General features: G+C 45.8%; 1 protein-coding gene across 1 annotated transcript; it reads right to left on the bottom strand.

Moving 5' to 3' along the window:
• Positions 1–10,348: 10,348 nt before the first annotated feature.
• TEKT3 (tektin 3) lies at positions 10,349–53,375 on the bottom strand. The gene is made up of 8 exons (XM_051825164.2): positions 53,242–53,375; positions 40,486–41,093; positions 37,332–37,415; positions 29,149–29,219; positions 25,796–25,939; positions 23,556–23,778; positions 19,850–20,004; positions 10,349–10,700 (listed from the first exon to the last, which is right to left on the bottom strand). Exons 2-8 carry the CDS (start codon positions 41,062–41,064, stop codon positions 10,484–10,486), a joined length of 1,473 nt encoding a protein of 490 aa, XP_051681124.2. The 5' UTR covers positions 41,065–41,093; positions 53,242–53,375; the 3' UTR covers positions 10,349–10,483.
• Positions 53,376–72,089: the final 18,714 nt, after the last annotated feature.

A 72,089-nucleotide genomic window follows, 5' to 3' on the forward strand; every position in this document is an offset into this window, starting at 1 on the left:
TCGGCTACAGCTCCCTGCATTGGAAGATGGTGCAATTGCCTGAGCCCCTGCCACCTGTGTGGCAGACCTAGATGAAGCTCCTGGCTTCTGGCTTTGGGCTGGCCTAGCTCTGGCTGTTGTGGCTATTTGGGGAGTAAACCAGAAGATGAGACGGTCTCTCTCTCTCTCTCTCTCTCTCTCTCTCTGCCCCATCCCCATCTCTCTCTCTCTATTTGTATCTCAAGTAACTAAATTAAAAAAGTATTAACCAAACACGTATCCTATGCACCTGCATGGTCTCATACCCATGAAACTAACTATGTATAGCAACTCGAATTTTCAGCTCCTTTTAAAATGTATTTTTCCCCTACCTAAATACCACTGGGGAATTGCCCACTGGTAGTCCATTACATATTGATTTCTTAACTTTCAAATACTTACTTAAATGTCACAACTGCAAGGAAGTCCCCCGAAGCCTCATCCCTGTCTTAAAAACTCTCTAAGTTAACTTAGTTCTTGGTGTGACAATTGATCCATGTCATTCTAGTCCACTGATGTGTAGCAGACAGAATGATTTCTAACTTGTCCCTCATATCACCTCCAGAGTCTAATACAGCACTAGCATGTAAAAAATACTCAGTGTTGAGAGCATGAATAAAGGAATGAGTTGCAATTTTCTTTTTTTGAAAAAGGCTTTATTGGGGCCAGTACTGGGGTGTAGTGGGTTAAGCCTCGTCTGCAGTGCTGGCATCCTATATGGGTGCAAGTTTGAATCCCGGTTGATCCACTCCCAGTCCAGCTCCATGCTAGTGGCCTGAGAAAGCAGTGGGAGACGGCCCAAATGCTTGGGTCCCTGCACCCACATGGGAGACCTGGAAGGAGCTCCTGGCTCCTTGCTTCGGATTGGCCCAGCTCTGGCCGTTGCGGCCATTTGGGGTCTGAATCAGCAGATGGAAGACTTCTCCCTCTGTAACTCTGCCTCTCAAATAAATAAATCTTAAAAAAAGGAAAGGAATAAAAAAGATTTATTTATGTATTTATTTGAAAGGCAATGTTGCATAGAGAGAGGGTGAGACACAAAAAAAAAGAACAAGACCTTCCATCTGCTTGTTCATTCCCCAAATGACCACAACAGTCAGGGCTGGGCCAGGCTAAAGCCAGGAGCCTAGAATTCCATCTGGGTCTCCCACATGGGTGCAGGGATCCAAGCACTTGGGCCATCTTCCACTGCTTTCCCAGGCGCATTAGCAGGGAGCTGGATCAGAAGTGGAGAAGCTGAAACGCAAATTGGTGCCCATGTATCTACTCCATTGTGCCACACCAGCCCCACAGTTCTGTACATATCACATCTGGAGAGAATCGCCCTGTACAAACAGGAGAAAGCTGACGGTCAAGAAGAGCAAAGCACAGTTCCAAGTCCAATTGCAGTTCCCAGCAGAGCTTCACTCAGTACCTCTCACCTGGAGAGTGAGCCAGCCACGGAGCTAGAAGACAGAGTACAGCCAAGATTTGGATCACTCATTCTTGAACCATCCTGCCATTCCTGTTGGGGTCCCACGAGTTCTTCCCTCTTGCCACAGGGCTTAACTGGTTTATATTTTGTTCAGGGAGTTTTTACTGATTTCATAGACTACTTAATTAGCATATTCCTCAAAGTCCTATGGGTTTTTAGCCTCTGCTTTGAAGGGCACAGCCCCAGCTTCTGAAAGGCCAAACAAAGCCGTCCCCACAACCACAAAGATGACAATGCCTCACCCAGCTGGTGACAGTATTTATCCCGAGGACACAGAGACTGGGACCAAGGGTGGAGGTCAAGGGTCAATTCAGCTTCATGTGCAACATTTCCTCATTTTTATAGGATGATGAATTTCTGTCGTATCATATAATTTTAAATAAGATTAAAATGTAAAACACAAGTTGTGTGCATCATTGTCTTGGCTATAAAAAATTAAAACTCAAATCATTAAAAGACTAAGATCTTCAGGCCAAAGACAATTTTTTAAAAACACCAAATGGAACATCAAAAAGAAACAGCTGCCTTAATTCTATCCATCACATAACTGCCTTTACTGTCCATCGCTGATGGATTTGCTGACAAGTTTAATTCTCTAGTTGTTTCTGTTAACACAAATCTGGTGTTCAGATCTCTGTTTGATGATTCTTCTACAAATCACACTCTAAACACGCAGCCTGCTGTGGCAACATGCAAAGGGTAAGAGTACCAGGAACGTGTACCACACCAATTTGTACAAACACCTCAACCACCCTGGGTAGCCCTCACCTTCCACTCCCTCGCCTCTTCTCCCTCCAGCTGCCCAAGGCATCTCAAATTTCACATTGGCATATTCCAAGCATCTTTGATTATTTATAAATAGAATCAAACTGCACGATAACACTGGGTGTGTAGACATGGATAGCTGGGTCAGGCCCTCTCCCTTGATTTCTCACAACCATGTACATCTACATTTTCAGATCTCAGTTCACGCTGGAAATAATCCATTTTCCCATTTCCTATTGGACTGCAGAGAAGTGTGGTAAATTAAAACTACATCATGCTACCTGCCCTAACTGACACATTCCTCTTTGTTTTAAAGGGTTTATTTACTGGGGGCAGGCGCTGTGGTGTAGCGGGTAAAGCTGCCACTTGCAATGCCTGCATCCATGTAGGCACCAGTTTAAGTCTCAGCTGCTCCACTTCTGATCCAGCTCTCTGTTATGGCCTGGGAAAGCAGTAGAAGATGGCCCAAGTGCTTGGGTCCCTGCACCCACATGGGAGACCTGGAAGAAGCTCCTGGCTCCTGGCTTCGGATCGGTGCAGCTCCAGCCATTATAGCCACTTGGGGAGTGAACCAGCGGATAGAAGACCTCTCTCTCTCTCTCTCTCTGCCTCTCCTTCCCTCTGTGTGTAACTCTTTCAAATAAATAAATAAATCTTTAAAAAAAAATGGTGGCCAGGAGCTCCCATCCTAGTGTCAGGTAAAGGAGCTGAACTCTCAGTCCACCACCGTTCTGTCTGAGTAGCTGCTCCTCCTCGCTGGGGTGCATTCACCACCCCCCAAACTTCCGTTTCCCTGTGCACCACGTGACAGGACTAACCATCTCATCAGACCACCGCAGTTTTGAAGGGGAACACAGCAAGCACCTGACAAATGTGAGATGCCCTCCGTCTTTGGGTATCTGATGTTTGAGGAGCCAGGCAAGACTTGCACCAGTTGTCTTCTGTTGTGGCCTAAGACAACTCCCTATTATTTTTTAGGTCAATGTGGTTTTGTGGGTAGTTTGTTCCAATGGTGGCAGCCGGCGCAGTGGGAGGGTGGAGAGATCCCAGATGATCTCACTCACACAGCTACCAGCTGGTGCTGGGCTAGCCAGGGAGCTCATGCAGAGATATGGGCTGTAGACTTAGTTCTTCACGTGAGACTTCCCAGGTGGCTCTCTGGGCTTCCGTGCAGCCTGGGGGCGGAGTGGAGGGGTGTCTGAGGGTCGCCCACTGTTTCTCAGGGCAGCCAGTATCCCAAAGCATCAAAGTAGAAGCTTCCAGTTCTTCTTATGTTGTAGGCCTGGGCTTGGCAACAGCCTTACCTCCGTCACATCCTGTTCCTCCAAGCAGTGACGGATGATCCTCTAGACTAGACCAAAGGGAGTTGTGAGAAGGAAGTGACTATTTAGAGACATGCTCATTTTCCCTCAAGGGGTTAACTGGCATCTACTGAAAGCAACAGGGCACATTGGTGGCCCCATCCAGCTGCTCTGCAAGACGATAATGTCTCAGTCTTTCAGACGGTGGGGTGTGTGGTACCCTTGGGTTTTGTCTGTGGTGCTAGCTCATTGTTTTGCCTGGTCTGCTGTCCTGGGGAGCCTCTGTCTTTGCTGCACCCATGGAAAGAGCTGAAATAAGAAGATGAAGGTAGCCAGCTTGCTGCAAATGCATGGATATTCCCCCAAAACATCTACTGATTTTTGTTGTCTGAAAATGCATGGATTTCTCTAAAATACAGGTTCTCGGGCAAGCGGGCTACCATTTTTTGTGAAGATAGGGAAGCTGTCCTTGTGTGTGATTAGCTGGAGAGGTTAAATGCCAAACGATGAGAAATGAAGCTAAATCCAACAACATCGCGCCACTTGGAAGACAATCTTGACCTTCGAAAAAGATGTAAGAAATTAATTGGAAACGAAGAATAACTTTATGGCTTCCACAGTCCTAGTCCCATACAGGGGGATGTGACTTGGAATGCTAGTGAAAATCTTTCCATCACGAGGCCATCTGAGTAGTTCTTTGGGCCACGGTGATGGTCTGAGAGATTTTTCGTTGCAAAAAGAGGAAAAGCAGACAGCAGAAGGGCCTCTCATTAGTTCCCAGCAACAGGAGCACACGGCTGGGTCCCAGAATCCCGCTGATGTCAAAAGATAAGGTTCTGAGCCGAGAAAGAGCCCGAGCTGTTGCGGCAGCAGGTGTAACAGTGCTGCCTGCCACCTCTCCCTCCTGGACCCCTGCAGATAGTACTATGGATCGGACTGCTGGATTCTTGACTGTCTGAGTGCATGCATGGCCTCAAGAGCCTTCTCTCAACACTCCCAGTAAGGATTCCCAAGGATCCAGCTCTGGTGCCCAAGGTGAAGTTGATGTCCCCTCCCTGGTGAAGAGACTAAATCGTGTTTCTCTGCCCCATCAGTGTGTGAACAGTCGGACCATGCATGCTAACACTAGGTTCAGGAAACACCATGGGAGCACTGTGCACAGAAGACTGGTTGGTCTTGGCAGTGGTTGGTCTTGGGATGGTGCATGTGGATGAAGGTCAGGTTGGACGAAGGGAGACTCACAGGGAAGACGTGGTGCACAGGGTGAGCCTCAGCTGCACCTTCCCCTGTGTGCTCTGGGGTCAGCCCCACATGCAAAGGGGGGAGGAATCCATCCTTGTTTTCAGCACAAAACAAAAATTATAACCTAAAACCAGACCCCACACTCCAGCTATTTACGGCATGAACTCAAGACACAAAAGTGCCAGGTGAGAGGAGTTTATGACAACACTCTCCAGAGACAGAAATGGAAATTACTAAAATTATAGGCGACTCGGCTATTTAGGGCCAATTACACACGTTTCTAAATCTGATCGACGCTTGGGTAAGCGGAAGCCTGTAGCATTCCAGAAGCCCTTGTGAAAGCCACGTAGTCGTGAAGAGGGTTTGGGACTAAACAGATAAAGCCAGAGCGTGCGATGATATTTGTAACCCTGAGGTTCTCAACCAGGGTCTCCCTCTCGCTTTTGGCTCTCACGGCTTAGCTGCAACATGTTGGAAGAGAAACCAAATGTTCATTTGTGGAATTTAATCTTGCACAGTTTTACCAAAATCACAGGAAAATTAGCCTCTTTCTGTGTCTGAACTACATTTTCTTCCCACCACAGTCTTGTGTCTTGTAAGGCTGGGGATATACGCCTAAGGAAAACTAATGTGTAAGTATATATTCCCCCCAAAAAATTACAATTCTTGGAAAAAGATTTCTCCCCAAACACATGGCTATTAAGAGTGATGGAGAATTTACATTTATTCTTGCTGTTGGCAAAAATTATGACTGCCAACCTTTGATTGCTCTAATTGTTAAATGTTCTCATGGCATTCCTATATTGTTGCTGCCACTAGAAGCCAAAGGAGAATGACAAAATCTGCAATTGATTTCTTTTTTTTTTTTTTTTTTTTTTTTTTTTTGACAGGCAGAGTAGACAGTGAGAGAGAGAGACAGAGAGAAAGGTCTTCCTTTGCCGTTGGTTCACCCTCCAATGGCCGCCACAGCCGGCGTGCTGCGGCCGGCGCATCGTGCTGATCCGATGGCAGGAGCCAGGTACTTATCCTGGTCTCCCATGGGGTGCAGGGCCCAAGGACTTGGGCCATCCTCCACTGCACTCCCTGGCCACAGCAGAGAGCTGGCCTGAAAGAGGGGCAACCGGGACAGAATCCGGCGCCCCGACCGGGACTAGAACTAGGATTAGCCTAGTGAGCCGCGGCACCGGCCAAAATCTGCAATTGATTTCTAAAATGATATCCTGAGCCCACAGACTCACACGCTTAGCAGCTGTACGTCAAGTCTGCTGGCGTTTTGAGGGGTTTTGTGAGATGGACTTAGCAAAGTCTCGAAACACTTGGGAGCAACAGAGAGAAAGGTGAGGAGGCGGTGGAAGGTGGGAGCAGTGTTTGGGGCTGAAGGACCAGTGGGTAAGGCAGGGCCAGGAGAACACGGGGAAAAGACTCACAGAGCAAGGGTACAAGTAGGGACAGCTATGAGAGGAAGGAGAGAAAATATTTCCTCCTATAGTCTCGCCACCTTATTTCAGATTCAAGACCAGCAGACAGTGCCCAGCATCTCACAATGACTTCCATAGAGTTAATGCACTTTAAAAAATTGTAAACAAGGAGCCGGTGCTGTGGCGTAATAGGCTAAGCCTCTGCTTGTGGCACCAGCATCCCATATGGGCACTGTTTTGAGTCCTGGCTGCTCCTCTTCCGATCCAGCTCTCTGCTATGGCCTGGGAAAACAGCAGAAGATGGCCCAAGTGCTTGGGCCCCTGCACACACATGGGAGACCCGGAAAAAGCTCCTGACTCCTGGCTTTGAATTAGCACAGCTCTGGTCATTCCAGTCATCTGGGGAGTGAACCAGCAGATGGAAGACCTTTCTCTCTGTCTCTCCCTCTCTTTCTGTAACTCTACCTCTCAAATAAATAAATAAAATATTTTTTTAAAAAAGTTCAAATAAGAAAATGTGAAAGAATTAGAAGGCTTCCTAAGTGAAATCTTTAAAAAAAAAAAAGATTTTAAATGGCATAGAACTTGTCTAGAATCTATCCAAATCCTGTTGTATACTTCAAATCACGTTTAGATGACACATAATACCCAAGAGCTGTATTTTTTTAAAAATTATTTATTTAAAAAGTAGAGTTACATAGAGGCAGAGAGAAGGGTCTTCCATCCACTGGTTCACTCCCCAAATGGCTACAACACCTGGAGCTGGGCCAATCTGAAGCTGGGAGCCAGGACCTCCTTCTAGGTCTCCCACGTGGGTGCAGGAGCCGCTGCCTGCAGAGTCAGCATCCCTTATGGGCGCAGGTTCAAGTCCCGGCTGATCCACTTCCCATCCAGCTCTCCATTATGGCCTGGAAGGCAGTGGAAGATGGCCCAGGTCCTTGGGCCCATGCACCCACATGAGAGACTAGGAGGAAGTTCCTGGCTCCCAGTTTTGGATCGGCGCAGCTCCGGCCGTTGCATCCATTTGGGGAGTGAACCAGCAGATGGAAGACCTCTCTCTCTCTCCCCCCGTCTGCCTCTGTAACTCTGCCTTTCAAATAAATAAATCTTTTTTTAAAAAAAATCTTGCTAACTTAGCAAAATACAGAAGATTTTTATTTTCTTTTGTCTATATTTTAAGAAATTTCCACAATATATGCAACAATCAGCAGTATAATCCCAAATATGTTATTTATGTATGTAAACATAAATATTATATGCTATCTTTGCAAATAAACATTAAAATTGCACATTACTATATAGGGCAATCAATGTTCTACACATAAATATTATAGTCACAGAAAATGGGCAGGAAGAATATGTAGCAAAATGTTGACAAACCTCAGTGATTATTTTTGGGTGTTGTAGCACCAAATAATTTTCAGAAACATTTTTCCACAGCATTTTTGTGTGTTTTTGTGTGCTTTCTCTGTTTTCCAAGCTATGTGTCATGCAAATGTTTTTCACTCACAAGAAAGAAAAACAGTTGTCGTAGGCAGTTTTCTGTGGCTGGAACTGGGTGATTTATCAGGAACAGAGAAGTTAATTTCGCTCACCTTTCTGGAGACCAGGAAATCCAAGAGCACAGCCCCACAGCTGCTCCACATCTGGTGAGCGCCTTCCCGCTGGGTCCTGGAGTGGCAGAGGCTTCCCCAGGCAGGCGGGGTGGAGCAGGTGTGGCAGAGGAGCTCATTGCTACAACAACCCAAGGATCCACTGATAGGTGAATGGATTCATCCACTCATGGAGGACACAGCCTTCCGGACCCACTCACCTCCCAAAGCCCTCACCTCCAAATCACGTTAACAGATGGTACTGGGGATGGAGCTGCCAACACACAAACTCCGGGGCCAACACTCAAGCCACAGCAATCGTGATTGTTTTTAAAATAACACGTGAGACACCATAGGACCTCCTAGGATTTAAGCAGTGCCCTCTTATCAGCTGTTAGAGTTTGAACAAGATTTGGTTCCCCAATTCATGCAGATACTTAATCCTCAAAATCATTTAGTCAATGGTACCTTAAAAGGGTGGAAAGGTCACCCACTTAGAGCGTGTAGGAGCTGGGCCAATTGGGACGTCCTTAAGTCATTCGGGGTCGGGGGAGGGGAGTGTGGTGATCTAGGAAGATGGCTCTAGTGAGAGAGTGGATTATGAAAGCCACACACCAGGGGCCGGTGCTGTGGCCTAGAGGGTAAAGCTGCCACCTGCAGTGCCAGCATCCCATATGGATGCCAGTTCAAGTTCCGGTGGCTCCATTTCCAATCCAGCTCTCTGCTATGGCCTGGGAAAGCAGTGGAAGATGGCCCAACTCTTTGGGCCCCTGCACCACGTGGGAGACCCAGAAGAAGCTCCTGGCTCCTGGCTTCAGATCGGTGCAGCTCCAGCTATTGCGGCCAATGAGAGAGTGAACCAGAGGATGGAAGACCTCTCTCTCTTCTCTATCTCTCTCTCTCTCCCTGCCTTTCCTTCTGTCTCTGTGTAACCCTGACTTTCAAGTAAATAATAAATCTTAAAATAAATAAATAAAAGCCACAACCTGGGCCCAGTCGCTCTCCTTGCTTCCTGGTTGGGTGCGTGATCACACATGTTGCCATTCCTCAGCTTCCTTTGATGTCAAGCTGATGGAGCCACCTACTCCTACACTGGGAAGCTCTAAAATCGTGAGCCAAAATCAACCTCTTTGTCTCATCAGCAGCTTCTCTCGGGTATTTTGTTACAGTGGCACAAAGCTGATTAAGGCGCCCGTCCATCCAGTGTCAAGGCCTCTAAGTCACCCTGGATCCCTGGGCACCCTGCAGGGGGACAGTTCCTGAGCCCTGCTGGCTTATTATCACAACATGACCACCACGCCTCCTTTCTCTGCCGCCACTGCCGTCTCTGCAGCTCACAATTCGACTGCTCGAGCATTGTGTTCAGAAAGACATGTCCCGGCCGGTGCCGCGGCTCGGTAGGCTAATCCTCCACCTTGCGGCGCCGGCACACCAGGTTCTAGTCCCGGTTGGGGCACCGGATTCTGTCCCGGTTGCCCCTCTTCCAGGCCAGCTCTCTGCTGTGGCCAGGGAGTGCAGTGGAGGATGGCCCAGGTACTTGGGCCCTGCACCCCATGGGAGACCAGGAAAAGCACCTGGCTCCTGGCTCCTGCCTTCGGATCAGCGCGGTGCACCAGCCGCAGCACGCCGGCCACGGCGGTCATTGGAGGGTGAACCAACAGTAAAGGAAGACCTTTCTCTCTGTCTCTCTCTCTCACTGTCCACTCTGCCTGTAAAAAAAAAAAAAAAGACATGTCCCTGCTCAGGGACAGCCACTGGGTCCCCTTACCCCTAAACATGGAGTGGAAAGCCTACCCCACCCCAGTACTTTTCCAGGTGTCTCCTGCATCACTTTCCATCCAGGGAGAGTGAATTTCATTCAAACTGATCTACTTCCTGTTGTCCGAAATGCACTCTGTATTTTGCAACTTTTGTTTCTGCACAAACTATCTCAACTGCCCCACACCCTTCCCCTTCTGGTCCGAGAATTGTTAAAGGCAAAGCTCAAACTTCACACTGCTTGTGACTCCCGCCCCAACTGCCTCGGAGCTGGTACAACTCTCCTTTTTAGCCCTTTCACATCACGTGCAGAATGTGCAGAGCCATACAAATCATCTTGTCCACTTTCTCTACTAGATTGGGCATAGATTTTTCAAAATATTTATTCATTTATTGAAAGGCAGAGTTACACAGAGAGAGAAGGACAGGCGGAGAGAGAGAAAGATTTTCCATCTGCTGGTTCACTGCCCAGATGACTGTAAACAGTTCGAGCTGCACCAATCTGAAGCCAGGAGCCAGAAGCTTCTTCCAGGTCTCCCATGCGGGTGCAGGGGCCCAAGGACTTGGGCCATCTTCTATTGCTTTCCCAGGCCGCAGCAGAGAGCTGGACCGGAAGTGGGAGCAGCCGGGTCTCGAACCGGCGCCCATATGGGATGCCTACACTGCAGGCGGTGGCTTTACCCCCTAAGCCACAGCACCGGCCCCAAGGGTATGTCCTACTCAGAACCCAGAAGTTCTAGAAAGTCGTAGACAATGAAGCTGTGGATGCAACCAAAGACCTCCCCAAGAGAAGTAATCGGGACATTGCTATCAATTCTTTAATACATGAATATGTTAGCACTCAGACCCTGGTGAGGTTCTGCCTTTAGCAGGGAGCCCCAGAGCCACACTCGGGGGTGGGGGTGGGGGGTCCCCCTAGCAGAAGCCAACCAGCCGCAGCGTGTTGGGGAAGCTGCGGCGCATGCTCATGCATTTCTCCTGGTCGATGTACAGGGAGTTGGCTTTGACCGCCAGGTCGTGCTCCAGAGTGGCCTTGGTGTGGACCAGCGACTGCAGGGTGTCCTCCGCTTCCCTCAGGCGCTGCTGCAGGGTCTGGATGGTGTCGTCCACCTCGTACACTTCATTCACGAGGCTGCGCGAGGGAACAGGCAAGGTGAGGTCAGCAGGGGTTCATGCCTGTGGCTAGAGATGAGCTGAATGAAGCTCACGGGTAGTTCCGGAGCTCCCGTGGGGGACGTGGCTGCTGTGCTGGGTGTCGCATGTGGGGCCCCATCAGCACGAGGGTTATACCAGTGTCAGAACCGCTTCACGTCATAAAGAAAGCAGTACCTTGTTATCAACTACACCCCATAATCCCAAAGAAAAACTAAGCATATTCTAAGGATACCAGCACATTTTCATTCACACACACATATACAGGTATACATATTTATAATTAGGTACACATACATGTAGGAAATATTATATTTCGAAGAAAGAAGGGGAAAAACCATTTGACACTTTTAAATAGTGAAACTAGGAAAAATCAAACCTCAGTTGGACAGATTTTACACTTATTTTTCACTGAAAAGTGTTTTTATAGTTGAAAAGAGAGGAACATGCAACTATTTTCAGGGGCTAAAATTCAGCCACATCTGTTAACTTATGCTGGATAAGGGACAGTTCCTGGGACACACCCCAAATGCTATAGTCCTCCCCAAGCCAGGTCCCAAGCTAAGTCCCTTCAGGTCCCTGAGTAAGCATTATTGTAATTGTCACAAACTTAACAGGACATAAAACTGATAATGTGTGAAACCAGTGACACAGACAGGATGTGCCAACAAGCTGCAATTCCAATTGTGCTATAATGATGAGAAACATTGTACATTTTTCATTAAGACAAAAAGGCAAACAAGGTAACATTTAACAGCAACATCTGGCATCTGCTTCTGAAAATATTTTAATCACTCTTGCAGTAATTTTTCATTTATTTATGAGTGGCACTTTCAGAAGTGTCCATTGATCGTTTTGCATTTTTTTTCTATGAATTGTCTCTCCCTGTGTTTTGTTCATTTTTCTACCACGGTATTGTCATTGCTTTTGGTTCTTGGCACAGTGCTTTTTAAATACTAGGCATATGGATTTTATTTATTTATTTATTTATTTTTGCCTCTTACACTTGCAATAAATGTTTTCCCTAATTTAAGTTTGTTTTAATGTAGTTTAAGATTTTCAAATTTTAGCAAGTCAAATTTCTCTTTTCCTTTGTGATTTCTGCTATTGTGTTTATACTGACTTATGGCGGTTCAATTTTTTCTGTCTGTACTATAAGGCAAAAGTGATGTACAACTCAGTGGGAAGTGTGCTTCAGAGTGTGAATGTGGATCTTTGCTTGGATAGTGACACACTGTCCGATTGTCTCCTAGGATGCTGGGCACAGCCCTCATCAGCCCCTTGGGCACAGGAGGAACAATGGATTCTCTACAGTGTGCCCTGTTGCCAACATTTCAGATATTGTGATTTGTGTGTTTGCACCCCATCAAGTCTGCAAAATGCCCATCTGCGTGTGTACATGACATAGCCAACAACTGATTGTAAAACATGCTGTGTGTTAGATGATCTTGCCCAACTGTGGGGCAAGAACTGTGTTGTGGCGTAGTGGGCTAAGCCTCTGCCTGCAGTGCCAGCATCTCATAGGGGCACCAGTTCAAGTCCCGGCTGCTCCACTTCCGATCCAGCTCTCTGCTATGGCCTGGGAATGCAGTAGAAGATGGCCCAAGTCCTTGGGCCCTTGCACCCGCGTGGGAGACCCAGAAGAAGCTCCTGGCTCCTGGCTTTTGGATTGGCGCAGCTCCAGCCATCACAGCCAATTGGAGAGTGAACCAATGGATGAAGACCTCTCTCTCTCTCTCTCTCTCTCTCTCTCTCTGCCTGTCCTTCTCTCTGTGTGTAACTTTGACCTTCAAATAAATAAATAAATCTTTAAAAAAAAAAAAAAGAAGGAAATACAGAGCCTCGGTGGCCATATTGAGGAACTGGGTGCCACTTCCTGCCCCCTCCCTCTTGGCTCCTTGTGACCAAAGGGCAGAAGCAGAGACCCAGGAAGTCAGCCTCAGCACACTGGGGTCCTCCAGGGGGGACCCATCCCACCATCTGTCTGTTTGCAGGGTTGCCAGACAACCTTCGGGAGGCTCTAGTTTAAATCTGAATTTCAGAGAAATAAGTAACTTCTTTAGCATGGTTTTAAAAGTGGGGAAAAACACACAAAATGTAAAATTTACCACTTTAATCATGCATGTGTGTGGTTTGATGGCATTAAGTAATCTGCGAGGATACTTTGAAAAGTTTGTGGAGGTAGCAGGACACTTGGTGTATCAGTGCCTATGTTCAAGTCCCAGCTCCTCCACTTCCAATCCAGCTTCCTGCTAATGCACACCTTAGGAGGCAACAGATGACGGCTCAAGCACTTGGGTCCCTGACACCGACATGGGAGACTTGAATTGATTTCCAGACTTCTGGCTTTGGTTGGACCCAGCCCCAGCTGTCACATGCATTTGGGGAATGAACTAGTAGAGACAGACCTCTCTCTCTCTCTCTCTCTCTCTCAAAGTGAAAATTAATTTTTTTCTAATTTTAAAGCTCATAGAAAAGCAGAATTAAAAATTGGGTTGAATGGCAGGTACTTTGCACAGCTGGAAAGATGGTGCTTAGGACACTTGCAGCCCACATTGGAGGTCCTGGGTTCAAGTTCTGGTTCCAATTCAAGCTTCCTACTATTGCTTACTCTGGGAGGCAGCAGGTACTGACTCAAGCACTTGGGTCCCTGTCACCTACCTGGGAGTCCCAGATGGTGTTCCTCGCTCCTGTTTTTGGTAATAATCAATACAGGCATAAATATTTTATTTAGCATAAGTACTCTCAGACCACGATGACGTCATCTCAGTGATGCAATCTCAGACAATGATGGCGTCATCTCAGATAATGGTGACGCCATCTTAGGTGACGATGTCATCTCGGGCAATGGTGATGTCATCTCAGACAACAATGCTATTTCATATAATGATGACGTCATCTCAGACAATGGTGCAATCTCAGACAATGATGATGTCATTAAATAGCCCATGTAATAGTTGGGATACACTTATATGCAAACAAATTTATTTGCAATGAATGGAGATTCAAATTTAACAGACTTCCCAGTGTTATTCTTTGCAACGTTTAGCAACCCTACCACAGAGGCCAGTTTAACAACAGCGCAAGGTAGGTATAGTAAGAGACCTACAGAGCAGAAATTATTCCATTCAAAAGCCCTCATACTGCCCTAAGGGACAAGCTGTTAACCTTTTAAAGTGGAGGTTCAAACCATCAGCAGTTGCTTAAGTTGGGTGGGGGAAGAAGAGGGAATATCATTTTGAACTTTGTATAGATTTGTCTTGTTATATTTTTAAATTGTAATGTATCCCTATCTTACCTATGAATTTTTGTTAAAGATTTATTTCATTTATTTGAGAGGCAGAGTGATACAGAGAGTGGGAGAAACAGAGAGAGATTTTCCACCTGCTGGTTCACTCCCCAAATGCTATCAATGTCCAGGGCTGGGTCAGGCCAAAGCCAGGAGCCTGGAACTCCATCCAGGTCTCCCACAGGAGTGCAGGGGCACAAGCACTTGGGCCATCTTCCACTGCTTTCCCAGGCACAGTAGCAGGGAGCTGGATCAGAAGCACTCAACCGGCACTCTGAGATGAGATGCTGGCATCGCCAAGTGGTTATGCTACAACACCAGCCCCATCTTTCCTAGGAGAATAAGTAACAGAAACAGCAACAACAACAACAAAATTTTTGGAAGAAAGCAACATGGAAAAACTAGTGTAAATATTTAAAGGGAAAATGTCTTTACCTTGTATTGAATAGTGTCATGAGAAAAAAAGAGGAAATACAATTAATGTCTAATAATAATAGCTGCTATATCCAGACAACGGGCTCCTATGCAAGCAATATTTTTTTTAAAAAAATGTATGTTAGACATGGGAAAATAAATTCAGACTATCAGTTGGAAGGTTGGCACGGGCACATTTTTTTTAATGTGCCTGTCGGCAAGAACAGCAAAATGCTCACTTGGCTCACCTCTAGAGAGCCTGGAGAATTCACGCTTTGATTTTTATTTTTTAATTTCATTTCTGGATTTTCACTTTATCTATCTCATTTTCTGGATTTTTCTACCATGAACAGACACTCCTCTTAAAACCAGAGAGAAGATAAACATATTTCAGAAAGCACACAGTAATTTTCAGAGACGAGACAGTCTTTGACCTTTCAGAGGGACCTGGCAGACCCACGCCACGCTGGGGCCAACATCTCCAGGAGCACAGCAAGCGGAGGAAGGTGGACTGGGAATTCCTCCCGTCCACTCCACGGTGCCCACCTTCTGGTAGACCGACCCAGCAGTGGCCAACCCAGGGCTCTGATGCAGGTATGGGGTGCAGAGGCAGGGGTAGGAAGCAAATGTGGCCTGGCACCTGCTCGGGCAATGATGACATCATCTCAGGCAATGATGCAACCTCAGCCAGTGATGACATCATCTCTGGCAAGGCTGCAATCTCAGACCATGATGACGTCATCTCAGACAGTGATGCAATCTTACAATGATGGCGTCATCTCAGATAATGGTGACAGTGACGCCGTCTTAGGCGATGATGTCATCTCGGGCAATGGTGTCATCTCAGACAACAATGCTATTTCAGATAATGATGATGTCATCTCAGACAATGATGATGTCATCCTTACAGATGCCAGGACCAGAAACCTGCCCTGCACCTACCTTCTTCTTTCCCCAAGTCCTCACATCCCTCAGTGGTAAAGTCCTGATAGTCTTGTCTCCTGCACCACTGCACCTTCCCCTCAGCCCTGCAGTCATCCTCAAACGTCCCCTGTGCCGAGGTCACTCTCAACCTACTCTTCGTCCCACTGAGGGACACCAACCTCCAATCCCAGGTGGATTGACACTTCTTCAGGACATCCCTCCCTCAACCATGGGCCTAGGCTGCAGCCCAGTGTGGGACATTCCAAGAGCACCGACCCTCTCATAGCCCTCAGGCATTTGTGACTCCCCGCTGCCTACATCTGTGTTGTGCACTGCCCACCACGCCAAGGAAGCCATGTCCTCCTGCGGCTGCCTCGCTGTATCCATAGCCTCCCCTGCTATGGACAGCCATGCCACAAATACGTGTTGCGTGAAGATAGATCCCCTGGACCAGGTAATACTGGGAGCTGAGAGCAAGGAGGCAAAGGCAGCAAGGGGCCTGAATGGATCTGTTTGGCCACCTGCAGCCAGCACGGAAAGGGGAAGGCGTGATTAGAGGCCCCCATGCGGGCTCCTGGAAGAAATAACGGGCATGGGAAACAAATCTACTCGGTGCATCTCCTTTCGTCTCCCCGGCTTCAGAAGGAACCCTGAACCCAAACCCAGGAAACACAGCAGGTTCATAAATGCATCTTCACTTCTCACTGACAAACACCGGTCTAGTGGAAAATTTATCTAGGGGGTGGGGGATGCTTGACATCTCATACTTTTAAAATATCATTTTTAAAATAGCATTCAAGATCCACAGAAGGCAGCAGTTAGGATCCCAGCTTTCCACTGCTGTGGAGACACAGGTAAGCCATTAGGAATACAATTTCCAGGGCAGGTTTTGTGGCTCAGCAGGTTAAGCCCGCACTTTGGTCACCCACATCCTATAGCAAAGTGCCAGTTTGAGTTCCTGCTACTCTGCATGCAATCCAGCTCCCTGCTAATATATCTTAGGAGACAACGGATGATGGCTCAAGTTGCACGGGTCCCTGCCACCTGCAATGGAGTTCCTGGCTCCTGGCTTTGGCCTGGCCCAGTCCTGGCTATTGCAGGCTTGTGGGGAGTGAACCAGCAGATGGGAGACCTCTCGCTCTGTCTCTCTGTCACTTTGCCTTATAAGTTAATAAAAATAAATTTATATGTTATACAAATACATTCTCCATCATCTTCAAGGACACATTTTATTCCCGGTTTTCTTGTTCTTGGCTGATCACAGAGCTCTGGTCTGCTGAAATCACTCCAAAAAAATTTTTTTTGAACTTCAGAGCTAAAAACATTTTGCATTCAAAAACAAATAAAGCCACCTTCCTTTTCAAAATAAAAGTATCACAATTATTTAAATAAAGCAGAGCCTAGACTGGCTCACAACCAAAAATGCCATGAAGGCTTAGGATCTCTTTTGAAAGAATCCATTTAGAACATTTTAAATGAAAATAAGTCTTGAAGTGAAACACCAGCTTTTCTCCATTCCCCACTTCCTTGAGTTTAGGATCTTTATTTTTTCTCAATCTAGACAGCCAAAAGAATGCTTTTAGAATGATCAGTTTAAGAAGGAAAATAACTCCTTCTCCCAGTAATAATGTTAACCATTTTTGGCAATGATTTTTTTTAAATGTATGTATTTATTTGAAAGGCAGAGTTACAGAGAGAGAAGGAGAGACAGAGAGAGAGATCTATCCACTAGTTCACTCCTCCAAATGGCCACAATGACTGGGGTTGGGCCAGGCCAAAGCCAGGAGCCAGGAGCTTCTTCCGGGTCTCCCACATGGGTGTAGTGGCCCAGGGACTTGGGCCATCCTCTACTGCTTTCCCAGTCACATTAGCAGGGAGCTGGGTCAGAAGCAGAGCAGCTGGGCTCAAACTGGCAGCCATATGGGATGCTGGCACTGCAGGCCATGGCTTCACCCACTGCACCACAGTGCCAGCCCCGGCAATAACATTTTCACAGGAAATCTTGACAGAAATAGAAGTGGGTTTTGTCCTACAGTCAAGTCAAGGTGCAGGAGAAGTAGACACACGAGGAAGTTGGCAGGAAGGAGATTGGAAAAGCCGGGAAAGATCACTCAGCTTCTCCGGAGAGACTGCAAATAACTCAGTGCCAGGTAACTCCAAAGTCTTCCTAGACCGCTCCTCAGAACTGTCTGAAAAAACAACCTTGGAGGCCAGCATCTTGCACAGCTGGTCAAGCCGCCACCTGCAATGCCAGCATCTCACACGAGCGCAGGTCGGAGTTTTAGCTGCTCCACTTCTGATCCAGCTCCCTGCTAATGTGCCTAGGAAAGCTATAGAAGATGGTCCAAATCCCTGGGCCCCTGCACCCATGTGGGGGATTCAGATGGAGCTCCAGGCTCCTGGTTTTACACAGGCCCAGCTCCAGCCATTGCATCCATTTTGTGCAGTGAACCAGCAGATGGAAGATCTCTCTCTCTCTCTCTCTCTCTCTCTCTCTCCCTCTCTCTCTCTTTCTCTCTCTCTCTCTCTCTCCCCCTCCCCTCATCTGTAACTCTGCATTTCAAATAAATAAATATTAAAAAAAAAAAGAAAAGAATGAGCAACCCTGTGTTTGTCTAAAGGCAGTCTGAAGAGTTTACTAGTTCCCAGCTTGGCTTTTGAAGACTCTGCAGAAATTTCTGAAGAATGAAACGTCAGCTTAGCTTCCCCTAGTACTCTCTGCATAAAGTCACAGCTCACCTAATCCTGATAGGCCAGCTGGGTACGCTCTCACTCCTGGGTTCTTGGGAAGCAGTGTGGCATTTTGAGCCGGCTGGGTAGGGGCCAGTTTGGAGGGATTAGGGAACGGCTTAGCTTAAAGCATGAGCTGTTCAGGATGAGGGGGTCTGGGAGTCCCGCTCTGAGGAACACAAGGCCTGGGTGAGCTCCCACATGCCTGTGACCTGGAAAACAGCTCTGCTAAGAGAAATGCAGCTCATCTAGGAAGCAAAGGCCATTCGGATGCACATGCAAACTGACCTACAGGGCTTCTGTCCTGATAAACTCATCTTAAATTGAAAATACTATAGGACAGGGCTGGCGCTGTGGAGCAGTAGGTTATGTCTCTGCTGTGGCACCAGCATCCCATATGTATGGGCACCGGGTTCTTTCCCAGTTGCCCCTCTTCCAGGCCAGCTCTCTGCTGTGGCCAGGGAGTGCAGTGGAGGATGGCCCAGGTGCTTGGGCCCTGCACCCCATGGGAGACCAGGAGAAGCACCTGGCTCCTGGCTTCGGATCAGCGCAGTGCGCCGGCCACAGCGCGCCGGCGGCGGCGGCCATTGGAGGGTGAACCAACGGCAAAAGAAAGACCTTTCTCTCTCTCTCTCACTATCCACTCTGCCTGTGAAAAGAAGAAGAAGAAGGAGGAGGAGGAGGAGGAGGAGGAGGAGGAGGAGGAGGAGGGGAAGGGGAAGGGGAAGGGGAAGAGGAAGAGGAAGAGGAAGAAGAAGAAGACAAGACTAGTGGTATCCCCCCGGCTGTACCAGAGAGGCTTCTGGAACGCCACGTGTTGCCCCCTTTGCCCCTCAAGTTGCTGTCAAGTGGATTCAGCGATGAAATCCAGAAAGAGAAGGCTGATGGGCAGGTATTGGGAACTGGGGACAAAGCCAGAATGGGTGGTGGTGCAGGGGGCAGTGATATTGTGGCCAGTGCTATGCAGGCGCCTCCTTGAGGGAATCTGCAAAGTTAAAAGAATGATAAAACTCACTGAGCACAGGCAGTGTGTGCGTTCCTCCTGCCATGAGTAGGCGGGAGCTGTGCTTAAAGAGCAGCTGTTTTCCATCTCTGAGTGCAGAAGACATGAAAATGAGCCTAAACCAGACCTTTGGGGAGGTGGAGGAGGGGGCTGGGGGAGGGTCTCAGGGCATCACGAGGATGGTCTTAATGACAAGAGCAGACAGGAAGCGCCCAACGAAGTCAGCGAGAGCAAATGAGTGCAGAGGAGCTAGAGGAACTGGTACCAAAAGTGCCTTTTCTGAGGGACTCCCCGGGCACCACAAAGTCCCTCACCTCCGCTCCTTATGAGACAGGTGTTCAGGAAACTTCACAGACTCCCAGGAAGCGCCAAGGGACTCAGACACCTCCAGCATGCACTGAGTGAGCTAAATGTTTGACACTGTGTGTGTGTCTGTGTGTGCAGTGTTCATGTCATTTCCTATTTTTTTAAAACAATTACGGTAAATAATACTAAAATACATAGCATGAAATCTACCCCGGGAGCTGATGTTGCCTGCACAGTTCCATGACACTAAGCACTTGGACATTGTTGCACAACCCTCCCCGAAATCTCCGAAATTTCCCCATCAGCCCACACTGAGAGTCTTCTGCATTGAACACCTCTCCTTCCCCTGCTCACTCTTTGTTGGCAGAAAGCACCTTTGTACCCTGAGCCACAGTGGGGCGGAAGGGTTGTGCCGAGGCGAGCCCCGAGCTCTCCCTCCTGCCCAGCCAGGCCTCCACCTTACCGGAGCTGAGCCATGTCTCGGCAGAGTTCTATGTTGGGTCTCCTCGTGCGCTCGTCCAGTCTGGTCTGGGCCACCTTCAGGAAGGCCGACTTGTCCTTGATGGCCTTCTTGATGGATTCGATGGTCATTTCAGTCTGGAAAATCTCCTGTAGGGTCTGTGGTGAGGAGAAGCCATTGCCTGAGGCGTGGTGCCACCCCCAGGGAACCCTCAGCTTCCCGGCTCCTGGCTGCTTGGCCCATTTGGCGCCTCCTACTCTGGAGTGAGGAAGTCGATTCACTGAGACCCCCCTGGGACTGGCTCTCGTGGCTCCGGAGTGTGGATCTTGAACCCCTCTTCTGAGCTCTGGGTTCACGACCTTGTGTCAGTAGGGCCAGGGTGGGACTATTTACATCACAGAAATGAGCAAAGGCAACAAATTGGGGGGGACTGTCCCAGACACCCCAGATTGCCAGATTTCAGTTATTTACCAGTGTGTAACTCTGATGACAGCGAGGCCGGGAGCTTTGGGGTGTGGCCCTAACCTCCCTCTTCACGTCCATATGTTTTTGCTTCTCTGTCCCTATTCCCTCTCCCTACCGACTTATACATGTGCGGAAGAGCTGCGTGCATTTGGAAAGCTCCTGGGCAGCTAACAGCAGAGGAAACCACAAGTTACGACTGCTGGAGTGGAGGGAGACACGAATGCGCCAGGCAGGGCCACTGCTTGAACAAAGACTTGCAGGCAGCAAGCAGATCCGAGGTTGACATGGGGGTCTGCAAAGAGACCACCACGGTGGTTGGTATGGGTGGTTCATGTGCCTGGAGAGAAACCTGAGAAAGGAGGTTGGAGCCAGGCTGGAGAAGACATTGACCAGGAGGTACACAGGGCCAGGGGCCACCTGTGTTTGGACAGTAAGAAGCCTTTCTAAACCTGAGCTGAGGGTTCTCCCGGAAGCTGAACAGGTTTAAGCTGCAGCACGCCTCCCTTGCTAGGGCTCAGCACCGGCAGTTTTGTATTAATGATTTCTGTCTTGACAAGCGTCTTCCAAATTGCCTATTCTGGATTCCTCCTTGGCTCCTCCCCCTGCCCTCCATTGAGCCTGATCTCTGCTCCCCGAGCTCCACAACCTCCCCACGATCGACCCTCAGCCCCTGCTCCTTTCCTGGGTCCTGGAGACACGCCCAAGTTTTCCCCAAATTGCTTTAAAGCCTCATGTGTTTACCACAACTCTTCCTCCTGGGTCTTCTCCATTCCCTCTCCTGGTGTCCACCGCCGAGTATTATTCAACCTTGGCCCCGGGCCTGCTCCCTCCTCTTCCAACCCAGCCAGTCTCCCAGTGTGCCCTATCTGTGGCCTCAGCCTCCCTTAGGAAACGAAAGCCAACCTCAAGGCCAAGGTCAAGGTCTCCCTGATGCCTCCCCCTCCTTGAAACTTGCACCCTACTTGCTTTCTGCAGTCAGCTGCCGTCCGAGACCCTGGCCTGTCTCTCTGACACTCTCCTCATTCACCTCTAGGGAAAGGTGCTGCCCTTGGGGAGTTTGCCGCGGCAGCACTCCCCCCACCCACTGCCGCCGCCCCGCCCAACTCCCCCCTACACAGATGTCATGCCATAGCACTGATTTGGCACTGGTGGATTCCAGGAACTCCTAAATCTGTCACTTGGGCTTTGATCTCTCGCCCAAGTTTTCAACAGCTGACTTACAATCTCCAGGGCTGCCTTCAAATGCTCCCAGCTCCCTGAAGCCACGCCCTGCCTCTTTCCAGAGGAAACCACTTGCCCCTCCTGCTGAACAACCTAAGTGTTTTCTCTGCGGCTGTTTTCTCTGTGTGTGTGTGTGTGTGTTGTCTCACTGTAACACGGTGATGCTCCCATGTGAATGTGCCGACAGGCCCAGCACAGCACCCTGAATGAATCTGTTATGGCGTCCACTGTGTCTCCTCCCTCCAAGATCCCTACGTTGAAGCCCTCACCCCCCAGGACCTCCGACTGTGACCATATTTGGAATCAGGGTTCTGCAGAGGTGATGAAAGCTAAAAAGTAAAATCACAAAGGCGGGCCCGACTCCAACAGGACCAAGTGTCATTATACTTAGAGGACATCTGGACACAAGTGGAAGACAGGGGAGGACCTGGGGACAAGATCCCACCTGACAACCGAGGAGACAGAAGCTCAGGAGCCACCAGGCCTGCCGACATCCAGTCTCAGACCTTGTCCTCCAGAATGGGGGAGAAATCCATGTCCATGGTTTGAGCCACCTGTCTGTGGTGTATGCTGCTCTAAGCAGCCCTAGCAAGCTAATGGTTGTAAATAAAACTCGTTGACCATAGGAACTCCATCAAAGCAGCTTTCTAAAGCAGAAGTGAGAAATGTCCAGCCTGCAAACCATAGGAAGCCCAGGGAGCCTTGGTGTAGCCCTGCCAAGGCAACCACAGGTGAGACTCCATGTTCAATGAATCCCCAGCGGGCTCATTCTCAAGTTGATAACTTTGTGTGGCCCGCGAATGATGCTATCAATATACAAATGGCCCTTGGAGGAAAACAGCTTCCCCACCCCTGCAGGCGCTTTTGAACTGTGTTTTAATGCCCAGTGGGTAACCCCTGACCATCCCCATCAAGGTCTTCCATATCTTGGCTACAACCCGCTTTGCCAAGTTTCTGTCCCAAGACACAAACTACCCCTCACCCGGCACCACAGTCTCTCTGGAGATCTGATCAACCTCTGATTTACTACCCCCAAGTTTAAGAAGTTGCCCCCCTCCCCAGGATATTTGGGTCTCCCTCCATAGTTCAAATACACTTTCTGTGTTTGTTGCTTGGCAATCGTAACTCGGGACTCTCTGTTACTACTAATCATGAGCTTTCCACATGCCTGCCTCTCTTCTGCACACACACAAGCTTCCTGCAAGCAAACCCTGCATTTCTGGCTTTTCTCTCTGCCTTTCACAGCAAGAAGCACGTTGTCCGGTTGAACTGATGTTTGTTGCCTAAAGAAAGCACCATGAAAATGGAAGCTACATGTGCTGCATCCTGGGGGAAACGGGGAGCCCTCCATTGAGTAGTAGCACCTTGAGCCACAAGGCTGACAGTGCAAGGAACTCAGAAAATAGAAACGACAACACTACTACATCCAGCAGAAGCCACAGCCACAGGACTGATGCTAGAGCAAGGAAGAGCTCCTTGTTTATCTGGAAATAAACCCCTTCTGCTCAGATCCTCCACTCAAATCCTCATTGTAAAAGTCTGATTGCTTAGGGCACTTGCAGAATTTCAATATCAGAAACACTTGGGCCTACCTAATAGTTGCCTGTATTTGGTTCCGTCTTCTAGAAAGAAGGTCTGAAATAACTGAAAAATGCCTCCCATACGTCCTAATAAAAAAGTCACTTCCTAATTATATATAAGGATCCATTACATTTGAATAATATTTTTATTTCCAAAAAACACTAAGACCCTTTCACTACACACTGCCTTCTTTGTGTTCCAAATACCAGCGGCTTCTAGTTTCATTTTGACACCTGGCTACCTGGTGGAAATCAATGGTACCCATTGTGCCGTTTTTAATGTTTCTTACTCTGGATGGCCGGGAAGTCGTGTGCCTGCTGCTGTCTTTCTGGGTGTGGTGAGAGATTTGTGGTCCCAGAGGACCCTGCCCTGTCCGGGTTAGCTGGGAGTTGGTGGGAGTGGGAGGTGGGGGTGGGTGGTTTCCCACAAGGGGGTTGCCTACCTTCGCTAAGTGAATCTGAATCTTATTCTTGGCGTCCGCAGTCTCCGCGATGCGATTCGTGAAAGCCAAGTTCACTCTGTTGAACTGATTCCACATCTCGTTGGCAGTCACCACCAAGAGGTTCTCAATGTCATCTCTGAGCTTCGCCGAGGCTGTCCGCTCACTCTGGGAGCGCAGGATGTTGTCATCCGTAAATTTCGCCCAGGTTTCAGGCACGGAGATGCTGAGAAAGGCAAACCAGGCAAGGGCCACATGGTCGAATCAGCCTGGACAGTCGGCAGGCGACCGTCTCTCCTGGGACAAAGAAACTCCCCCCAAATCGTGGATACTGCTTTCATCTCAGAAAATGAACACAATAGAGTAAAGCTTATTTTAAAAAAAGAAAACACTTCTCTTGGGGTGGTTGAAGGTGCCTGTATCCCACTTTGGAGGCACTGGGTTTGAGTCCTAACTCTACCTCTGAATTCCAGCTCCCTAACAACAGAGACCCTGGGTGGCAGCAGGTGCTGGCTCAAGTAGTTGGGTCCCTGCCACCCATATGAAGGATATCTGGATTGAGTTCCTGGCTTCTGGCTCCTGGCTCCAGGTCTCAGATCCAACCCCAGCCCACCCAGCCATTACATGCATTTGGAGAGTGAACCAGCAGATGGGAGGTCTCCCTCTGGCTCTCTTTTTCTGTATCTCTCTAGCTCTCTAGTAGATTTTTTAATCACATTTTTTCTCTTATTTGTGGAACTTAATATATAGACAGAGTACAAAAATTATGTGGCTATCATATCTCTTGTTATTTAGTTGTAAATGCTGATTTACCGAATCATACCATGGAAATGACAATGTACTTTTTTTTTTTTTTTTTTTTTTTTTTTTTTTTTTTTTGACAGGCAGAGTGGACAGTGAGAGAGAGAGACAGAGAGAAAGGTCTTCCTTTGCCGTTGGTTCACCCTCCAATGGCCGCCGCGGCCGGCGCGCTGCGGCCGGCACACCGCGCTGATCCGATGGCAGGAGCCAGGAGCCAGGTGCTTTTCCTGGTCTCCCATGGGGTGCAGGGCCCAAGCACCTGGGCCATCCTCCACTGCACTCCCTGGCCACAGCAGAGGGCTGGCCTGGAAGAGGGGCAACCGGGACAGAATCCGGCGCCCCGACCGGGACTAGAACCCGGTGTGCCGGCGCCACTAGGCGGAGGATTAGCCTAGTGAGCCGCGGCGCCGGCCGACAATGTACTTTTCTTTTCCCATGCTACAATTATTGTCAGGAATCTCTGAGTCTGTAATATTAGTACTCCTGTTTTCAAGAAAAAATATAGAGGCCAGCATGTTGGAATAGTAGGTTAGGTCCCGTATGGGAGCTGGTTGGAGTCCTGACTGCTCCACTTCCCATCCAGCTCCCTGCTAGTTCACCTGGGAAAGCAGTAGAAGATGGCCCAAGTGCTTGGGCCCCTGCACCCACATGGGAGACCCGGATGGAGTTCCTGGATCTGGCTTCTATCTGGCCCAGCCCTGGCCTGGTAATTGCAGCCATCTGGGGAGTGAGCCACGGGATGGAAACTCTCTCTCTCTCTCTCTCTCTCTCTCTCTCTCTCTTTCTCTCTCTCTCTAACTCTGCCTTTCAAATAAATTCTTTTTTAAGAAAAAAAGAAAGAGAAATAGTGTTTTTTTTAAAGAAGGAAGGGAGGGAGGGAGGGAGGGAGGAAAAGATGTGACACAGCCCTTTACAAAGGAATACAGATGGCGACTGTGAAAGTCCGGACCCAGAACACACACACCAGTGAGCACGTGTCCAGAGCTCCACGGGCGTGTCACGCTTGGGCATCCTCCCTCCCTTCCACTTTTTAACCTCTGCCACGGTTTGTTACCCTCCACACAGGCAGTTGAACTGCCGTGGAGGCAAGTGTTAGGAGCTGGGTCTCTAAGAGATGGTAGTGAAGAGGGTTGACGGTCTGTGGTTCAGAGTGGGTTACATCCCGAGGGAGTAGTGAGTCAAAGCAAGAGCAAGTGGGTGCAAAAGTCAGTGCACCCCATTTCCTTCCCACCGTGTTAGGACACAGGACAGAAGCTCCCACCGGAAGCCGCTGCCACGCCCTTGGCCAAGAGCCAAATCCACCTCTGCCCTCTCTCAGCACCATGTCCAGGTCCAGCAACAGAAAAGAGATCGGGTCGGTGCTTAAGCTGCACCAGCTCCAAAGGCCAGAGAAGGAACCGAAGGCCAGGGAGTCCACAGGAGAGCGCTCATGCCCGACTCACGTGGCGTCCACCCTCTCCACGCCCCGGAAGTAGCTGACGCCATCGGAGGTGTTGCGCAGGTGGTGGCATTTGTCGTCGATGCGCTGAGCCGCCTGTTTGTCGTTCAGGTCCTTCTCCAGCTCGTGCTGGGCTGCTCTGTCAGAGCTAGGACAGAGCAGGGAGGCGGAGCTTCAGGCTCAGATGGTCATGGTTTCCTGCAAGAGGGTGGGGCGGCCCTTCCCTGGTGGGACCCTCTTGTTCTCGCTCTCCCCATCCCTCCTTCTCCATCCAAAGGAGCCTTCTCTGCACCTGCCTTCATGCACCTGCCGGTCCACACTTCCCCACCCGTGGCATTGGGGTAGAAGTAGGGAGAGGAAATGCAAACAGACGTGGGTTTCTTCCTAACACCCACAAACCATCCCAGACAGGATATTGCTTTAAAGGAATCCATCCATATGTATGCCTTCCTTCCCCTCTTCCATGTCCTCACCGTTTCTCCTGCAATCCCCAACAAATTATAACAGAGCCTCCCTCACAATTCATGGGTGACCTTGGTTTGTGGCCATGCTGCTGCTAAGAATTTTGCCAGGAGTTGAAAACCAAGGGTCATAATTAACCTCCAGGGTTTAGAGGCTGCTGGAAGAGATGAGGAATTGGCCCACTCAGCTCAAGTGCTCCAGCAACCCCCCATGCTGGGAAGGGAGAGAGAGAGGTCTTGGTGACTGTGAGATGCATCGCCCTCTCTGGTGGCCTGGGCAGAGAGGGGACCCACAGCTCTCTCCCAAGGAGACAGACCCAGGGGCAGGGGCATAGGGAACAGGGGAGCCACATCTCTTTATTCTGAAATAGTTCAGTGAACAAATAATTATTGAGCACCAACTATGTGCCAGGCACTGTTCTACAAGCCTAGCAAGCATCAATGGGCAAAATAAATGTCACTTCTCTAAGAAGCCTATGTTCTGCTGGGAGGAGACAGGCAACTTATCTATAATGAATAGGCCATCGATACAACTAGAAGAACAAAGCAGGGAAAAGGTGGCCAGGAGCAAGAGTTATGACTTTAAATGGGATGGTCGGGGCCGGCACTGTGGTGTAGCAGGTAAAGCTGCCACCTGCAGTGCCGGCATCCCATATGGGCACCGGTTTGAGTCCTGACTGCTCCACTTCTGATCCGGCTCTCTGCTATGGCCTGGGAAAGCAGTGAAAGATGGTCCAAGCCCTTGGGCCCCTTTATCCACGTGGGAGATCTGGAGGAAGCTCCAGGTTCCTGGATCATCTCAGCTCTGGCCATTGTGGCCATCTGGGGGGTGAACCAGTGGATGGAAGACCTGTCTCTCTCTCTCTTTCTCTCTCTCTCTCTCTCGTTCTCTCTGCCTCTGCCTCTCTGTAACTCTGTCTTTCAAATAAATAAATCTTTAAAACAAAAAATGGGATGGTCAAGCTAGGTCTCGCCAGGAGACATTGAACAAAGACTTGAAAAAGGGGGACTCAGATCCTGCAGGCCCCTGTTGGACACTGGAGTCAGGTTTCTCTCTGGGAGAAACTGGAGACCGTTGAATTGCAAGTCCAGGGCTGAAAACAGGCTGTGGGAGACCCACAGAGCTATGACTACAGTGACTCAGGTGCAAAATGATGGTGGCTTGGACCAAGGAGGTCACAGTGAAGGAAGTAAGAATTGTTCAGATTCAGGATATGTTTTCAAGACAGGACCAAGATAATCCCTTCTCTATCAAGACAGAGGAGCAACAATAGAATAGAATTCCATCAACCGAGGTGGGGGAGGCTGTAGGTTGGGAGGTTAGGGAGAAGAAGGAAATTTAAATGACACTAAGCTTGAATGTTCATTACACCCTGTAAGTGGTGATACCACACAGGTTGTTGGGATGTAGGAGAGAGGTCTTGGCTAGCAGTAAAAAGTTCAGAGTCATTCACATATAAGATAGCATTTGAAAAAGTGGGACGACTGGATGATCTTAATCAAGTGGTCTTGGCATATAGAAGTTACGTGGTAACAGATTTTTTAATTGAATCAACTAGTTCTGACTGAAGGTTGCCTGAAATTTAGCCTATACCTATGGGCAAGAGCTAATTTTGTTTTATTTGTAGAGATGAGGCAGTAATGTGCCGCTGCTCTGTGTTTTGTGAGTTCTAAAACCTGTACAAAGCCTTTCCTTGCTACTTGTGTGTGAAGTCTCTTGCTTTGGGTTATGATGCTAAAACTCTGGGTAGCAGAACTTAACCAAACTCTCCGGGTGTGGCCTGTGGTGCAGATGGGAGTGGAATGGGGACAGATGAGATGTAGCTGCGCCAGGGTGCAACAGTGAAAGCCAGGGAGAGGCAAGGAGACATAAAAGATGGGCAGGACGTTGTAGACTGTGGACAAAGATCAGGATTAGGAACTGGGCCAGAGGAAAACAGAGCAGAAACAGTTCTGCAGGTCCCACAAATCCTAGAGGGCAGGACAACGACATGAGTATCAGGAGTGCACTGCTTATACTCCCAGTTTACCCATCGAGTTAAAAGCTACCTGTATAGGAAACCAAACCATACACTGTCAGTCATCCTCAGCCAGTCTTTTGCCTGTCACAGCTCAAAAGATTCAGCATATAACATTCACCACCCTTCCCAGTGCTGGTCCTGGGTGCACAGTGCGTTCACTAAGCAAGCAGCACTGACACTTTTCATTGTCTTAGCCCCTTAGGGGTATCACCCATGACCTCTGACCATGTTCAAGGACATATAGCCATCATTTCTGTTCAGTGGCATGTGCTCAATTGGTATTTGGTAACTGTTGTTATTATCACTAAAGATCTTCCTTTGATTATTATTCTTCCTTCTTCCCCCCCTGCTCTCCCATTCTCAGCCTAAATACTAAGCTCCTTTTACCGCCAAGAGAAGAGAGCCAGGCCCTTGAGGAATGTGTGAGCTGGTGAGATACAGGATGGGTATAAGAAGTCCCAGTGCAATGCAGGGTTAGCAAATGCAGCAATGGTTGAGCAGGGAGGGCTGCGTCTTTAAAGAGAGATGGAACATGAGGCTAAGTGAGCCACAGTTTGTTGCTTATCCAGCTGTGAGGGCTAAACACACACAAGACAATCTCTCAACAAAAATCAGCCTTTTGAGTTCAAAGACTCTTCAGCCCTACTCCAAGGAAGGACAGAAATACCTTCTACAATATCTAAGGGTTATTTAAGTAACAATTTTAAGGTGAGAACTCCACAAAACCTCCTAGTAACCTTTGAATAAAAATGTGTGCACAATATGTGTGTGCGTGTGTGTCTATGTGTCCGTCCTTCTAAGAAGTTAGGAGGCTAAGAAGAATCTGACCAGGTCAAGGACAGATTCTAAATTGTACCAAGAGGTAAAACTCTTACGCGAGTTGGGCAACAGCCTTATCCAAATGCAGCTTCATTCTTTCTTGACAACACAGAATAACATCAACTTCCTACTCAAGTCAAAAGAAAAAAAAAGGCACATTAATGTTTTCATTATTGGATGTAACATCCTCAGTCAGCAACATAGCAAACCACCAACACAGGAAAACTTCATGTCTCAAAAAATTTTGAAGTTATATAATAAAGGATTATCCATTAACTTATGTAAATTGACCAATATGCTCCCCCACCCCAACATTGCAAACTAAATATTAGACCGAGATGCGTTCTTCATAGGGCTATAGCAAAGTTATATTATGGTACCTGATAGAACCCAGTTAAAAAATGTAGGTTTTTTTCCTCTCTTTTCTCTTTTTGTTCTTCATTAAAACCATAAAAAGCAGGAAGACAATAGGCCAACATTCTGGTAATATGCAGGGTTGAATTTAAGTGCATGGCTTCTTCTATAACAGCTGTTCTTGCAAGACAAATTAAGTCAGGGAGGGGGGAGACCTGTTCTCTGTCAGTGCCTTTCACCTGAACAGACCAACTTCCACCCTGTGAGGTCAGCCCTCCATGGCTCCTGTCTGTGTACGGCAGCCCAGCTCCCAACACTTGCACAAACACCAGTGTCAGCCAGGCACTCTACCTGGTTACCCAGGTGACACTTTGCTACTGCTTAGATGCAAGCACTACTACACAGCATGTGCTGGATCCAAGATTTTTAAAACAAATATTCATTCCTCCTCTAAAATTCAGGCCCACCTTAGAAAGTTTAGACATTCAAAATAGTCCCAAGACCTTAAGGAGTGCACTTAATCATGTTCTCCCTTTCTCAAGAAAAAAAAAAAAAAAAGATTATCAGGCACTGTCTTTGGTAATTATCTTGAATGTTTTTCCATAAGGTTAAACAGCAGTGCAGGGGCCAGCTTTGTGATGCAGTGGATTATGCCACTGGCACCCCAGTGCTCTGCTTCCTATCCAGTTCCCTGTTGATGCTCCTGGGAAGCAGCCAAAGATGGTCCACGTGCTTGGGCCCCTGCCACTCACATGGGAGACCTGGATGCAGTCCCAGGCTCCTGGCTTCAGCCTGGCCCAGCCCCAGCCAGGCGTTGCTGCCATTTAATGAACTAGCGAATGGAAGATTTCCTTCTCTCTGTGTCTCCCTCCCTCCTTCTCTGTCACTCTGCACCACAATGAACTCTTTAATTTGAGAGGGAGAAGGAGAGGGAGAGAGAGAGAGAGCCTTCATCAGCAGGTTCACTCCTCAAATGATCACAATGGTTGTGGTGCTCTGAGGCCAAAATCAGAAGCTTGAAACTCAATCCAAGTCTCCCAGGTAGACGACAGGAACCCAATTTCTTGAGCCATCACTGCTGCCTCCCAGGGTCTGCATTAGCAGGAACCTAGATTTGGGAGCCAGAACTGAGTATAGAATCCAGGCACTCCAATTCTGGGACAAGAGCATTGTAACCGGTAGATCAAACACCTGCTCCATACACTTACCTTTTAATTCCATTTCTCCACAAACTTTCATTTCTTTATTAAATTTTATTTATTATCTATTAATTTTATTGGTATTTAATATCCTTGTACTATAAATACGGATTTTCTCCATCACTTGACTTTATTCTTTTGTGAACTGTCTGTTCATGTGTATGTCTACATTTTTTGTGGTTCATGTTTTCTTACTAATTTATATAAGATTCTTAACAGATTCAAAATTCAAGCTTTTCCCATCATATTTCTTTCTGTCAGTTTGACTCTTGCCTTTTTATTTGGTGCATGGTGATTTTGATATAGACATTTGTGATGTCGTTGATGGCAAGCCTATCCAATACTCCTTTTTGGTTTCCTCCATTGCCATCTTGATTAGAAAGGGCTCCTTCCATGCTAACTGTCACTCACGTATAGAGTCTTCTCTATTCTTTATTCTATTCTCTATTCTTCTCTCTTTTCTATTCTATTCTTTCAGTTTAGCATAAAAATATTGAACAAGTCTAGAGTGATAACCCTAGTCTTTCTTTCTTCCAAACTATGAATTAACAGAGTAAATGAAGAACTCAACTCCCTCACCTGCAAAGAGCAAAGCTTTGTCACACAGTCCCCAGTGGGTTAGGCACCACTCTCAGCTTTTTGTGCCATTCAGCTTTCATCCACCTCAATGACTCAGGATGCATCTATAGTACATGGGTGTATGCATGTTTCATGTTGGTGAGATGTTGGCAAAGGGTTTAGAATTCCTGCTTAGAAAGCACTCTGTAAACTCCAAATCTTAGTGTGTTTTATATTATGTGCAGGGTGTTTTTACACATACTGCACATAGTGGAAAAATTCCTGGGTCTTTCAGTGGAGAAAAAATGCATTTAATGAGATTTGGTATGAAAAAGTCTTTGAAGGAGATTTTTAGGTGTGGATTTAAATGTCAGGGGGTGAATGGCAGATAGTTTGGAGCAGAAGGGCTCATGGGAGTATGAAAAGACCAAAGCCATCCATAAAATTCACTCACCTATCAATCCACACTCATACCTGGAGGTGACCTTGAAACACAGCAGTGGAAGTAAATGCAGGGCAAAGCATTGCCCCAGCCACCCATGAACAGAGAGCCTACAAGAAGGCAGAGGACACATACAGAATGAAGAAGTGTGGGTGGAACAGAATGCAGAAGTGTGAGTGGAGCCTGGACCCAACGAGACCTCAGCTGCTACCTTGTACCTGGAGAAACCAGGGTTATGTCCAGAGCATCTGAGAGCTGTGTGTTTAGGAGCCCAGACAGGGGATCCAATGCTTGTGAATCCTGGACTTGGGAAGGAAAAAAAAAATCCAGACTCCATGAATTATATGATCATGGTGACTTCTCTGAGATTCTCAGAGTCTCAGTGACCAAAGGGATTAAAACACAGTCTCGTTTGTGGGGCTTCAGATGGAAATGTCCTATCCAGTTGTCTGAAGGGCCTTGCATTCAGCCCACTCTTTTCACAAGAGTTTACCCCTTAGGAACTGTATACTTAGGGTGGGGTAGGAGGTGGGGAGGTACAAGGGCGATTTCATGGCCAATGGCTTTCCTTTATCTCTAGGAAGAACGCTTCGTTGTCATACTCCCAAGGTTTTGGGTGGCCGAGTGGTTAAAGACATCTGCACAGCATCAGACAGCCCTGGTTCAAACACCAATTCTGCCGGCGCCACGGCTCACTTGGCTAATCCTCCGCCTGCGGCGCTGGCACACCGGGTTCTAGTCCCAGTTGGGGTGCCGTATTCTGTCCCAGTTGCTCCTCTTCCAGTCCAGCTCTCTGCTGTGGTTCAGGAAGGCAGTAGAGAATGGCCCAAGTGCTTGGGCCCTGCACCTGCATGGGAGACCAGGAGGAAGCACCTGGCTCCTGGCTTTGGATCAGCACAGCGCGCCAGCCGTAGTGGTCATTTTGGGGGTGAACCAACGGAAGGAAGACCTTTCTCTCTGTCTCTCTCTCTCTCTCTCTCACTGTCTAACTCTGCCTGTTAATAAATAAATAAAGAATTGGCAAGAACCAAGCCATGCCCCCTCAATTCATTAACCATTACTCTAACAGCATATGGTTTCTTTTATTTATTTTTGTTTAAAAGGCAAAGAAAGAGATAGAGAAACAGAAAGAGGGAGAGAGCGCAAGCTTCCTTCTATGGGTTCACTCCCTATTGTCTGCAATAGCTAGGGCTGGGCCAGGGCCAAAGCTGGGAGCCCAGAACTCATTCCAGGTGTCCCTCATGGGTGGCAGGGACCCATCTACCTGAGTTATCTCTTCTATTTTCCAGAATGCATGTTAGCAGGAAGCCAGAATTGGGAGAAAGAGGTGGGCGTAGAAGTCAGGCCCTCTGGTGTGGGACATGGGCATCTAACCCACTAAGCTAAACTCCTGCTTCCAAACCCACTTTTTTGTTTCTATTTTGTTTGTTTTGAGGTAAGTCCATCTCTGCTATTGATCTCAAAAGCATAAGCCCCTGGTTCTTGTTTTTTAAGAAACAGGTTTATTGAGGTATAACTCACCTATTCAAAGAGAACCATGTAGTTGTCTTTTGTATATTCACCAAGCTGTGTAACCATCACTGGAACCAAATTTACAACATTTTCATTACCTCCCCAAGGAAGCATACATTCTTCAACAGTCACTCTCAACTTCTAATCTCCCAGGCCTCCCTCTCTCAGCCAGCCACTCATCTACTAGATTTCCCTGCTTTGGAAATTCCATACAAGTGGAATCATACATGGGGCAGTCTTCTGTGACTGGCTGCTTTCACTCTTCACACTGTCCTCAAGCTTCATCCATGTTCAGCTCTCACTGTGGCTGGATAAAGCCTTCTATTGTGTGGCTACACCACATCTTATCCATTCATCAGTTTGGGTTGTGTCCACCTTTTGGCTGTAATGAATAATATTTCTATAAACATTTCTGTGCAAGTTTTTGTTTGGACACATGTTTTCTCTTGAGTTTGCCTATTTGCCAAAGCGGCTGTATCAGTTACATTCCCATCAGCAGTGCATGGGGGTTTAGATTCTTCCACATTCTCACCAACACTTGTCATTTTTGCATTGTTTATTATAGTCATCCAAGCATGGATGAAGGCTGTTTCATTGTGATGTGATCTGCATTTCCCGGGTGATAACTGATGCTGAGCGTCTTTTCATACACTTGCTGGCCATTGTATACCCACTCCGGAGAACCATCTATCTATTCAGATCATAAGAGTGATTTAGACATTGTTGATGCAAAGCTCTTATCAGACATCTGATTTGCAAAGATTTTCTTGTCACTTTGTTAATACTGTTCTTTGACATACCAAGTTTTACATTTTCACTGTGTCTAGTCTGTCTAGTTTTTCTTTTGTTGTTTGTGCCTTTGGTGTCATATCTAAGAAGCAGTGCCAACTCCAATGTCACAAATATTTATGCTTGCTTTTATTAAGAGTTTTTACAGCTCTGGCTCTTACAGTTAGGCTTTGATCCATTTTGGCATAATTTTTTATACATTGTGATGTAAGGATCCAACTTGATTCCTTTGCATGCGCATATTAAATCACTCAAGCACCAATTGTGGAAATTATTCTTTTCCCATTGAGTTATCTTAGAATCCTTCTTGAAAATCAAGTAATGATCAACATGAGGGTTTATTCCTCAAGTCTCAAATTCTGTTCCGTTGATCTATAATCTTCATGCAAGTGCTACACTGTTTTATGTATTGCAACTTCATAGTACATTTTAAAATCAGAAAGTATGAATCTTCCAACTTTATTCTTTCCCAATATGATTTTGATCATTCCATCTCTTGAATTCCCATATGAATTTTAGGATCCACTTGTCAGTTTCTATAAGAAATCACCTGAGATTTTCCTTAGGACTGTTTTAAACCTGTGGATCAAGTTGGGAAATATTTCTATCTTAATACAAATAGATCTCCCAGATATGGGCTTTGTGGGGCAGGGGGTTAAGTGCTACTTGGGACACACACATTTCATGTCAGGATGCCTGGGACCAAGTCCTATCTTCACTTCAACCCAGCTTCCTGTTATTGCGTATCCTTGGAGGCAACTGGTAATGGCTCAAATACTTGGGTTCCTGTGACCCACATGAGATTTGGATGGAGTTCCTGGCTCCTGATTTCAACCTGGCCTACCTGGTTGTTGTGGGAATTTAGGGAATGAACCAGAAGATTAAAAAATCTCCCTCTTTCAATCATTCTTCCTTTGAAATAAATAAAATTTAAAACAATCAAGTAGCAACTATTTATGAACATGGTATGTCTCTTTATTTAGATCATCTTTAATTTCTCTCAACAATATTTTATAGTTTTGAGGCACTTATTCTTACCTCTTCCTGTTCATTAAGATTACCTGGGGAATATTTTTTTAACACAGCAATGCTAATTCCAGATTTAAATGAGAAGTTCTGGAGGTGTGATCCAATCATACTTCTAAAACCTTCACCGTGTGACCTGTGTACAGCCAGATGTGAATGCACCTCATTAAATAATAGGAACACAAATAGAAGACATGTTTCAAAAATATTTCTTGGAAATATCACAATGTGCCTGTGAGAAAACTGATGAAGGTAAGCTGGTAGAACAGTCTTATTTATTTCATACCAAATGTCTCAGAATCAGGAAGAAGACGCAACCCCAGGGCAGATGCTGGTAAGTTCCTACCCATTTAGGTTGACAAAGTATATGATGCATTGTTTTTAAGACTTGAGAGAGTACGCAGATGCTGGAAAAGATGAAACAGGAGAGCAGGGACCCATCCTTGTAAAACTGTTTCATTCAGGCTGTCCCATTCTTCATCATTCAAGGATAGCAGGAGGGTCAGGGGCTTTTACTTTATATAAAAAAAAAAGTTATCTGAAAGGCACAGTGACAGGCTCATCAGCAGGGGACTGGATCAGAAGTGGAGCAGCCAGGACTCGAACCAGTGCTCATATGGGGTGCTGGCATTGTAGGTGGCAGCTTAACCCACTAAGCCACAACACCAGCTCTGGGACAGTGGTTTTTACAGAGTAGATTTCATGGCCTTCTGATAGTAGCCACAGCTTTCTTGAATATATTATTTCAACTCAGATTTCTCTCAGAGAGCCAGGAAGCAGAAGGGAACACACAAGGAAAATTAAAAATCTGCTTATTATCCTCAATGTAATGAGTCACTGGAAAATTAAGACAGTGTTAAAAAAAATAGTATTTATGACAGTGATGACAATGATGATGTTAATGATAGAGGGACTCTAATGACCAGGTTGCAAGCTCTTTATACTTTCTGAGCAAGGACTCACCTCTCAAATCAAGCAAAAGCAAAGAGGTGGGACCCTGCAGAGATGGAGAAGGTGGATTCCCTGCAGCAGAAATTCTGTGATTCCAAGAGGGAAGTGAGGCTGGGAAACCAGGTGGGAGTCAGACAAGGGCCGGCCTCAGTGAAGCTTCTCCTGGAGGAGTTAGGCAATCAGAGAAGAGTCCACAGTGGAAGGAAGAAGCTGGGGACAGGGTGCAGTAGAGACTCAGTGGAAAGTTATTTGGGAATTTCACATGAACCAGCTATAAAGAGGAGCTGGGAGCCGATTACAGAGGGCCAGGGGACTGGCCAGCAAGCCACGCCATGGCAGTGGTACCATCAGCAGGATGTGGCACAGAACAGGGGTAGCAGGAATCAAAGGGGTAAAAAAATGTTCATTTCTGGGTTTCATGAATGTAAATCAAAACCAAAAAAAGAAATGAGTTATCAAGTTACTGAAACAGAAAATGTTTGGTAGGCACTTAAGGACACAGAACTATTGCTTAATAAGGTGTCCGGGCTGAAGGAAACCATTGGGAAGGGCCAGCCCCAGGCACCAGATTGCTGGGATTTTAAGAAATGGCAGAGATCTTGTGGTTACCAGTCTAGGAAATGAAGGCTGGAACATTTAGAACTAAATCGAATTTAATTGGTGAAAAACAGAGACTAGTGAGTGAATCACCGAGTGAGGCGGACCCAACTGTAAGGTTGTCAGTAGCCATTTGGCTCATGTTCAAATATTTCCAAATGCATGTGCCCTTGGCCACACCCATCACATCTCCTGAAATGGAGTCAAAGGAAATAGTCAGATGTACACACAGCTATGAGTAGCTTTTTATGCTATAGTGTTATTAAAAGAAGGGGGGGAAGGTAGTAAGGTAGGAAGACAACCTAACTTTTCAACAAGAGAAGGCTGATTTTAGAAATAAGTATGATAGCATCTTTGCATTGTGAAACTTTGTCCAAACATTTTTTAAATGTCCTTAAAGAACATCTAATAATATGTAAAAATTCCCCCAGTATAATTTTTAATGAATACAGCACCATTCAAATTCATTGATATACTATGATTCTAATCTTGAAGTCAGTCTCTGTGTCACCATGTGGATTAGGCATTGTTTATTCAATCATGATTAGGAAAAGGACTGAAAGACCCCCAAGTTAATGGTAATTTCTTTCTAATAGTTTCACGTGATTTTTGTCTTTCTTGTTTTCTGTATTTTTGATTTTCTCAATGAACATGTATTGCTTTTCTAACCAAGCAAAAGAGCAATATAGAGCTACCTGCTATGAACATCTGATATGATTACCTTTTATTAATAAATCGTTTTTATAAATATATAGTAAACAGACATGCACAATTAAGTGTCTCATTATTGAATACATGTCCCCCTGTTTACCATCAGAAGCTGTGTTTCGACTTCATCATGAACTAGATCGATTCCCATTCTCTTCTCTCGATGAAACAGGCATTCTCTGGCCACCTACAAATAAATAAATAACAGAATTCCTGCTATAAACTGACTACAACCAATGACCAGCAGTTCTAACAACTGATCTCAAAAAATGAATCAGTAGCGACTCCCAAACTAAATTTTCAAACGATTTTGTGGAGATCTAGCATGAAAAAGACTGTGACAGCTAGATAATTCTTTTGGGTAAGTGGCAAAGAGGTAGCTATTCAAAAGAGTTTGAAAATCTTCCTTAATCTGGAAAGTTGATAAAATGAAACAATGGCATTTACTTTTACTTCATATATTAGCAGCTGAGAACTTGGCATCAGTTTCTTTGAGAGAAATAATGAAATATAATCCTAAAAGTATTATTTTCAACTGAGAAATGTGAGGAATACATAAATGATTTTCTTCTTTAAATACATCAAAATGTTTTGTGCAGTCAAAACCCAAGTAATTATTTTTAGCACTATTTATTGTTTTCTTAATTATAAAAATAATGAGTTTATCCATCATAGTAAAAACATGGGAGAGTAGAAAATATAATTTAACGATTTTCCTATCACTGATTTCTTTGTGTTAACAAAGTGGAGGTTATAATGGCCTAAGAATTTTATATTTTGCTTTTTAGGGTTGACATTAGATGGTAGACTTGAGATAAAGTAGGCTAATGACTCCAATGGAAAGCAGGTCAGATTACTAACAAGAAATTATTTATGAAATAACATTGTGTAGCTGTTGAAATGTTTTTTTTTTTCAAGGACTATTTCATGGCTTAGGCTCCTATATAATGCTAAATTTTTTAAAAGCACAAAGTAAATACCACGTACACTGCAATCCGGATGCATCTCACTGAACACAGTGTCTGAGTGAACCTCTTTTTAAGTGGTACAATTTGCATTTACTAATGAAGAATTAGTGGGTCAAAGGTAACTGTGATCATTTTACCATATATTACTAAATTCCATTCCAGGATATTGCTACCTGTTCCACAGTACCAGCAGTAACATATGAAAGTGGTTATTTTCTGCTCTTTTGCCAACCTCAGATATTCTGTTTTTATAATTTGCAAATTTGAAATGTCAGAGTGTTACCTCATGGACTTTTTTTTTTTTTTTTTTTTTTGGACAGGCAGAGTGGACAGTGAGAGACAGAGACAGAAAGAAAGGTCTTCCTTTGCCGTTGGTTCACCCTCCAATGGCCACCACGGCCGGCGCACTGCGGCCGGCGCACCGCGCTGATCCGATGGCAGGAGCCAGGTGCTTCTCCTGGTCTCCCATGGGGTACAGGGCCCATACACTTGGCCATCCTCCACTGCACTCCCTGGCCACAGCAGAGAGCTGGCTTGGAAGAGGGGCAACCGGGACAGAATCCGGCGCCCCGACCAGGACTAGAACCCGGTGTGCCGGCGCCGCAAGGCGGAGGATTAGCCTAGTGAGCCGCGGCACCGGCCTCTATTTGTATTTTAAGCTTTCACATTCACTCTTAGATTATTGAGCATCTTGATTTTCTCTTTTTGAGATGTATCTGTTTGTGTGACTAACTCTAATGTTGGTAGTACATACTCAAACACACAAGAACATACAGACAAAAAAGTTGCACAAAAAATTCAAATTAGAACCATCTCACTGCAAGTGGCCATCCCCAAAGGAATACCAGGAGAAGAAGCGGACTTCTTTTTGAGAATTAAATAAGAGGGGCATGGCCATCGTACGAAGGATACTCCCAACCCTTGAAGGCAGGGTGGGCTGTGGAGCAAACCCCTAACCCTCAGAATGAGCCAGGGCTCACGGAAGACATGGAGGTCTCTGTTGCTAAGCAATAATGCCCTCAGAGTTAATTTCAAAAGGCACCATGAGTGTCCTATCAGCCTTTCTCAGGATTTCTCCAGCTGTGCGTATTTGTGTGTCTAATGGAGAGGGGACGTGACACCAAGTGTCAAGGTCACCAGTAAACACAAACCCCTCGTTTAGGTCTTCTGGGATCTCTTTAATCCCTTCCCGCACAGATGCTGGGGTAAGAACCCACTGCAAATGCTTTCACCCAGGAACATAAATCACGCAAACGTGAAGCAAATGGGATTGGCTGTAACTGAAATAAACACCTCTAAAATCATGTCTACAATTTGCATGTCTTCAAATATGGAATATTTTCCTCCAGTGGTGGAGAACAGAAAGGACTAGAGAATCCATCACATGGCCCAAGGGTTAGGGGCAACTTGAGCCCACTCCAAAGCCTGGTCAGAATCCAGAAACCAACAGAAGATGCTGCCTCCATTACCATGGCAACCAGCCTAATCAACCCATAGCTCTCTTCAGGTCAAATTCAGTCATCCCTTAATATGGCCTCATCTGATAATTTCACTGTGCCTCGGATAGAATCACAGAATATACAAATTGAGCAAACATTCTTGGTCCAAAAAAATCCAACACCTAAAATGCTAAAAATCCAAAATGTTTGGAGCACTGCCATGACACAAGTGAAAAGTTCCATACCCAACCTCATGTGACGGGGTCACAGCCAAAACACCGGCTCATCAAAAATGCCGCACCAAATGACCTTCACTCTATTTGTATCAGGTGTTCATGAAATAGAAATAAATTTCGTGTTTATACCTGAGTACCTAAGGCATCTCATTATGTATATTCAGGAATTCTAAAGTAAATATATCTCCTAACGCCTGTTGCCCAAGCATTTCAGATTAGGGATACTCAACCTGTATACAGGAGGCATCTCTTGTCACAGAGTGTAACTTTTCCCTCCAATATGGCTATGGTCTATCTTAACTTAGGGACAGCAGTCATCAAATAGCCTATTAAAGAGATAAGAAGAAGGCAATTTTTCCCTTAAAGCATAGTGTACCCCAATGATCTCTCTTTAATTTTCTTTGCTTTACACTCAGAATCCTTTCTAAAAGAGGTGGTTGTGTATCATGTGTAAGAATTTTACCATTACTGAAACCAATTACAGATTTATTGATAGGGGCTTGGCTGCGACAGGTGAAGTGAGACATAATCCAATGTAAGAATAACCTTAGAAATTCAGTCACTGGGTTCTAATAACATAAGGCAATGTCATTATCATAGAGTCTTATCTCTACCTGAAGAGGAGCTTCAGTCTCCATCAGGGCCCTCTCCAGTCTTTTCTTAACATCAGTAAGCGCATTTGTCTCGCCAATCATCTCATCCAACTCATGAGTGATTTCGGATTTCCAAAACCCTATGTCATTGACGCGTTCTCCCAGATTTTGGGTGGAGTCTTCCTGGGTTTTTCTTGTCTGCTGGTATTTGTCTTGAATCAAACGAGACGTATCCACCCTTAGTCTCTCTGAGTTATGTCGAGATGTGTTGGACTCTTGGTAGTTGGTTAAATTAGACCTGTACCAGTCATCGGGGGTGTATCTCGTGAACAGCGTGGTTCTGTTGGAGATGAAGGGAAGCATCGTGCTCTCAGCCACCCTCTGAGATCTGGTGCAGTACGGGGCCAAGGTCGGCGAGTCGGAGGCTACTCTGTAGTATGTACTCGGTCTCCATGGAAGGCTCATGCTATGGGTCAGATTGTAATGGGGGAAGCGGTCCCTATAGCTTGAGGCCATGGTGCTGATGGTGGGTAGAAAGTTGGTTGGGGTTGGTCTGGGGTGAGCATAAGTTGCCGTTAGTGTAGAACCTAAACGCTCCATGATGCTCAAACACAATTTATAAATCTCTCCTGTTTGAAAATAAAGGAAAAAGTAAAAATATACAATCACGTAAGTTACTCCTGCTGAAATATACAAATAAGAAACTACACCTTAGTATCCCCAACACATTAGATATTTGTTAACCGTGTTTACCAATGAATAACACATTCAAAAAATATTTTTAATTTCTGTATCCCTAGAATAAATTTATGTATTAATATCATATAAATGTGTACATATATATATATATATTTTTTTTTTTTACATTGGCCTTTGGGTTTTGATTCCATTACAAGAGTTGTGTTATTTCTAACAAATTCAAATCAAGACAAGGAACTGGGCATTTTTTCAGACAGGGCTTCAAATCTTGGCCCTGCTGTTTATTGGCTATGTGGCCCCGGGCAAACGACTTCACCTCTTCTGTCCCTCAGTGGCTTCATCTAACAAGAACTGGGAACACTAACAGCACTGCCTTCTTTGGATTGTTATGGCAATGGAGCAGCAAGGGCTTCTTTGGCAACCCCTCTACTCTCCACCAAGTCCTACTACAGAGAAATACAACCTGGCTAACAATGAGTGGTGCAGTAGCAGGCAAACGCAGCTCAGGGAAACTATGAGCAACTTGTCACCACTAAGCACCTCAAAACACAAGTCTTTGGGCATGCAGAGTTATAAGGATGAAGGCGATGCTAACAACTTGGAGTTCTTGGCACAGTGTCAGGGCTCAATAAAGGGTAACTTTTCAACTTCCTAGTCCAGAGGAGTCTATAAAAGACACACACCCCTTGCAAACTGATGAAGTCTTTACTTAATATATACTTTACTTAATATATACTAAATATATATATACTAATATATACTAAATCTTCTGTATATGAAGATAATTGAAAATGAATCTTGATGTGAATGGAATGGGAGAGGGAGCGGGAGATGGGAGGGGTACGAGTGGGAGGGAAGTTATGGGGTGGGGGGAGCCATTGTAATCCATAAACTGTACTTTGGAAATTTATATTTACTAAATAAAAGTTTAAAAAAATTTAAAAAAAGACACATACCTTTTCTCTCTCTAAAAGTGAATTCCTTCACAAAAGAAGCCACTGGGAATACTTCATTAGTAATTGTTATCTTGCCAGATTTTTCCTATTATATACCAAGATATGTATTTTCATATGAGGGTACTTCAAAAAGGTTCATGGAAAATGGATTTAAAAGATAAGATTATTGCTTTGGGAAAAAATTGAAATCCACATATATGAGGAGACTTCCAAATGTTCATGAAAAGCTCATATTATGAAAAAACTATGCATGGATTTCAAACCTTTTTTTTAAGATTTATTTTATTTATTTGAAAGGTGGAGTTACAGAGAGAGGGAGAGACAGAGAGAACTGCTATCTGATAGCTCACTCCCCCAAATGGCCACATGGGCTAGGCAGGAGGCAGGAGCTCCTTCTGGGTGTCCCACATGGGTGCAGGGGCCCAAGCACTCGGGCCATCCTCCACTGCTTTCTCAGACACATTAGCAGTGGAGCAACTGGGTCTCAAACTGGCTCCCCTACGTGAAGCAGCACTGCAGGCAGTGGCTTAACCTGCTACACCACAAAACTTTTTCACATAAAAATAAACTCTTTTTTAATTCCATTGTTCCAGAACTTTTTGAAGTGCCCTTGTAACATATACAAGGATATACAATTTCTATGCATGCAAAACTTTTTAATACGAAAACTGAATAACTGTCCCAGTCATTATAATATCATCCTAGAAAAAGTTTTTTGTATTTTTTTGTTTTTTTATAGCTGAAATATATGTTTTGGGCTATTGTCCCTGTAGAATATACTGATCCACATCATTCTTTCACTGGTTCCTCTGTCTGGAATTTTTAGTCATTTTTATGCCAGAAAACCAAGGATGCCAGACATTTTTAAATATCTATGAACCTGTTTACTAAAAAGGGAAAATTAAGTCAGATCCAATTCTATGCACTATTCAGAAAAAAAAATAAAATTCTTCAATGATTATTTAAACAGCTTTCTCTTGAGGACTTCGGTTCTCAAACCAAAAAATAATCTATTTGTAGAATTGTGTAAAATCCTCAGACGGTGGAGTGAAATAGCTACCCATGGCCAGTGGCAATGACCCACATGGACCCAACTCCCTGATTTTTCCCTAAATTCTTCCCTCTTATAGTCCCCAAACATCTTATGCTGGCCAAGCTTAGAAAATGATGGTGATCACACTGCTAATGCACCTGGGAAAGCAGCAGAAGATGATCCAAGTGTTTGAGACCCTATACCCACATGGGAGACCTGGAAAAGGCTCCTGGCTCCTGGCTCCTGGCTTCAGCCTGGCACAGCCCTGGCTATTGCAGCCATTTGGCAAGTGAACCAGAGAATGGAGGATTTCTCTCTCTCTGCCTCTGTCTCTCCTTCTCTGTAACTCCACTTTTCAAATAAATGATACAGAAAAAGAAAGAAAGAAAGAAAGAAAGAAAGAAAGAAAGAAAGAAAGAAAGAAAGAAAGAAAGAAAGAAAGAAAGAAAGAGAGAGAGAGAGAGAGAGAGAGAGAGAAAGAAAGAAAGAAAGAAAGAAAGAAAGAAAGAAAGAAAGAAAGAAAGAAAGAAAGGAAGGAAGGAAGGAAGGAGGGAGGGAGGGAGGGAGGGAGGGAGGGAGGGAAGGAGGGAGGGAAGGAGGGAGGGAAGGGAAAGAGAATAAAAGAAAGAAAGGAAATAAATAGAGAGAAAAAGAAAATGACTGCAAATAAGAAAATCTTACTAACCACTCAAAGTTCTTCACTTCAGTTTTGAAACTTGAATATTGCCTTTTGAAAAAGTAAATACAAAGAAACTTGAGGCCTTAATACCCTTATGTCTGTTTTCTCTAATCCCTTCCCCATGCCAAAACTTGACTTAATCTAATATTCTTCATTAAGCTCCAAGTGGGGATGGACCACTCTCAGTGGTGTTGATTCTTGAGAAGAAAGGATCAACTTGGTCTGCAACCATGGGATCCCAAGTGTAGAACGCCATGGGAGATTCTGCACCACCTACTGAGTTGGCATGTTGAGACATCTCAACTCCTCTTATCAAATGCTGAACCATGAGTCATCGGCTCCAAAGGGTGATAGGGGAACACGCCAAAGTTCATAAGCCAGGTAAGACACGGGGACCGAAAAAAATATATATATTGAAAGCACCTAATGACTTGCTTTTTAAATAGGGATGAGACATAGTTTAGAATCTGTAATCTGAAACCTGTAGCTCCAGCTGTTTAGAACTCACCAAAGTGGAGCTCCTTGTCCACGTCAGTGAATTTCACACAGAGGCACTATTTTATGATAGCCAGCTGTGAGAATCTAACTCTATCTTCTTGTAAGTCAGTTCAGGCCAACTGAGTAAAAGATAGCACATGGTGATAGCACACCAAAAAGTACCCCACTGTCTTGTTTGGGGTCATTCTTGGTCAAGACAACTGATAGTGTCATGGCCTAAGAAATACGTAAACACTCAAAATAGCTCCTGCTATGATCAATTCATAAAAACCAGACTTAGCCTCACACATACAAAAATCTAGACGAACTATATGAAACAATCATTTTTAGACATCGGAAAACAAATAGCACAGGACCCTGATCCTTGTGAGCAGATAGACAAAGGAGGTGAGCCTTTTGATTGTCATGGTAACGTGCCTGGAGGCAATTTCAAGATCACAGGAAAATAAAGAAAAAAGCAGATGGAGACTGACAGAGCCTGGCAGCCTTTGTGGGTTGAAAAAGTGATAAGAACCTGAGGAGGCTGAGACAGCCAGAAGCTCCGCGAAGCAGGACTCTGCAGAAAAGACCTCCAAAAATCTACAAAAGGGATCCATGTGAGTCTTTGCCCACACATCAAAAGACACACCCCAAACCTTGGAAAGAGAGATGGCAGCGATTTCAGCTGAGCTGAACAGAGTCCAGAGTCCACAGAAGGTGGAGACACATCTTGAACTCGGGTTAACCAGATGGGGGAGTCATTGGTGATCACGATGAGCATTCACTGGAGACTCCAGAGCTGTGACACATTAGAAGTAGGACCGGCCTGTCTCTGGAGTAGAGGTACTGAAGAAAAGATATCTCACAAAAGTCAAACAGATCAGCACGTAGCTTAACTGTCTGATACCCAAACATCACAATGTCCAGCAACCAATCAAAAACTACTAGACACAGGAAGAAGCAGGAAAATGTGCCCTGTAATTAAGAAAAAAAAAAAATAGTCAATAGAAGCAAGCCTAAAAATGACAAAGTTAATGTAACTAGAAACTATGGACAAGTATTTAATAGATTGGAAAACATAATAGATACATGGAAGATTTTTAAAAAGAGTCAAATGGAACTTTAAGGATAAAACACACAGTATACATGTATATGATATATATTTGCACAATTTCACTAAATGGGAATAAAGACAGATCAGATATTGGAGAAGTAATGATTCTTGAGCTTGAGTATAACTAAATTTTTTAACAGTACCTCAGTAAAAATAGCAGTGGTCTAACATCACGTAATTGGAGTGTCACAAAGAAAGGGGAGAATGACAAACATGTTTGGAAAAACAATGAATAAATATTTCCCAAATCTGTTGAAGAGTATAAACCCCCAGGTCTGAGAGGTTTCACAGCATCCAAGAGGATAAACACACAGACCCACACACAGGTACATACAAACACAACACATGCAAACATACAGATATACACTCCCACTGTCACCAATCACCATCTGAAGGTTCATCATAATTGAACCAGTGATAAACAGAAAAATCTAAAATCATAGGGAAAAGAAGACATGTGATCAGCGATTAGAATTAGTGCAAAACTGTTGTCCAAAACAATCCAAGCCAAAAAGCAACCCAACGAGACCTCTGAAGAACTGGAAGACCCCCTTCATGCCGCTCTGACTGGAGGCCTTTGCTTCTAATAAATACTTTTATATCTCTTTAAAAAAAAATGAATTGGAAGAAACTGTAAGTCTAGAGTTCGATGGGGGCATCTAATGGCAATCACCCTCCAAAAGGAAGGGAAAATCAGTTCTGTGAGTATCATTAATGGGAACAATCCCCCAAAAGAAAGGAGAGATAAATTCTATGAGCATATCTATGAGAATAACCCACAAATTGAACAGGAAAGAAATTCTTTTCATATGACCAAAAGTCAAAAGAATTTATCAGCAGCAGACCTGCAGTAAAAGAGCTGTTAAAGGAAATTCTTCAGGCAAAAGGAAATCGTACCAGATGGAAACTTGGATCCACACAAAGCAAGGAAGAATGCTAGAAATGGTAGGCACGTGAGCTAATATTCTTTGCAAAAAGACTGATTTACCTTCCAAATTCTTTAAAAGATAATTGCTTGAAGATAGTAAAAATTTATGGTGGAGTTTACAAAATACAAGCAAATAATGCGGTAATAATAGCACAAATAATGGAAGGGCTAACATGGAACTATGGGTCTTGTAACCAAGATGGAATAATGTTCTTTAAATATTCTGTGATGTTAAAAATGCATCTTTCAAGTTCTAGAGTAGCGATTCTCCATATCTGATCTAAGGACTCAGGGGAAGACCTACGACCTTTTCAGGAGTGAAAAATCATCACTTTCTTGCTAACCACTCAGATGCTATTTGCATTTTTCACCCTCATTCTCTCAAAATTCACTGGCAGCGTTCACCATGGACTGAATGAAGAAGACATGAGAACTCAGCTACTAAACTAGAAAGTTAGAAACCTTGCCAAAATGTAAAGTGCCACCTCCTTTCTCACTAATTTATTTTTGTTCCAGAAAATGTTTTTTTTTTAATAAAACTGGGTTTTGGTTAATATATAATGGATTATTATGTTTATTTTTCAAAGAAATCATATTCTTAATTCTAAATTTTATTTTCTAATATAATAAGGATATATGGAAATAGTTTACATGCAGCGAAGTTCTTTCAGGTCCTCGATATTTGGTAAGCTTAAAGTCACACTGTGAACACATTTTTTTAAATTGGTGGCCTAGAGCAATCTCTAAGAAAAAGTTTTAACTAATGAGCCAATAGTCAAGAAAAAGTTGGAGGTTAAAATAAAGGCACAAAATTAATCCCAGAGGAAAGAGGGACAAAAATAAGACAAGAAAAAAAAATCAAATAGCAGCCTGATAGATATGAACCCAGCTATACTGAAAGTTACATTTACAGTAAATGGTCTAAATAATACAATTAAAAGGCACAGATTGCTGTGTAGTCATTTTTAGAAAGAAATACTAAACTATATGCCATCTAGAAATAAAGTCTCATTTTAACTATATAACATAGATAAGTTAAAATCGAAGTATGGGGGAAAATGCACCATGAAATGTTAATCAAAAGAACACTGGAGTGGCTATATTAATAATCAAACCAAGCAGACTTCAGAACAGGATGTATTATCAGAGCTTGAGAGATAAAGAAATCAATTAAGGAGACATAATCATCTTAGCTATTTCTGTAATCATTAACACAATTGTAAACACATAAAACAAAAACTGACAAAACTGAAGAAGAGATGAGTCCACAATCATAGCTGGATATGGAACACTTCAACCCTCTTCCTGCCAGTAATTACTAAAAAAAGGAAGACACAAAACTGGCCAATTCATAGAACACTAGCTGATCTAACTCACATCTCCCGGACACTCCACCCAAAGCAAAGATTAAATATTATTCCCAACTGTGCAGAGAACATTCACCATGTAGGCCAAAATATGAACCATAAAACAATTCTCAACAAACTTAAAATATTGAAATCATACCTCTCTGAGCATACGAGATTTAACTTAGAAATCAATAACAGAGGGCCAGCATATATGGCATCGTGGGTTAAGCCACACTGGCATCCCCTGTCAGAGTGCCCATTGGAGGCCCAACTTCTCCACTTCCAATCCAGCTTCCTGCTGATGTGCCTGGGAAGGCAGTGGAAAATGGTCCAACTGCTTGGGTCCTACCACCCATGGGGAGACTAGGAAGAAGCTCCCAGCTCCTGGGTCTGGCCTGGCCCAAACCTGGCTGTTGTGGCTACCTGGGGAGTGAACCAATAGAAGGGAAATCTTTCAATCTCTCTCTTTCTCTCTGTCTCTCACATTCTGCTTTTCAAATAAATAAATACATATTTTTAAAAGAAGTCAATAATCAGGGCCAGCGTTGTGGTGCAACAGGTTAACACCCTGGCCTGAAACACCAGCATCCATATGGGCGCCGGTTTAAGTCCCAGCTGCTCCACTTCCAATCCAGCTCTCTGCTATGGTCTGGGAAAGCAGTAGAAGATGGCCCAAGTCCTTGGCCCCTGCACCCATGGGGGAGACCAGGAGGAAGTTCTTGGCTCCTGGCTTCAGATCAGCACAGCTCTGGCCGTTGCAGCCAATTAGGGAGTGAACTAACAGATGGAAGACCTCTCTCCCTCTCCCTCTCTCCCTCTCTCTCTCTCTCTTTCTCTCTCTCTCTCTCTTTCTCTCTCTTCCTCTCCTCTCTCTGTGTAACTTTTTCAAATAAAATAAATAAACCTTAAAAAAAATAAGTCAATAATAGAAACATATTTGAATAATCCCCAAACAGTAAGAAATTAAACAATACACTTCTAAATAATTCATAAGTCAATGGAATCAATCATATGGCAAGTTAGAAAATATTTTGAACTGGGGGCCAGCATTGTGGCGCAGCAGACTAAAGTCCTGGCCTGCAGTGCCAGCATCCCACAAGGACGCTAGTTCGAGTCCCAGCTGTTCCACTTCTGATCCAGCTCCCTGCTAACGCACCTGGGAAAGCAGTAGAAAATGGCCCAAGTGCTTGGGCCCCTACACCCACATGGTAGACCAGAAGAAGATCCTGGCTCCTGGCTTCAGATTGTCCCAGCTGTGGCCATTGTGGCCATTTAGTGAGTGAACCAGCAGAGGGAAGACCTCTTTTTCTGTCTCTACCTCTCTCTGTAACCCTCCCTTTCAAATAAATAAAATAAGTCCTCCAAAAAAAAAAAAAAGAAAGAAAGAAAAGAAAAGAAAAAGAAAATATTTTTAACTGAGAACAAAACTGAGAAATATTTTTTTTAAGATTTTTATTTATTTATTTGACAGGTAGAGTTACAGACAGTGAGAGGGAGAGACAGAGAGAAAGGTCTTCCTTCCGTTGGTTCGCTCCCCAAATGGCCACAATGGCCAGAGCTGTGCCGATCCGAAGCCAGGAGCCAGGTGCTTCTTCCTGGTCTCCCACGCGGGTGTAGGCACCCAAGCACTTGGGCCATCCTCCACTGCACTCCTGGGCCACAGCAGAGAGCTGGCCTGGAAGAGGAGAAACTGGGACAGAATCTGGCGCCCCGTCCAGGACTAGAACCCAGCGTGCCAGCGCCACATGCGCAGCATTAGCCAAGTGAGCCGCGGCACCGGCCTAAATTGCAAGACTCTTAAGGAAGAAATAATACCTGAGTTTGCAGAAGCCCAAGGATTACTTTGGTGATGTGTGCTTTTAACAATGTCTAAATTATTCTTTCAGTTCTAACTCAGCCACTTCCTAAGAGGCCATATGCAGCACATACTAAGATCATTATCTGATGCTATAAATATTTTATATTTGCAAGGAGACTGAAGAAAATCTTTGGAGAAAAATTACTGAAAATAGCTATGGGAAAAAAATTTTTTAAGATTTATTTATTTGAGAAGCAGAGTCACAGAGTGAGAAAGACAGACACAGAGAACTTCTAACAGCTGGTTCACTCCCCAAATGGCCATAACGGCTGGAGCTGGGCCCATCTGAAGTTAGGAGCCAGGAGCTTCTTCAGTCTCCTACGTGGGTGCAGGGGCCCAAGCACTTGGGTCATCTTCCACTGCCTTCCCAGGGAGCTGGATTGGAAGAGAAGCAGCTGGGACAAGAACCAGCACTCATATGGGATAACAGCGCCACAGGTGGAGGCTTAACCTACTATATACCACAGTGCTGGCCCCCAAACTATGTAAAAATTCATCCCTTAATCATGCAATTGTTATTTTTATTATATTTTTAGTCATAACAATAAAGCATTTCAAGCAATGAGACACATACCACAAAGTCAAATAGAGTATTTTACAATGTTGATTTAGTGTGTGGTCAATATTTGTTTACATACTAAAAAAAATCTTATAATGGTCTTCCATAAATATTAACATACTAAATAGAGAATCAATCAAGCAGATATTAAATGCTGGAAAGCTCCATTTACAATCCAAAAGGTAGCCTCAGATTGGATAAACACCCCCCCTTTTTTTTTAGTATATTTAGGCAAGACTTTAAGATCAGAGATATTTTGAAGTCTATAGAAGCTAGAGAGAGAAAGGCACTTTGTACAGCAGTTAACAGGCCACGTGGGATGCCTGTATCCCATATCACAGTGCCTGGTTCAAGTCCCGGCTCCTCCTCTTCCAAATCCAACTTCTTACTAAAGTGCACCCTGGAGGGCAGTATATGTTGGCTCGGGTATCCGGGACCCTGTCACCATATGGGAGACCCAGAGTGAGTTCCAGGCTCCTGGATTTGGCTTGACTCAGCCCTGGGTGTTGCAGGTATTTGGGGAGGGAACCAGTGGATGAAAGCTCTCTGCGTGGGGTAGGGAAGGGAAGGGGAAGGGAGGAAAGAGTAGGGGAGGGGAGGGAAGGGGAGGGAAACAGAGAAAGAAGAAAGAGAGGAAAGAAGAAAATGCTCTTAAAAAACCAATGGGGGGGCCGGCGCTATGGCACAGCGGTTCTAGTCCCGGCTGCTCCTCTTCCAATCCAGCTCTCTGCTATGGCCTGGGAAAGCAGTGGAAGATGGTCCAAGTGCTTGGGCCCCTGCACCCACATGGGAGACCCGGAAGAAGCTCCTGGCTCCTGGCTTCGGATCAGCTTAGCTCCAGCCATTGTGGCCAATTGGGGAGTGAACCAGCAGATGGAAGACCTCTCTCTCTCTCTCTCTCTCTCTCTCTCTCTCTCTCTCCACTTCTCCTTCTCTGTGTAACTTCTGACTTTCAAATAAATATCTTTAAAAAAGAAATACTCAGAGTAAAAAAAAAAAAAAGAAAGAAAGAAACTAAGTTTATGAAAAAATACAAGAGAGGTGCTCCAGCCTCCAATCATAAACTAATATCAAATCAGGGGAAGTGTGGACTCTCGTTCTCATCAGTACACATAGGCTCCACGTGTTGAAATGTCACACTGTAGCCCACAAATACATGCATGTACTCTTAATACATATTTTTAAAACCTACAGATCGTTCTGCACAGGAGACACGGCGTGTTTGCACGACCTGCCCACACCTTGTCTCAGGGCAGGGGCAAGCACAGCCTGGGAACATTCCCGGAACCCCCGTGTGAGCCGCTGTTGTGGTGCAGCAGAGCAAGTCACCACTCACAGCGCTAGTATCCTGCTTCAGATCGTAGGTTCGAATCCTGGTGGCTCTGCTTCCAATCAGCATCCCTACAAGTGCACTTGAGAGAGCAGCAGTCCTTGGCCCACAGACTTGGGCCCCTGCCCATGCGGGAGGGAGTTCCTGGCTCCTGGCTTCCGCCTGGCCTAGCCTGGAAAATTGTGGCCATTTGGGGAGTTCTCTCTCTCTCTCTCTCATTCCCTGTCACTCTGCCTTTCAAATAATTCCACCAACTTTTTATAAGAACAATCCCCTTGAGTTCCTTTGGGTGCATCCACTCCCAGTTTTATAAATTGGAAGAGAAATAAAACATTGCCCCCAATGTGTTCATAAATACCAGAATTGGAAAAATAATATATATTTCAGTGTTGAAGTCTTTTCTTTCTCTCTCTCTCTCTCTCTCTCTTTTTTTTTAAGATTTATGTATTTGAAAGGCAGAGAGAGAGAGAGAGAAGTCTTCCATCCACTGGTTCACTCCCCAAATGGCCACAACAGCTGGAGCTAGGCCAATCTGAAGCCAGGAGCCAGGAGCTTCTTCCAGGTCCCCGACATGGGTGCAGGGGCCCAAGCACCTGGGCCATCTTCTACTGCTTTCCCAGGCCACAGCAGAGAGCTGGATCGGAAGTGGAGCAGCTGGGACTAGAACTAGCACTCATATGGGATGCCAGCATCCCAGGAGGTGGCTTTACTCACTACACACAGTACCAGGCCCAAAGTAATTTCTTTTTAAGTGCCCCCCCCCCAAAAAAAAAAGAAACAAAATGTTTGGCAAGGATCTCTATTCATTGGCGGGGTATGAATGGTGAAAACAGCCAGTGGTTTTACTAATAGGCAAAGTGTTTTGCTGTATCTTTCACACCCCGGGGAGCTCCAGGGCATACTCCCTGTGACTCATCAACTACTCTTCTTGACCTAGGCCTAGAGAAGCAGATACGTGTGCAATGGGAATGTGCCAAAAACACCTAACATTTGTAAAGGGGAACAGCCGAAAAGTCCCTGAGTAGGAGGCTGAGTTGCGTCACTTGTGATAAAGCCATAGGAGAATTACCACCTCAGTTACAATGAGTGACCCAGAGCATAGACAGCATTGTCCCATCACATACACTGGAAACATAACACTATCTATTGGCTTTTGGATAGATACATAAATATAAAAACAATCACTGTATCCTTGTAGCCAAGTACTGGAAGGAAAGTGAGAGGAGTGAAATACCTCACACCTGCATCTTGTGCCTGGAGAAGTGTTTGGTTTTGCTCTGAATTTAGGACTGGGTCCACAGATACTTACTATATTTACAGTGTGAAGTATTTCATTAAAAAAAATTTTTTTTAAGATACAGCAAAAACACTTTGCCTATTAGTAAAACCACTGGCTGTTTTCACCATTGACCAAGCAAATAGTTTTATGCATTTTTTTTAAAGTGTTGATTTATGTGCAAGATCTTTAGCAACCAGGAGGAAACATATGAGGGCTTGGTGCAATCTGCTAAAATATAAGTGACAACGTCACGGGCACAGCCAAGGAGCGCTGGCCCCGGGCCCCGGGAGAACACCTGGATTCCAGCGACTCTGCCTCTGAATGACATCTGCCCCTTGGACCCGGCTAACGATTGCAGAAGCAGCGGGAGGACAAGGGGCAAAAGTGGGGAGGAATCCCGGGTCCCCGCGACCCCCACGCTGGAATCCGAGACCAGGCGTTGTCACGCTGACTGGCCAACGCGGCGACCCTCTAGGGGTCTTGCAGCGGCAGAGAGGCGTTGACAAGACCACTCACCTGTCCGCGGGTGCAAGGGAGCGGCGGGGGGGCCAGGGTCGCAGCTCCACCGCCTACCTACCACCGCTCACTGAGACTCGGACCCGACCGCCGAGACGGAGCCCCGCCTTCCCCGCCTGTGACGTCAGCGCCCGCGGACCACTCAGCGGCCGCCGCGGGCCGGCTCGCTGAGATCCGATTGGTCAGTCGGAGGAGGGGCGGGAGGCGGGGGGCGGCTGCGGTCGCGGTTGCCAGGGACGCTTTGGCGCGTGGTAACCAGGGCTCCCAGGTCTGGGAGGCGGAAGGCGAGAGGGGCAACCGCAGGCGGAGGCCGCGGTGATTCGCCTGAGGCGCCAGACTCAGCGCTCTGGCAGCTAAGAGCGCGGCGGCCCATTCTAAGGCGCACCTGAGCTGTGGGCAGCGCGAACACCTGCCCTGGGATGTTGGCCAGCCGCTACCTCTGCACCTGTCCTCCAACAGCGCTTCCCCCAGACCCAGTGATTCCTGCCTCCTCCCTCCGTCTAAGGAACCGGTGGAGGACTGCCCCCCCATCCCCGTTTATTCAATGTTTCTGTGAACCTTAGCCTACACTGTAATTTCATCCAGGCACTCATCCACTCTTTTTACATCATTATTCATCCATGCTAGCCGCCTCCTTCCAATAGTGTAATAGGACTGCGCTTAACCGAGGAGGAAACTGGGGCTTGGAGAAGTGGATTGACCTAGGCAAGGTCACCCAGGGATAGAGTGAGCCCTAAAACTCAGATCCACGCCACTTCAATGCTGCACAGCCGCCAGGCTGTGTGAGGGGCAGAATTCACCAAGTTATGTGGGGGAATGATTAATGATAAAGACAATAAAGCCCTCATTTTTTTTTTAAGTTTGGGGGGGGGGGCTGTGTGAAACTCCACTGAAAGGTGAGGCAGGGGGACCTCCCAGGATAAGACAGCCCCTTCCTCAAAGGCTTTTGTGTAGTAACTGCTGATTGGAGGCCTGGCTCCCAGCTTTGCCAATTCAGAAACTTGATTCTGCCCATGCTCCAGGTTTATCAGAGGCTAACTCACGCCAACAAAACTCAGAGTAGACAAGTTAGAATGCCACCATTAAGGTTTCCATTAAGCAATCTGGTCCCTCTAACAAGGCAGATCAGCCCAGAATATTTCTCCCCAGGTAGGAAAACTACGGAAGACTTCCAGTGCTCGGAAGCTGCTCACTGGTCTGGATGCAGAACTGGGTAAGCCGAGCCTGGGCCACCACAGTCCACATCAGGGCACCCCCAGTCCTGTCCTGCCTTCCTGTGTTCTTCATCAGCAACTCTTCCTAATGCTGGCCTAAGAAATACTTCACTGTGAGCTGTCTTCTTAAAATGTTTTTTAGTATTTTTAAAAATTAATTTATTTGAAAGTCAGTTACAGAGAGAGATGAAGAAACACACACAGAGAGAGAGAGAGAGAGAGAGAGAGAGAGAGAGAGATCTTCCATCTGCTGGCTCACTCCCCAGGTAACTCCCCAACAGCCAGGACTGGACCAGACCAGAACCAGGAGCCAGGAGATTCATCCAGGCCTCCCACATGGATGGCAGGGACCCAAGTACTTGAGTCATTTTGTACTACTTTTTGCAAGCCATTAGCAGGGAGCTGGATTGGAAGTGGAGCAACTGGAACTCAAACCAGTGCCCATATGGGATGTCAGCATTGCAGGCCATGGCTTTACCTGCTATGCCACACCACTATGTATGTGTGTGAGTGTGTGTGTGTGTGTGTGTGTATGCTGCACTCTTGAAATTCAGGAGGGACCTTGCCAATGCCTATAGACTACGGACAATGCAGTAAGTGCTACCACTTTGACTCTCTGGGCTGCAAGACTGGCCACTACTCTAAAACAGATTTTTTTTTTTTTGACAGGCAGAGTGGACAGTGAGAGAGAGAGAGAGACAGAGAGAAATATCTTCCTTTTTGCCGTTGGTTCACCCTCCAATGGCCGCCGCGGCCGGCGCACTGTGCTGATCCGAAGCCAGGAGCCAGGTGCTTTTCCTGGTCTCCCATGGGGTGCAGAGCCCAAGGACTTGGGTCATCCTCCACTGCACTCCCTGGCCACAGCAGAGGGCTGGCCTGGAAGAGGGGCAACCGGGACAGAATCCGGTGCCCCGACCGGGACTAGAACCTGGTGTGCCGGCGCTGCTAGGTGGAGGATTAGCCTGTTGAGCCACGGCACCGGCTCTAAAACAGATTTAATCACCTGCAAGCAGTCTTTGAGTTCTGCACACATCGGCGTGCCCACCATCACTGCCAATTGAATAGCAAATGTATTCAGTGTCTGACTTAAAACTACAGGAGCGAATAGAACAGAATTGGATCTTTTGAATGATACAGTCTGTGGGTTTTATAAACCACATTAAAATTTCAGGTTGAGAGCATGCATTTAGCCTAGAAGTGAAGATGCCAGTGAGGACCCACATCGGAATTATTTTCAGCTTCTAATCAACAAAAGCTCAGTGGACAGGGGAAGAGATACCAGATAAGAGAAGAATTCATGACCCATTACTTTCCACCCTCCTCCCTCATTTCATACCAACAAAGTCTCTGCTCCCCAAAAACCTATGTACCCACCTTCCCCATCTCCTGCTTTTCCCAATAAAACGCCCTGTAGTTAACTTGCAAGGGCAGAGGGGAAGTATATTGGCGAGCACAGAGTCTGCCTTAAATGTAGTATCCTACTACATCAACTCTCATCTCCGATGGTGTATAGGCTGAACAGGATTGAGCAGTCTGGACCTAACTTTGTTGGGGTAACACTTGGGAAGCCAGTATCCCATATCTGTGTGCCAGTTCCAACCCTGGCTGCTCTGTTTCCAATCCAGCTCACTGCTAATGCACCTGGGAAGTAGCAGACAGCATCCCAAGGCCTTGGGCCCCTGCCACCCACATGGGAGATGAGGATGGAGTTCCTGGTTCCTGGCTTCCACCTGTCTCAGCCTGGCTGTTGCAGGCATTTGGAGAGTGAACGAGTGAAAGAAAGTGCTCTCTCTCTCTCCCTCTTTCAAATAAATACATCTTTTTTAAAATTATATAGATACCTCTCAAAAAATTTGTTTTGGGGCCAGCACTGTGGCACAGCAGGTAAAGCCACCGCCTGCGGTGCCGGCATCCCATATGGGCACCAGTTCATGTCCCGGCCGCTCCTCTTCTGATCCAGCTCTCTGCTATGGCCTGGGATAGCAGTAGAAGATGGCCCAAGTCCTTGGGCCCCTGTACCCACTTGGGAGACCCAGAAGAAGCTCCTGGCTCCTGGCTTCGGATCAGCTCGGCTCTGGCCATTGCAGCCATCTGGGAAGTGAACCAGCAGAGGGAAGATACTCTCTCTCTCTCTCTCTCTCTCTCTCTCTCTTTCTCTCTCTCTTTCCACCTCTTCTTGTCTCTCTCTACCTCTCCTTGTCTCTCTCTCTCTCTAACTTTGATGTTAATCTTCTAAAAATGTGTTTCATGACTATCAAGTCTTTGTCAGAATCAAGAGGTGGATTCTCTTTCCTCCACTTTCACAGTGGAGACTTCCTAGAATGCTGATTTGTCTCTGATTACAATAGAAGGCAAAACAACCTGCGTGTAGCTATCCAGTCTTGCTCTCCTCATCAGTTCCGTAAGCCCAGGCATTTCCCTTCATTTCTTTATTCCAGTGTGTGGTATCCTAGCTGCCACAAGAGACATCCTCCAACACTTGTTGAATGAACACTTGCATGCGTGATGCTCTGGGGGAGGGAGGTCATCAAAGGCGAGGAAGCGGGGAAGGCACAAAGCAGATGGTGCCCATCTTATCATTTTGCCTTGTGACAACTTCCTTATCTGCTACATTTTCACCCCCTCTGCCTTACAGTGGCCAACCTCCTCTCTAGCCCATCACTCAGCGTCAGGATGCCATCAGCCCGTCCTCAGCTCTACTTCCTCACTGGAAATCAAGTGTGCGCTGTGTGTCTTCACCCCTAGGATCCTCCCACGATGTCCATCCTCATGGCTGCTCGTGCCCACATTCCTCCTCCTACATTCCTCCTTACAAACTACAGCTGTGCTACCAGGTCACACTTTGATGTTCCTCTTCATTAACATGCTCATGGTCTTGCTACACAAAGAGCCATCTGGCTCCAAACTCCTGTTTTACCGCTAAATTCCCAAGACTCATGGTGAACGCAAAACCTAACCTGTAAGGGTATGAAGACCAAGTCATTACCCGTGCTCACCTCTTCCCCTCTACACCTCAGCACCCCCCATCTCTTCTCTTACGTCTATGCCCCAGCCTCAGAAGAAGATTTTTCTCACTAGTGCTTACCCAGAACCACATCGTGCCCCACCACACAGATACCCACTCTTGCCACTTCCACTTCTCTTTCTCCCCAGAGAACGTCCCTCCACCATCAAACACACTCCAAGCATTGCTGTTATGGAATTAAGCCACTGGTGTTTCCTGCCTCTTCAGGTCATCAGCCTACGGCTCCCTGCCTTGCTCTGTCAGATGCCTAGGTAGTGATGTATGTTTGATATGGATTCCAGAGCTCGAGGACTCGAGTTCTGCATCTGCACTGTCAATCCCTGTGTCTCCATCTCTCACCTGGTGTCTAGCCTAGTACAACTCAATCTATGCAGGGCAGCCAGCTGCCCACACCCTCCAAGATGGCTTTCCCTCCTCCTCCAAGACGACTCCTGGAGCTAAATGAGCATCTCATCCATATAAATTATGTTCTATAATGTTCAACACAATCTCCTTAACGGTAGCAAGGAGCCAATATTTAAAGCAAAACATTGAAACCTTTTTTTTTCCCTCTGCTTCCTAATTCCTCATTGAGATAACACCATGGGCTAGAATTTCCTCGTTCATTCATCCCACCACCCTTTACTGAATGCTGGCTGCCACATATCAGGCTCCAGGGAGAAGAGAACAAATAGCACCCTGAAGAAACTGCTCACCTAGGAAAAGCAGACCAATGGCAAACTCTCAGGTGAGTCCAGTGGTTCCAGATGCTGTGCTGGACATCGTCCAGGCACGGTGAGGGCACCATGGTGGCGACTCTTCTTTGCAATTAGGGAATCAAAAATTGAGTGTGGAAATATTCCAGGCAGCAGCAGAAACCCAGAGATAGGAGGTGGCTGGGAAGACAGACTGGCTTCTTTAATGTTCTCAGATCTGACCCTACCTGCTTGTCCTTCTCTCTGTAACATTGTCCATGTTCACATCCCACATCAGCAAACGTTTTCCCTCCTCATCACCTGCCCCAAACTTAGACTCCTTCCCCTTTTCAGAGCTCTCTTGGACTACCCCAATTCTCACTCATCGTTTTTTAATCTGACTCTCAATTATACTAAATACTCTCAAATTTGACATTCCGTTTCTTCCCCACCCCCCATCCTTTAAGAGCTAGAGAATTATAGAAAAACAGCCATATAGAGTATTCCCATCCTCTGGTTCACTCCCCAAAATGTCTGCAAGGACCAAGGCTGAGTCACATGGAAGCCAGGAGATAGGAACTCAACCCAGGTCTACAGCATAGATGGCAGGGTCCCAATCACTTGAGCCATACTGCTTTCTCCCAGGGTCTGCATTAGCAGGAAGCTAGAATCAGAAACAGCCAGCACCCAAACCCAGATACTCCAATATGGGACGTTGGTGTCTTAATCATTAGGCCAAACTCCCATCCCTCTTTTATTTTCAATTGACAAATAAAACCTGTATGTACTTGTGGTTCACAGCAGGTTTTGAATGGTGAAATCAAGCTAGTTACCATATGCATTACCCCATATATATCATCCTTTGTGGTGAGAATATTTCCATCTATTCTCCAAGTGATTTTCAAGAATCCAATGCACTAACCATAGTTCCCAGGAATGTACAATGGATCTTTTCAACTTCTTCCTCCTGCCTAACCGAAATTTAATCAGTATCTCCCCAACCATGCCCTGAGCAGTCAAAAATATTACGTATAAAATTTCAGAAATGAACCATTCATAAGCTTTAAATGATGCTCATTATGAGCCACGTGTTGAAATCTCACACTGACCCACTCCATCCTACCTGGGATGGCTGCATCCCTGTGCCTAGCACCTCCCTAATGGATGCAACGCCGCTTGTTAGTCACTCAGTAGTCCTCCCAGATATCAGATCAAATGTTGTGGATTCACAGTTCTGTGTCCAGGTGACCCTTATTTTAAATTAAAATGGCTCCCAAAGGGTAAGAGTGGTGAATCTGGCAAACCAGATATGCCAAAGGGCAACTGTACACTTCTTTAAGGGAAAAGGTAAATATTATTGAATTAATAAGAAAAAAAAGTATGCTTGGGTTGCAAGAGTCTATGGTGAGTCATTGTGAATCATCTCTTACTGTGCCTAATTTATAAATTTCAATTTATCATAGACATATTTAGGGAAAGCATAATATATGTAGGACTCAGAACTGTCCTTGGTTTTAGGCAGCCACTGGAGGTCTTTGAATGTAACTCTCATGCCGAAGGGGGGAATTATTACCTTCTGTGTGCTGTGAAATGTATTGATTGATGTTTTGTCTCACACATGAGCACTCTTTGCATATACATGTGAGCACACAAGCAGAAGGCTATTGTATTACCATAATGCAAGTCAGAGTTAACATTTTAAAATATTTTTTGGAAAGACAGAATTATGGGGTGGAGGAAGAAAAGGAGAAAGAGAGAGAGAGAAGAGAGAGATCAATATTCCATGCACTGGTTCACTCCCCAAATGGCTGCAACAGCTAGAGCTGAACCAGGCTGAAGCCAGGAACCAAGAACTTCATCCAGGTCTCCTGCATAGACAGCAGGGGCCCAAGTACCTGGACCAACATCCACTACCTTCCCAGGCACCTTAGCAGGGAGCTGGACCAGAAGCAGAGCAGCCAGAATTTGAACTGACACTCAAATAGGATGTGCCGGCATCACAATCAGTGGCTTAACTCACTGCACCACAGCACCATCCCCCACAGTTACTATTCATTGAACTCTCTGTGCCATGAATCATATACTATGCTAGGGTTTTGCATATAGTATCTCCTGTATTGCTCCTCATAGCTATGCAGCTGACTAGCAATATTTCCATTTCGTAGATGAGGTTAGATGAGGCAATGACAGTTTGGAGGTCAGGTGGCTTGACCAGAGCCATGCAGACACCAAGAGGAAGCATCATGCTCTTGAATCCAGGACTGTCTGGCTTTGTTCTCCATGGTTATCACCTCTAAACTACAAGCAAATAAATAAACTTGAAATAAATGATACATTGAAAACACAGTGCCGGCCATCAGGAAGTAGCTTTGCATGATGGGGCCATGTCAGACACTGCTCTTGACATTCATGGACCACTTTGGGAGAAGAAGGTACTACTGCATGGGCCCTTGGTGAGTCATGCTGACAGCCTGTTGCCTTATCTCTGAGACAGACAACAGCAGATAAGGCTGGCGCTGGGGCAAAGTCCGGGGGTGGGGGAGGGACAGGAGCGAAGGTTTTAAAGTCAACCTTTACCGATGTAAGCAACTTTAATAAAACCGTCTGAACAATGACACTCTCTAGATGGGCGAGCAAACAAATCAAAGTGGCCAATCTAAGGGAGTTTAAGCAGAACCTCTAAGTTCTAGGACTGGAGTTCTTCAGGGTGACATTTGTGGTTAGCACAAAATGCAACGGAACCACAAGAGCATCAACTTCAATTGGCTGCCTAAGATCCTCGAGAAGTCTACAAGAGAGTAACGGTGCAACGGACAAACATTAGCTCACCCTGGATAACAAAGCAGGAGAAAAGGAAGGGAAGTTTGGTCAACATGCATGTGGACAGGCGAGTGAGCACGGAGCCCAGCTGCCTCCTGCTTCCATCACCACAGGGACAGCCTTTGGAGACTGACAGGTTCTAGAAGCTTCCTTTGCTCACCTCTCTAACACGGGAAAAAGAGAAGTCTTCTTGCATTAGACTGATCTTTCCCAAAGTGTGTTCCTTGAATGGTGCAATCATTCCATGCATGACTCCTCTACAATGAAAAATATCGGTGTGTTTCTGGCACAAAAAGATGTTTGGTTTTGTGGGGCTTTTTTGAACAGGAGAATTTTAGAGACTTTGATGTGCCAATTTACACTTTCCTGTGGGATTCTAATCACTGTGGACATTTTAAAATTCAGGATAGTTGTTAACATCTCCAAGGACAATGGTGTTCCATAGAACACAATTTGTAAACCGGCTTTAGCATGAACGCTTAGAATTCAATGTGTCCTAGCCGGCGCCGCGGCTCACTAGGCTAATCCTCCGCCTTGCGGCGCCGGCACACCGGGTTCTAGTCCCGGTCGGGGCGCCGGCTTCTGTCCCGGTTGCCCCCCTTCCAGTCCAGCTCTCTGCTGTGTTCTGGGAGTGCAGTGGAGGGTGGCCCAAGTGCTTGGGCCCTGCACCCCATGGGAGACCAGGAGAAGCACCTGGCTCCTGCCATCGGATCAGCGCGGTGCGCCGGTCGCAGTGCGCTGGCTGCGGCGGCCATTGGAGGGTGAACCAATGGCAAAGGAAGACCTTTCTCTCTGTCTCTCTCTCTCACTGTCCACTCTGCCTGTCAAAAAAATAAATTAAAAAAAATAAAACTTAAAAAAAAAAAAGAATTCAATGTGTCCTAAAAATATGTTTTAGCGGGGCCAGCGCCGTGGCTCACTTGGCTAATCCTCCGCCTTCGGCACCAGAATCCCATATGGGTGCCGGTTCTAGTCCCGGTTGCCCCTCTTCCAGGCCAGCTCTCTGCTGTGGCCCGGGAGTGCAGTGGAGGATGGCCCAAGTGCTTGGGCCCTGCACCTGCGTGGAAGACCAGGAGGAAGTGCTTGGCTCCTGGCTTCGGATCGGCATAGCTCCGGCCATGGCAGCCATTTGGGGGGTGAACCAACGGAAGGAAGATCTTTCTCTCTGTCTCTCCCTCTCACTGTCTGTAACTCTACCTGTCAAATAAATAAATAAAAAAAATATGTTTTAGCCAGAAAAGTTAAATAATGGCGTCCCTGTTTAGCTAATTGCAGACTTCTTCAAAAGCAATACATAAATAATTGCTTTATCTGTGTATTCACTAAAGGGTTCTAAATCATTGTGATTTAAGTCTAGAAGTGTGTGTGGGTGTGTTGGTGTGCATGTGTGCATGTGTGTGTGTGCGTGTGTTAACGGGTAGTTCCTGGAAAGAGGAAAGAAGGGAAATAAGATTAAGAGAGGTGAAAGAGGTACATGGGGATGTGAATTTTGATGGAGAAGAGTAGTGTTTATGAAAAGGAAATAGAAAACACAGCCTTTATGGCCAACTCTCTCTAATCTGCTTATTCTTTCTAAATCCTTTTAAATCCGTAATTACATTTTTAGGGCTCTTTAGCCAAGGAAGTTGGAAATAGTTGCATTGTGGAAGATGTTATAGAGACGGTTACCATCCACGTTTTAGAATAGTATAGGTTCTGGAAGTATACAGAGTATTTCCAAAAGTTCATGAAAGGGGCCGGCACAATGGCATAGCAGGTAAAGCCACCACCTGCAGTGCCGACACCCAACATGGGCACTGGTTCGAGTCCCGGCTGCTCCAAGTCCAATCCAGCTCTCTGCTATGGTCTGGGATAGCAGTAGAAGATGGCCCAATTCCTTGGGCTCCTGCACCCATGTGGGAAACCCAGAAGAGGTCCCGGCTTTGGATTGGCACAGCTCTGGCCATTGCAGCCACCTGGGGAGTGAACCAGTGGATGGAAGACTTCTCTCTGTCTCTCCTTCTCTCTGTCTGTAATTCTACCTCTCAAATAAATAAATAAATATTTTAAAGTTCATTGAAATATAATTAAAAGATTAACTTGTGTGGGAACATTTTTTGAAACCCAAGTATATGAGGGGACTTCAAAAAGTTCACGGAAACTGTGTATCATGAGAAAAATGTGCCTGCATTTCGAAATACTTTACATCAAAATAAATTTATCATTGTCCTTGGAACTTAGAAACATACAAATGATGTTTTATTCAAATGTGTGTCACCAATATCAATGACATAATTTTCCCTTGAGTTCTATGTTGGGAATTGGTATTTGGTGGGGGGGGGGGGATAGCAATGTCACTGAATATGGGATTCAAATACACTTAATGTACAGAAAAAGTCTCATGGAAGAGTGATTAGGGAACTTAACTGGGTGTGTGATGCATTCATTGAGAATTTCTACCGTTTACAACATCAGTAAGATGATAACTGTCATCACTGTTGTGTTTTGCTTATGTTACTAGGCTATTTCCAGGGGTGTGTAGCACAGTCAGCTTTTTCAATTGGGTAGACTCTTTCGTGGCAGAAATTGCAGGGCACACCTTGCTGGAAGCATTTCAGAAAGCCAAGGTATGGAGACCCAGTCAAGGATGAGATATCATCATCTAGATCCCATGCTTAGCAGAGAGAAGAGCTGTGATTCAAGAGGGTAATTGATGGGCGCAAGGTCGCATTTTTGCTGCGGTGTGCAGACCACGTGGAAAGCAGTGGACTTCCGCCGTAGGTTCTGTTTCCATGAGACCATTATCTGATTGTCATGTCTTCACTTGCTGTCTCTCCCATTAGACTAGGAGTCCCGTGAGGATGGGGATCATGCTCTTTCCATCTTAAACACAGGAAACCATGGTTAAAGCACCTGCTCTGGACTGGCTTCACACACGTCATCCATACCTCTCACAGTAACCCCACAAAACTGTTAAAAATTATTCTCCTTTTTCAGGGACTTGGAAGTTAAGTGACGTGACTGAGTTCACATTAGCAGAAGGGGATACAATTGGAATCCAGTCTAAGACCGAAAGCCTGTGCATTGTTGTTATATAAAATATTTTTTGTACACTGTAATTATACAAATGACTGTACATTGTTGTTATGCATTCTTCTTCTTATCCTTAGCACCTGCCATCAGACTTGGGGTACGGTGCTCATCTAGTATATATTTATTGAATGAATGAAGGAAGGAAGGAGTACCATATTGAGAGGGAGAGAGACCAGCTTCCCTTTGAACACTAACTGGTGATGTGATCCTGGGCAAATCTACAAATCACCCCCAGGTCAGTTGAATCAACCCACAAAATGAAGACTATGATGATGCTCCTCTAGTCTCAAAGAAGACAACCCAATACTCTATGAATTCCTTTCCAGAGAATGGGCTGGCATTTGGATGTTCACTTGCAAGTGCTCTGGAAACGCCCACCTACTTCTAAAGGAGCTGAAGGTGGCTGGCTTCTCTTTTCCTCGGGAAGAAATGTAACTCAAGGGAAAAGGACCCCAGATGGGCCAGATCAGGTGAAGTGTGCTATAGAATATTCCACAAGCACTAGCACATATGAGATAGCTGAGTGATGATTTGGTCTCTGTGTCCTAAATATTTTCTTATATGATCTAGGGCCTCCCTGAAATTTAATCTTTAAGTTCCATTTAGTGACAGTCCTATGTCATAAATTAGTCATCAATGACAACTCACGTTAACAGTGGTAGGAAGATCCTGACAATCTAAAGGAGATAAAGATATATAGAGAGGGAAAGAAACTATTTTATATGATCTTGTTTAGAGTCATAAAATGATAAATGCTGGGTTACAGATAGTGCGGAGTTATGGGTTGTATTTTGTTCTTAAAAAAAAAAAACTGGGAGAATACAGCTTCAACTTTTTGTGTGTTTGTCAATTTAAAGGCTACAGGAATAAGACACTTTTAAGTTTAATGTGCATTATAGCATTTTATTCATTCACATTCTGCTGTCCAGACAAGCCACAAAACAATGAATCAAGGCTGCTTAAAATATCGACATTTTAAGGTCTGAAGCCATTTTGTAATATGCTTTGTAAGATTCCATAGAAACCATGCATTGTTCTTTTAAAAAGTAACTGTTACAGGGCTAGCACTGTGATGGAGCTGGTAAAGCCGCCACCTGCAGTGCCAGCATCCATATGGGCGCCAGTTCGAGTCCCAGCTCCTGCACTTCTGATTCAGCTCTCTGCTATGGCCTGGGAAAGCAGTGGAAGATGGCCCAAGTCCTTGGGCCCCTGCACCCACGTGGGAGACCTGGAAGAACTGCCTGGCTCCTGGCTTCAGATTGGCACAATTCCAGCCATTGTGGCCAACTGGGGAGTGAACCAGTGGATGGAAGACCTCTCTCTCTCTCTCTCTCTCTCTCTCTCTCTCTGTCTGTCTCTCCTTCTCTCTGGGTGTAACTCTGACTTTCAAATAAATAAATTAATCATAAAAAAAAGGAAAGAAACTGTTACAAGTAGAGAGACATTGACTGGTCCAAACAGATTGGTTTCTACCAGCATTTCATCCAAACATGCCAAAAGGACCTTTATTATATTACAAAAATTAGCTTGTGAGTTCAGCTGCCCGAGGGAAGACATCAAAATGTTGTCAGGATGAATCCAAAGTGTCAGAGAAAATCATAAACTGAACACTTTTAATTCATGGTCACTTAAGCAATCATTGAACACTGCACAGCCCTCGTTAGCCTGCAAGGCACGAGTCTCGGGAGGTGACAGACAGTGGTGTGCTGGAACCGGCTCATCCTGGGGTGCAAGGAGCCACTGTGAAATTCTCAGCAACTTTGCAACCTGGTTGTTAACTCAGCTGTTATTAAAAACTAAATTACAGAGACAGACATATGGTCTGGCAGTTAAGACAATGGTTGCACTTTGAAATGTTCAAGCCCTTGGCTCTGATTCCTGACTACAACTTCCTGCTAATGCACACCCTGGGAGGAAGCTTTGATGGCTTGAATAATTGGATTCCCACCACTTGTGCAGGAGATCTGTGTTGGGATCCTGACTCCCAGCTTCAGCGTGCCAGTCCACAAATATGGCCATCTGAGGCATGGGCCACTCTCTCTCCATCTGCCTATCAAATAAACAAATGAAATAAACACATTTAAAAGGGTGGTAGTAAATACTCAAAACCATCACTTAGTAAACATTTTACATTTTACTGTTTGTTATCCTTGAGCTTATATTCATCTGTTGTATCCTCATGATGGGAACGCTGCATAAAGTGGTATACAGAAAATCTCATAAACATGAGTTTGTGGAAATGAAATTGAAGCTGGATGTAGCTAGATGAGCTGTATTTTTATAAAATATTTGGAATGGCATTTGTCCTTGATTTAATAAGAAAGTTAATTTAGCTGTGTTGACATTGTTGAAAATAGTTTATCTTTTGTTTATAAACTGGAAACAGCCGGAGTCTGGCTCTTGTTGGCTGGAGTCTGGTTTCTGTCTGTCTTGTCTGATTTATCATCTGAGGTCGCCAGCCTGCGGAGGCGCAGGTGGTAGACAGGGGACTGCACCTTCTCCAACCTGAGCCTGTGCCTCCATGGCCCTGCCGCTGTCAGCTTCAGAGGCAGCATAGGCCACGCCCTGCTGAGGGTGGCCTCTTTGGCTAACCCTCTGAGTGGCTGTCACAGCCAGGCCATGTCCTCTGGCATCCTTTGACAGTGGGCTGGGGCTCAGGTTCCCAGTGCGTCCTCACTCCCAACAGTGGACTTCTGAATCTCCTTGAAGAAGAACTGCCCTTGCCAGGATCCACATGTGAAAACCTGCAAGTGCCTAGAACCCAGGGTGTAAGAACCCCAGCTCCCTCGCCAACTAACGGGTGCCACTCTAAGATGTGATGTGCCTGTCTCCAGAGTTTTACCCTCCTGGGACTCTGCCTGCTACTCCACTCCTGCTTCTCTCACTTCCCTTCTGGATGCCATGGCCTCATTCCTCTACCAGCTTATCCTGGTAGGACACATCCTTAAAAATCATTCTCCCACTAATTCTCAGATCTGCTTGTAGGGAATCCAACCATGTTTCCTATGGCATGTTACCCATCCCCCTTTGGCAGTCCTGGTCACAGCCAATTGAACCACAGGTTGGCCACCCAGCTCCAAAGCAGCTCAGGGTTGGCAGACTGAGGTGGCCCAGCCACACAAAGTCAATCTCAATGAGTCCCTCTTCCAAGAGGCTCGATCTTGAGTCATGTAGAGATAGTGAGTCATCGAATGCAATGTTGCAAAACTTGATTTGAGATTTCTAGTCTTGGTCTGCCACAGAATGAGGACACAACCCATAGGCCTATTGCATCCTAATGACTTTCTAGTCTCCAAGCAAGCTCTCCTTTCCATGGGTTCTCTTAATTCTGTGGGTCTCCCTCCCATCATGCTCCTTACTCAAGGTAATCAAATGTCTATAGTTGTCCAAAAGCCTAAAATACAAGCTAGGAATCAGCTTATTGTGGACCTGATATTCTGGCCACTCATGGCTAGATTCTTCAGGGAAATCACCCTGAAAATTGTCAGAGAGGCCATAATGATTGAAGTGGAAACAACATGGAGCCAAATTAGTCTTCAGATAAGTTGGAAGATGGAAGGAAATCTGTCTGTGATATTACACAGTCGGAAGGAAGCAGACTAGTCTTATTGCTTGAGGTAGAGAAAAAAGCTGAAATTCTGTCTTCCTGGAAGATGGCCCAAGTGCTGGGTCCCCTACCACCCATGTGGGAGACCCAGATGGAGTTTCTGGCCCTGAACATTAAGGCCATTTGGGAAGTAAACTTGCAGAAGGAAGATCTCCCTCTCTCTCTCTCTCTCTCTCTCTCTCTTCTCTTTCTTTCTCTTTCTCTCTCTCCCTCCCTCCCTCCCTTTCAAATAAATAAATAATTCTTTTTTTTGAGTCTTTGATGCCTTTGGCTCAAGAAAACTCTTTAGTTCTATTGATGAAAGGACTGAGCTAGAGTGGAAACATAGGCACACTATCTTGGAGTTGCTTTCTAACTATATTAAAAAGAGCTTCCAGCCGGCGCCGCAGCTCACTAGGCTAATCCTCCGCCTTGCAGCGCCGGCACACCGGGTTTTAATCCCAGTCGGGGCACCGGATTCTGTCCTGGTTGCCCCTCTTCCAGGCCAGCTCTTTGCTGTGGTCCGGGAGTGCAGTGGAGGATGGCCCAGGTCCTTGGGCCCTGCACCCCATGGGAGACCAGGAGAAGCACCTGGCTCCTGGCTTCGGATCAGTGCCATGCACCAGCTGCAGTGCACCGGCCGCGGCGGCCATTGGAGGGTGAACCAATGGTAAAGGAAGACCTTTCTCTCTGTCTCTCTCTCTCACTGTCCACTCTGCCTGTCAAAAAAAAAAAAAAAGCTTCCAACAAGAGCTCAAGGAAGACATCCTTATCTAGAAATGCAGAATTGACCCATCTTCGGGGTATCAGGGGAGGCAGGATGTGAGCTGAGAGATAGCAGAACTACAACCCTCCATATTGAAAAGGCAAGGCCAACATTTTACAGATGCAGCAAATGCAAACAAATACAATTCATGCTTGTCTGGATCCAACACTATCTCCCCCACTGCCAGCCCACACTTCTCTAAAATGCTTGTAAAATTCCCAAGGACTCCTCAAAGGCCAATATTTAGCTCACCAGAGTCACAATCCATAGACATTTCTGCTCTGTTAGAACATTCCCAAGTGCAGAACATGACGCATCAGAATTTCCCAGAGCGCTTTAAACATGTCATGTTCAGGCTCTCATCCCAGGAGGAACTGACTTAGTGAGCCAGGATGGCGCTGGGATTCATACATCCTTCACAACGAAGAATTTGACTGGATTTCACCAAATCTTGCATTTTATGCAGATGGTCCTTACTTAACATTAATCCCGAAGATTTTTAAAGGCAAAGAAACCAATTTGTATTCAGAGTTCTTTTGTTGGATATTTGTATAGGTACAGAGCCTATAAACAATTTCTTTTTGGCCAATTTTTTTGCCTATCAGATTTTTTAAATAGTTACTTACGGGTTTAATAAGTTTACATTTTTTTAAGTCTTCAGAGGAACCTCCAAACCTTTCACAGTTCTTCCTCATACACCCATTGAAGCACACACTGACTTGGAAAGGATCTTCTGCATACTGAATTGAAGGAGGTCGAATCAGAGCAGATGAGATCTGTAAGGCTCCTAATAGCTCCCCAGTCCAGCTGCCTTTACTGGATGAAGAAATTGAGGCCACCAAGTTTCATTGACTTGCCCAAGTCACCCAGGTGGCTTGGTACAAGGGTCTTCTATATCCCACGGTCTCTTCCCTACACCTGGGAGGCCTGGAGTGAGTATTCTCACTGGAACTTCATTTCTGGCGCCATTCTGCCAAAAGCATTTCAGGCCAAATGGAGTAGAAACAGCCACACCACCTCAGAAGCCACCCAACTGAAGCAATGCTGGCTCCTCTCCACTTGATCAGGCCCATCTGCCACTGCCTGAGCCTTCCCTAAGGAAGGGTCTTCAAGATTAAAAGCAAAATAAACTAAACAAAAAGCCAAGTGGCATTTGGCCTAGCAGACAAAACATTGGTTAAGAAACCCACCTCCCCTATCAGGGTCTGCTTCCTCATATCTGGTGAGAAATATACAGCTATGTATCCTCTTCAAACATGTGATGAAAAAAATAGAATTAAAATATGACTTTAGTTAGGGCCAGCGTTGTGGTGCAGCTGGTTTAGATGCCACTTTAGATGATGACACTGGCATCCCATATTTGAGCACATATTTGAGTTTGGCTGCTCTGCTTCTGATCCAGCTCCCTATTAATGTGCCTGGGAAAGTAGTAAAAGATGGCTTGAACACTTGAGCCCCTACCACCCATGTGGGAGACCTGGAAGGAATTCCAGATACCTGACTTTGGCCTGACCCAGCCCTGACTAATGTGGCCATTTGGGGGAATGAATCAGCAGATGGAAGATATCTCTTTCTCTCTCTCACCCATCTATGCATATCCATAGATATACATAAATACACACATATATGCATATCTATATGTGTACCCACATACCTATATCTTCTCTACTTCTCTTGAAGTTCGTCATCTGAGTCCAAAGTGAGACTCATAAACTCTACACTATTCTTTCTTCTTATCTCCTTCAGCACAACCTTTGGATTATCATCCAATTAAAAAAAAATACAGGTCACAGTGAGCAATGCTGCGATCCACAGGCAATCTGTGGCCAAATCTCCACTCCCAGGAACAAGAGACATTGCTCACGGCTGCCCACAAATGAACCGTCTCTGTACCTGCTTCCACCCCTTCCTTCAAAGCCACCGTGCTCTTTGGGCTTAAGCATGTCATAGTTAGAGATTCTGAAAGGGAGAGTCTACTGCCTTTCCCCTGGGTGGGTCCAGTCCTGATGCAGCCCAGCTATAACAGTGGCTGTTCCTAGAAGGCACTGTCGGGTGGGCATGAATGCATTGTCTGAGTCCCACCATCTAACATCCACGCTTGGATGGGACACAAGTGTGCTGTTTGTAAATCTACACCCACCCAAGTTGGCCCCCTGCTGGTATAGGGCATTGATCAGGTCCCGGATAATCCTTTTCCTTATCTATAAAACTGGGATAATAGGATTGGTTTTCAGATTGCTACACGAATTCAATAATACTATAGGTGACAGTATCTCCGTTCTCTCTGTTGTCCGTAGTATGTGACAAGACAGAGATGGTGGGGAAATGTCCGTGAGCCTACACAGCTGTACCCAGCAGCTATTTCTTCCTGGCCTCCCCCTCCCAGGGCACACAGCAGGAAGGGAAGCCCCATATTACCTTGCAGCAGAACCACAACAAGACAGACTTAATTATACGTGGCTGCAGGGTACCAGCGACAGTGGATGAGTTCATGGGTTCTTACAGAAAATGACCAAGGGCTTCGTGAAAGCTGATGACTATTTTAAAATACCTGGACTTGAAAAAAAAAAAAAACACAATGTTTTCTTCTCTGTCCTCTCAACTTCTCAACTTAAGGAAGATTGACCCAAGGTCTAATTTAGATCAGGGTCTAGTGTGAGTCCTGTAGCTGATCTTCCTTCCTGGCTCTATATTCCTGAAGTTCATGTGCTCTTCCAAGCACACTCAGAACTCAAGATAGAAACCCGCAACTCGATTCCTTCCAGGAAATTTAAGTGATTTATCTGTTAACGTGTTCTTTCTTTGGAGTATTCTAGAAGAGACTACGAAAGTCAGAGGCAGGACTGAGCCGACCTTGGTCGACCTTGGTGAGGTTGATGGGAGGAACCCAAGGGCAATGAGAGGAGTGGGAAATGCTCTATCAGTTGGGACAGGGGTGTCCCCTGAGACTCAGCTGCTTTCTCCAGCTCATGGAGACAACTGGACTGCTGGGTGAGACCACTGGAGGTACCGGAACACACCCCAGGGGGTGCACGCACTCAGATGGCTGGGGGCATTGGTTTCTGGTCCTGGACTTCAGGTCCTGGAGTCTTCCTGGTTCTCTATCCCTTTCACAAAACCATCCTGGGGTGCCAAACGCAGGGGTCATTCAAACTCTTGGTAGCAGATTCAGAGAGAGCCTCCCTCTAGTGACCAGTTCATGAACTCTTCTGCCAATCAAGTAATTTTTTTTTTTAAGATTTATTTATTGGTCAGCGCCACGGCTCACTAGGCTAATCCTCTGCCTGCAGCGCTGGCACACTGGGTTCTAGTCCCGGTTGGGGCACCGGAGTCTGTCCCAGTTGCCCCTCTTCCAGTCTAGCTCTCTGCTGTGGCCCGGGAGTGCAGTGGAGGATGGCCCAAGTCCTTGGACCCTGCACCCACATGGGAGACCAGGAGGAAGCACCTGGCTCCTGCCATCGGATCAGCGCGGTGCGGCGGCCATTGGAGGGTGAACCAACGGTAAAGGAAGACCTTTCTTTCTGTCTCTCTCACTGTCCACTCTGCCTGTCAAAAAAAAAGATTTATTTATTTATCTGAAAGTCAGAGTTACACACAGAGAGAAAAGGCAGAGATGGAGAGAGAGGTCTTCCATCCACTGGTTCACTCCCCAGATGGCCGCAACAGTTGGAGCTGTGCCAACCGGTAGCCA

This window comes from Oryctolagus cuniculus, chromosome 17, assembly GCF_964237555.1.
Source record: "Oryctolagus cuniculus chromosome 17, mOryCun1.1, whole genome shotgun sequence".
Taxonomy (NCBI): Eukaryota; Metazoa; Chordata; class Mammalia; order Lagomorpha; family Leporidae; genus Oryctolagus; species Oryctolagus cuniculus.

Coding starts and splice junctions, on each gene's coding strand:
- TEKT3 (XM_051825164.2), bottom strand. CDS start 41,064: ATGGAGCGTTTAGGTTCTACACTAACGGCAACTTATGCTCACCCCAGA. Junction 29,220..37,331: donor TCGAAACACAGCTTCTGATG/GTAAACAGGGGG, acceptor TGACTTGAGTAG/GAAGTTGATGTTATTCTGTG. Junction 20,005..23,555: donor TTCAGATTCACTTAGCGAAG/GTAGGCAACCCC, acceptor TCCTCACCACAG/ACCCTACAGGAGATTTTCCA.